Genomic DNA, 72089 nt, shown 5'->3' on the forward strand with positions numbered 1-72089 from the left:
TATACTCACCCCCAGATCTTTTTCCTTGAGTGAGGTTTGCAGTCTTTGGCCATCTAAACTATATTGTGTCTGCGGTCTTCTTTGCCCTTCCCCAATCTTCATGAGTGTCTGTGTGTGTGTGTGTGTGTGTGTACTCACCTATTTGTACTCACCTATTTGTGGTTGCAGGGGTCGAGTCCTAGCTCCTGGCCCCGCCTCTTCACCGGTTGCTACTAGGCCCTCTCTCTCCCCGCTCCATGAGCTTTATCAAACCTCGTCTTAAAACTGTGTATGGTTCCTGCCTCCACTACGTCATTTTCTAGGCTATTCCACTGCCTTACAACTCTATGACTGAAGAAATACTTCCTACTATCTCTCTGACTCATTTGTGTCTTCAACTTCCAATTGTGGCCTCTTGTTTCTGTGTCCCCTCCCTGGAACATCCTGTCTTTGTCCACCTTGTCTATTCCACGCAGTATTTTATATGTCGTTATCATGTCTCCCCTGACCCTCCTGTCCTCCAGTGTGGTCAGGCCGATTTCCCTTAATCTTTCTTCATAGGACATTCCCCTTAGCTCTGGAACTAACCTTGTCGCAAACCTTTGTACTTTTGTGTGTGTGTGTGTGCGTGTGTGTGTGTGTGTGTGTGTGTGTGTGTGTGTGTGTGTGTGTGTGTGTGTGTGTGTGTGTGTGTGTGTGTGTGTGTGTGTGTGTGTGAGTGTGTGTGTGTGTGTGTGTGTGTGTGTGTGTGTACTCACCTAATTGTACTCACCTAATTGTGGTTGCAGGGGTCGAGACTCAGCTCCTGGCCCCGCCTCTTCACTGATCGCTACTGGGTCCTCTCTCTCTCTGCTTCCTGAGCTTTGTCATACCTCTTCTTAAAACTATGTATGGTTCCTGCCTCCACTACTTCACTTGCTAGGCTATTCCACTTGCTGACAACTCTATGACTGAAGAAATACTTCCTAACGTCCCTGTGACTCGTCTGAGTCTTCAGCTTCCAGTTGTGACCCCTTGTCCCTGTGTCCCCTCTCTGGAACATCCTATCTCTGTCCACCTTGTCTAATCCCAGCAGTATCTTGTATGTCGTTATCATGTCTCCCTTGACCCTTCTGTCCTCCAGTGTCGTCAGTCCGATTTCCCTTAACCTTTCCTCGTACGACATTCCCTTGAGCTCTGGGACTAGCCTTGTTGCAAACCTTTGTACTTTCTCTAACTTCTTGACGTGCTTGACCAGGTGTGGGTTCCAGACTGGTGCTGCATACTCCAGTATGGGCCTAACATACACAGTTTACCTGGAGTTTACCTGGAGAGAGTTCCGGGGGTCAACGCCCCCGCGGCCCGGTCTGTGACCAGGCCTCCTGGTGGATCAAAGCCTGATCAACCAGGCTGTTGCTGCTGGCTGCACGCAAACCAACGTACGAGCCACAGCCCGGCTGGTCAGGAACCGACTTTAGGTGCTTGTCCAGTGCCAGCTTGAAGACTGCCAGGGGTCTGTTGGTAATCCCCCTTATGTATGCTGGGAAGCAGTTGAACAGTCTGTGTACAGTGTCTTGAACGATTCCTTATTAAGGTATCGGAACGCTATTCTCAGGTTTGCCAGGCGCCCGTATGCTGCAGCAGTTATTTGGTTGATGTGTGCCTCCGGTGATGTGCTCGGTGTTATGGTCACCCCAAGGTCTTTCTCCCTGAGTGAGGTCTGTAGTTTTTGTCCACCTAGCCTATATTCTGTCTGCGGTCTTCTTTGCCCCTCCCCAATCTTCATGACTTTGCATTTGGCTGGATTGAATTCGAGAAGCCAGTTACTGGACCACATGTCCAGCCTGTCCAGGTCTCTTTGCAGTCCTGCCTCATCCTCGTCCGATTTAATTCTTCTCATCAACTTCACGTCATCTGCGAACAGGGACACTTCAGAGTCTATTCCTTCCATCATGTCGTTCACATATATCAAAAATAGCACTGGTCCTAGAACTGACCCCTGTGGGACCCCGCTCGTAACAGGCGCCCACTGTGATACCTCTTCACGTACCATGACTCGTTGCTGCCTCCCTGTCAGGTATTCCCTTTTCCATTGCAGTGCCCTCCCTTTTACATGCGCCTGATCCTCCAGCTTCTGCACTAATCTCTTGTGGGGAACTGTGTCAAAGGTCTTCCTGCAGTCTAGGAAACGCAATCTACCCACCCCTCTCTCTCGTGTCTTACTTCTGTTACCTTGTCATAAAACTCCAGGAGGTTTGTGATACAAGATTTGCCTTCCATGAACCCATGCTGGTTTTCATTTATAATCTTGTTCCTTTCCAGGTGTTCGACCACTCTCCTCCTGACAATCTTCTCCATGACTTTGCACACAATACATGTCAGAGACACAGGTCTGTAGTTTAGTGCCTCGTTTCTGTTTCCTTTCTTAAATATGGGGACTACATTAGCTGTCTTCCATTTCTCAGGTAGTTGCCCAGTTTCAAGGGATGTGTTGAAGATTGTGGTTAGAGGCACGCACAGCATCTCTGCTCCTTCTCTAAGGACCCATGGGGAGATGTTGTCCGGTCCCATCGCCTTTGAGGTGTCAAGGTCACTTAAGAGCTTCTTCACCTCCTCCTCAGTTGTTCGTATGTCATCCAACACTTGTTGGTATATTCCCTCTTGATGTCCCTTCTGTGCTGTCTTCCCACAGCCCTTCCTGTCTCTACTGTAAAAACTTCCTTAAATCTCCTGTTCAGCTCCTCACATACCTCCTGATCATTTCTTGTGAGTTCTCCACCTTCTGTCCTTAATCTGATCACCTGGTCTTTGACTGTTGTCTTCCTCCTGATGTGGCTATACAACAGTTTCGGGTCAGTCTTGATTCTCGATGCTATGTCATTTTCATACTGTCGCTGGGCCTCCCTCCTTACCTGTGCATACTCATTCCTGGCTCTGCGACTGGTCTCCCTATTTTCGTGTGTTCTCTGCCTTCTGTACTTTTTCCATTCTCTATTGCACTTTGTTTTTGCCTCCTTACACCGTCGGGTAAACCAGGGGCTCGTTCTGGTCTTCCCGTTGTTACTGTTGCCCTTGGGAATAAACCTTTCCACTGCCTCCTTGCATTTTGTTGTTACATATTCCATCATTTCATTTACTGGCTTTCCTGCCAGTTCTCTGTCCCACTGGACCTCCCGCAAGAAGTTCTTCAACCCTATGTAGTCCCCTCTTTTATAGTCGGGCTTTTCCCATTCAAGTCCTGTTATTCTCTCCACTTGCAGCTCTACTATGTATTCAAAGCGCAGAACCACGTGGTCGCTAGCTCCTAGGGGACTCTCATACTTGATGTCCTCAATGTCTGAGCTGCCCAGGGTGAACACAAGGTCCAATCTTGCTGGTTCATCCTCCCCTCTCACTCTGGTAGTGTCCTTAACATGTTGGTGCATGAGGTTTTCCAGCACCACGTCCAACATCCTGGCTCTCCATGTTTCGGGACTCCCATGTGGCTCCAGGTTTTCCCAGTCAATCTCCCTGTGGTTGAAATCCCCCATAACCAGCAACTTTGCTCTGCTGGAATGAGCTCTTCTTGCCACCTCAGCAAGTGTGGCCACCATTGCTCTGTTGCTCTCTTCATATTCCTCTCTTGGCCTCCTGCAGTTCTGTGGTGGATTATACATCACTGCAATGACCACTTTGTGTGTGTGTGTATGTGTGTGTGTGTGTGTGTGTGTGTGTGTGTGTGTGTGTGTGTGTGTGTGTGTGTGTGTGTGTGTGTGTGTGTGAGTGTGTGTGTGTGTGTGTGTGTGTGTGTGTGTGTGTGTGTGTGTATGTGTGTGTGTGTACTCAACTACATGTGGTTGCAGGAGTCGATTCACAACTCTTGGCCCCATATATATATATATATATATATATATATATATATATATATATATATATATATATATATATATATATATATATATATCCATGGTGAAGTGGAACAGAATTCTTCCTCCGTAAGCCATGCGTGTCGTAAGACGCGACTAAAATGCCGGGAGCAAGGGGCTAGTAACCCCTTCTCCTATATATATTACTAAATTTAAAGAGAGAAACTTTCGTTTTTCCTTTTGGGATACAAGACAACCACATTGGGAGTTGAATGATATCTCTAGGCCTTTCGTGTCGCAATCAGAACATCATCAGGAGCCTGCAGTGTTACAGAAATAAGTAGAAAGTCTAAGCAAATTAGTTCAGAGGAATATTCTAGCTAGAATGAGGTAGGAAGCCAGGCAGCCAGACACTTGGCACCGGTGTGTCTGGCTTCAACCTCATTCTAACTAGAACGTTCCCCTCAGCATATCATAAGGAGCTTGCAAGTTGCAACATTGCAAGCTCCTTATGATATGCTGATTACGACAAGAAAGGCCTGGAGCTATGTATTAAGGGTACAAAGATCTTGGAGAATCTAATGTATAAGTTTTGATGTATAGTGTGTATTTTGCGAGACGTATGAACAATCCACCTAGCTAACACCTGCTACCATTGTTAACCAGTAGAATATATATACTGCTAACTTGTATTTGAGTTAGTTAACTGTTGTGGTTGGTATCCTGAGGCAGGACTATGAGTCTTGTTATCCTGGTGGGCTACCATCAGGGCATAACCAAAATACCCTATTCTTCTTGTTTTTCTTTAGCCTGGTGTCTAAAGCTCTCACTTCACACTGCGAGGGTCCAGGTTCGATACCCAGCGAAGATACAAACATTGGGAGTGTTTCTTTACACCGGTTGTCTATGTTCACCCATCAGTAAAATGGGTACCTGGGTGTTAGTGGACTGGTGTGGGTCGCATCCTGGGGCAAAACTGACCTAATTTGCAAGAAATGCTCAGCATAACAAGCGACTTTCTATATAGTAGTATGTCACTGGTGTCAGCTATGGTCTTTATACCTTGTACATGTACTTGTAGAAATTAAAGAAGATATTTAAAATGAGCAACTTGAGGGTGAGCTGCTGTGGGGATGTGTCAGCGTCCTGGTGGACCTTAATTTGATTGCAGATTTTAGGTCCACTGTAGAAGTGAAGTCACAGTAGCTGTCAGCTCTGTCTGCTGGGAGAGGCTGTTGGTTGTTCCCACTTGGAGATCTCTGAGAGTTTAGACATCCATTGTGTGCACTGATGTTGAGATGTGAGGGATTGAGTGCACACTGCCTGTGGCACACCTGACAGTTTCCTAGTTGACGAATTCCACGGTGTTGACTGTCGTGGAAGTTCCTGGAAACCCGGAACATCTTGTGACATTATTACATTGTGATATTAACTAAAAAAAATTTTAGGCACTAGACATAACGCAAAAAAGTCCATAAAATAACACATTAAAATATACTCAATAAATAAAATCCGCGACATTTACGCAAATTTTTCCTTACTGCAGTAAAGACAAACAACAATAATTAAAAGAAATAAATAAGTATACACGTATCCCCCTTGGATGGCCGCCATCTTGAGCAGGTTAGAGTGATGTAAGTAACCTGGAGTTGTGCTCAGTTTTCTTGATCTCAGCGGCTTCCTGCTCCTTAAATGGCCCCCGGGCGCTCAGTTCTGGCCACTCTGAGGAGGTACAAGGTGGTAATATTCTTCCCCCTGGTGACGGTGACCGCCATTGGAGCAGACTTGTGGAGCACCTACAAGTGGAAGAGAGAGGGAGGAGGGACCCGGCCAGCGCCATCATAAACTACCTTATTTTATCCTGTCTTAGGTAAAAAGACACAAGTGCAACTAATGTAACGTTTTATTGTGGCAACGTTTCGCTCACCAAGAGCTTTGTCAGGCTTGACAAAGCTTTTGAAGAGCGAAACGTTGCCACAATAAAATGTCACATTAGTTGCACTTATGTCCTTTTTCCTAATATATTGTTGGTATTTCTACCAATATTATTACCATTTTATTGTAGGTTATTAAGACCCTGGTGGGTTTAGCGCTTAGTTTTTATTATAATTGTAATTAATCTAGGTTGATAAATGACGTGTATGTCTGCAGGTTTATTTTTAAGTGTTCACCTTTAAAAGGGAACTTGTCTTGATGCCTTTGAAGGGCTCTTGATCCAGGTAAATGGTGTACTCCACTTAGCACCTTGATGCCAGTGAAGGGGATTATCTTTTATTCTCAAGGTGATTTATGACCACCTTAAGGGTTTAGTGCTTCCTCGTAACCACGATAATGTTTGTCGAGACGCAAGTTAGTCGAACCATCGATCTTCTTGAAAATACTTTCTTGTTCCTTAGTATATTTTTGTGAATGTAGCTTGGTATACAAATTTTTAATATTGTATCAAAACTAACTATAAAACATTATCTCAATTGAAGGATCTAGGTTCAGTTGCAGTACGAGTATTAACAAGATATTAACGAGAGTTTAGAGTTGTTTTCCAAACATTTCTAAAGGACACCAGTGGAAAGAGGTCACTCTTGACTTTTTTCGGTTAACCTAAGTTCTTTACACATACGCTGTTATGTATGATTATGTAACTGTATTCGTGTATTCCTGAATAAACATACTAACATTGTACCCTTCAAAGGGAAGGACAGTGAGAGGATGGAGAAACCTGTGCCTTGATGCTGGTGAGAGGTCCTTGATAAAAGGAATTGAGCTACATTCCCAGATTTCCTTCCATTTCCAGGGTGTGTATGATCCTCGTAGACCTTGTGCTTCACCATGAATGCACAGGCTCGTATCTTGTTTTTAAATGAATCTATATTAATATTGTTAATTCTTTTTTCAGTACCAGCATGACCTTCTTTGCACATGTGAAGCTCGATCCCCGCTTCTTTTTGAAGCTGTCGGTACCACTTTTAGGTTTCTGCTTTGGAGCCTATCTTGATCGTATTGAGACTGAAAGACTTACCATGTTCAGGTATAATAAGGGTGGTTGTGAAATTTATTTGAGAATGTTGCTTAATGAAATTAAGCTGAATTTTAAAAAAATTTTTTTTTAAAAATTGTCAGACATAACCTAATGTAGAGCTGCTTCTTAAATGTGTTCTCAATTTCTACATGTGGTATATTTATCAGTGCTGTGCATATGTATTTTGGACGGGTGGAAGTGCTGGTTTATAACAATAATTCATACTCTTTTACAGGGACAAATCGGCATTATATGGGCGGGTTCTGGCAGAAGGGGAGAAGCCCTCATGGCCTTAGCAACCTCGCACCATCTCATAAAACTGATTGTAAATTATTCTTCTATGTGGATTAAGATGCATAATTAGCTCCTCAAAATGTACAGTACTGTGTAAGTATTTCTGAATAAATTATGAAATAATATTCTCTTTTTAAAACCTATAATTTTTTGGGTGATGGCTGCTGAATGAAGTACAGTATGTTATACAGGTGTGACCTGCTTATACAACAGGTCAGGTTCCTGGCTACTGCTGTATAGTAAAACATAATTATTTTTCACTTTCAAATGCATGTAAAAGCCTGATAACATGTTTACAGTATCATATATTAAGTGAGGCCTAAAAAAATGAATATACACTACATGCATTACTTACCTTAAAATATTTTTGTCCTTATCTTATAGTGAGTGATGAATATATTTATTGTAGGAAGTCTAAATATATGGAGAATGGGTATACGTAATTGAAAAACTTCTGCATAAGTGAAATGCTGTAAAGCAGGGGGCCCTCCCTTGTAGGGGGATTGCTTTCTTAAAATATATATATAATACATACTTGAAATATTAAAGTGGATACGATTTACTTTCTTAAGGCTTTACCCTACAGATTTACTGCTTCTCAAAAAATATATGCAGAGTCCATTCAAGGAGGGTACCATAAAGTTAAGGGCTGTTGATCCAAGGAATTGAAGCTACCCTCCACTTCCTTGGCTCAAACTTGCCCACCTCCAGTTCCCCGACAACTTTGGAAACTGGCGATTATTTCTCATGAACTATCTTTAAATAAATTATCGGATAAGCCAAGTAATACAGACAACAAGAGATCCAGTTGACACAGCTGGAATGCTCACACTACTGGCTGTCTCCTGCTGTATCTTCTGCTTCTCTCTCCTGCTTGTTATATACACAGGTGTATGTCTGTGTGTATACATTTAGAGTTTACTATAATTCCTATTTTATGGACTAAAGTATTCTTGACTGGTGGTGGATAGATGACTTGTAACCTTAATGACCATTGTGTAGTCAATAGGCTTTCAACATCATTAATGTATTTTCATCTGCTTCTGCATCTTCCAAGTTAAAGCTCTTAATTTAAGGCCCTTCAAGGGAGATTCCGTGATATTGGTGAAGGCTCTTGATCCAAGGAATTGGACTTTGGGTTGTACCTGATTGCCTCCCATGCTGTATACCTCTACAGGTTTACCACTTTCCCTTTAATTATTTTGATCCAAGGAATTAAAGCTGCCCTCCTTTTTCTTAAACCCAATTACCTCAATTCCAAGGCACTATAAGATGCTTATGGGTTAGCAATTCCCTTTGAAAATAAACGTGAACCCTGACAATTCGTGCTTCTCATAGTATTTTTTATCCACATCCTCATAATGTGCATGACCACTGTTCCAGATTTTTGTAGGTTATGTTAGGTAAGGTATGTCAGGAAACAGGACAAGTGTTTCCTGATGCAGGTCTTAGTCATATAATGACCCGTAGCTGGAGCTTTTGGTCATCCAACTGTAGCCTTCTGCTGGCTGACCCCTTCACCCCTTTAAAAATATGGTTATGATTATAGCTATTAAGTAATTTTGAATTCCTGTATTTGCATCATTTACTGAAACTTAACCTCAGCAGACCTGTATGGGATTAGCATTAAAATAATTATTAGTAGTACAGCCTCTCCTCACTTAATGATGGAGTTCAGTTCCTAAGACCATGTCATTAAACGAATTCGTCGCTAAATGAGGAGGATATTATAATGGTAGTGGGTTTGTGTTAACCATCTTTGATATTGTTTTAAAGTCACCTCTGCATCATTTATAACATTTCTGGTATATTTTTAAATGTCTATACAGTAGTATACTTTATATTGAAATAAACAGAATAGAGGAAATCAACTCTAATATATATTATTTAGGTATAAATACTGGTCAGAGAGCCGGTCGTAAGTCCAAGGCGTTGGTAAACGAGTATATCGCTAAGTGAGGAGAGGCTGTAGAGGGTTCAACTGTAATGTTATTTGTGCATCAGTTTACTTCTTTTCTTTCAGTGGCTTCTTCCCATTCTCAAAATTCCCTTTCAAAGGTGACGAAGTGTCTAGATGCCAGTGAAGGGGTCTTGATACGAGAAATTAAAGCTGTCATCTCCTTAGAACAAACTTGATTATCTCCCATTCCCCAGGTGCTGTATGACCCATACAGGTTTAATGCTTCCCTCTGAGTGTAAAAATTGGAAATACACTAAACTGGTAATTGAAGTGAAAGTTCAGCCATGTATCCTCCCATGATGTTACTGTTTTAGCAAAATTGGCTTGTCAGTCATGACTGTTCATGGATAACTGAAGACTCTTTTGGCAGTACTGTACAGAATGCATTTCATGTGATAACTTCTACTATGAAAATGGAATGTCAGGCACCATTCTTTCTACAGGTGGTGCCCTAATGCTGGTAAAGGGCCCCTGATCAAAAGAACCAGACCTACCCTCCCTTTCCTTGGATTGAATTTGATTGTCTCCCATTCCTGCTACTGTGTAACCATTAGGTTTAGTGCTCTCATGAATGTAAATCTGTAGTGGAGGGAAGGTGGGCAGGGGTCATCCTAGGAAAGGTTGGAGGGAGGGGGTACAGGTGGTTTTCTGTGTGAGGGACTCAGACTTCCAGCAAGTGTGCATGAGCATGTTAGATAGGAATGAGTGGAGGCAAATGGATTTTATTATGATGTATTCTTGGAGTCTGAGCAAAGTAACATTTATGAAGGGATTCGGGTAAACCAGTTAGCTGGACTCGAGTCCTGGAGTTGGGAAGTACAGTGCTTGCACTCTGAAGGAGGGTGTGGAGATATCTTGCTGTTGTTAAACTGTTGTGTATATCTGGAGAGGGTTTTGGGGGTTAATGCCCCCACGACCTGGTCAAAGAAGTGGGGGCATCAGTGCACCTCCCTTAAGGGAGGTGCACTGGTGAATTCAAAAATATTTAATAAGTAAACACTTGCCAATACAAATTTTATTTAGGCATACAAGAGGAATTCCGTGTTAGAATGGTGTACACTGGGTTTCCGACGGTGTGAGAGATTATCTATCGCCTTTTTAATTACATCATCGGTTTTTCATTGCTTTTTTCATTTGTAACTCGATGGCTTTTTTCATGCTTGAAGAGTGACTGTTGGCAATTAGCTGGAGGCTTTCATAATCCTGTATATATTGTCCCATCTTCTTGATCACAAATAAAAGGCACTGACCAAATTTGATAAAAGTCTTATATTTGTCTGCAGTTTTGTTCAAAAATGCAAGGACAGCTGTGTGTGCCGTAGAAGCTTGATGATCAGCATTTTCACACAGCAGCTGAAAGATCTGTACGTCAACATCGCTCACTGATTCACGAGAAGACAAAGCACTGCAAACAAAATAACATGAATAATATTAGTGTTGAGCAGGTATAACACGCATTAAATTATGAGACTTAAGTAATTAATTACTCAGAAGAATAATATAAAAATTAGCATTTCCTATGTTGAATATCGAAGGGTAATGGAAATTCCTGGAGGAAAAAATATCGGTGACATGATATAATAATAATAATATCTTTATTTCTACAAGTACATGTACAAGGTATACAGGCCTAGCTGACATGAATGACATGCTACTATATAGAAAGCCGCTTGTTTTGCAGAGCATTTTGGGCAAATTAGGTCAGTTTTATCCCAAGATGTGACCCACACCAGTCGACTAACACCCAGGTACCCATTTTACTGATGGGGAACATACACAATTGGTGTAAGGAAACACGCTCAATGTTTCTACCCTCACCAAGAATCAAACCCAGACCCTCGCCGTGTGAAGCAAGAGCTTTAGCCACCAGGCCACAGGGCTTTATGTAGGAAACTTCCATATTCACTGCCAGTGATACGTGATACAATTAAGACAGGTTCCTCATTACACTTTGACTCCCATGACAGGCACAGTATGCAAAATAAAGTAAGATACCTGTATATACAAGTGGAGGTATATTCAGCTCTAAAATTTTTTACAAACTGACAACTAACAAAATACTGAATGCACAAGATACATACATACTAGGTAACCAAATAGCTGGCATGCTGTATACTACCATGGCTTGGTGGGGAAAACCTTGGCTGCTTCAACATCACCATTTGCAGCCTTGCTAGTCCTTTGAATTTTACATCTAGCAAACCACCCTCAACCAGTTAGAATATTATTATAATCAAAACAAAGCACTAAAACCACAAAACAATTAGAATAGAACTTGCAAACAGGCTGTATGGAACTCCTTAACCTCTCTTGAATTACCAAGTATTCACAGAAGTGTTGCATCATTCTGTAACTCAATCCAAACACTGTTTTTCATATTCTCAATTAAGTTACTATCACTGAATATAATCTAGTGGCAGTTATGTACATTTGTAGCTTAAGCAGTACTGGCCTTAAATTTGGCCTTTTGCCAATGTATACTACGAGTACACACACTAAGAGTGAGACTAAGGGCAATTTGTGATACCATCCATTTTTTGACAAGCTTCAAAATGCTGTACAATAAATTTTGTCTGAAATAATGATATTCCCTTAGTCTTTGTACCACTGTATTTCTTATCACTTGGTAGCATTTTAGTTGAGGTAAAAATGTAAAAAAACATTTTAAGTTGGGCAGAAATTAGCAAGAATGAGCTGTGAGGCCAGTCTACAACTAATAATGCAGCTTTTACAACAAAGAATCATAGGTTCAGTGTATAACATTTTATTCCAAAAGCATGCAAGTGCAGAGAGTTCATCTTTGCCTCTTAGTGAGATGGCAGACATAATTATAAAATATGGTAAAAATAAAAAATGATCCTAGTCTGAACAAACTCTGCCCTAATGTATCACCTATGGTAGGTAGTGCAAATCTACACTAACCAATATTTCAGTGAATGGGAGTTTCCTTTATGTAAACCTAAGCAATATTCCAATGACTTGTTTTAATGTAGTATTGTAATCTATTACTATGAAATCATAAAAACTGTACGAGTTAAGTTATAAATAGGCAACTTAAATTTACAATATATAAGTGATCCGGTACCTTAGCATCTGTGTTATATGTTGAGTTGAAAATGCAGACACGAGGCGTGCCAGGACATCTCGGTGTTGTTCTTCAGTTTTAGGGCAATGCTGCAGAAGAGGCACCAAAATGTGGGTCACACTCACATCAGTGTGCCATTCTAAAAATTCTAACAAGGCATCAACATTTGGTTTGGAGAGCTTGCTAGATAGGTGGTACAGCTGGAAGTAGATAAAAATATTATTTATGGCCAATTCAAATTTTGTTAATCTATACATTTTTTTTAAGACTAAGTAATGTACAGATACTACATACTATGTCTGGGCAAAATTGAGTATAGCCGCTAGGATACTGTTATCTGTGTATGTGATAAGATTAGTTGTCTGTTTCTTAAATCTGAATTATTTGTATTTGTGCATTATAATTTTAATTTTTCATGCTACATTTTTATTCCAGTCACAGTTTGGTGATTTTTTTCTTCAGGGAAAGCAAAAATAATGGTGGAGTTGATGTTTATACAAAATACCTTATTCAAAAATACTGTACAGGTTTCTAATTGCTTTAAGTGGGTTTACTATTTGCAAATTTGCTATTATGCAGTGTTTCATTTGTACTGGTAATGTTGTATGTGCAATACATAACTGTCATAGTGATCAGTGCAGCTTGCAAAACATATGGAATATTCTTATTAGGAGAAATTAAATTAGTGGCCTAACTAAAGAGGGCAGTGTGGGGGTATTTTGGTTTAATGAAGGAAAAGAAGGGAAGTTCCAATTTCTCCAATTAAGAGCCCTTCACCACAGCAAGGAGCACCTTTAAGAGATGTTGAAGTGTCAGCATGTACAGATATTTCTCACAAAATGCCACTATAAGTAGGGAAATTGTGTTATTTAGAAAAAATACTGTATTTAGAATTTTTTTTGACATAAATGATAAAGAGCTACATCAACCATTCAATTTAGTTAAATACAGTACACATCTGGATCTAAATGATGTATATATTGCAAACATTGAAGAAAAGACACATGTAGCAGAACAAGTTGACTTGATAAGTCTCTACATGGAACAAAACTGTCTAAACAACTTGTTCAATCTCTTTTCTTCACAGTACAGTAGCCTGGGTAATCAAAGATGAATAAAAAATTTCTTTGACCTTAATTTTATGGGACTATAATTTTTTCTTTGTAAGAAAAACTGTAGAGTACAGTACAGTATCCAGTTCTTATACTGTTTAATTTATTATATAGTAATCAAGTTTTTTAACAGATAGGGCTAAAATTATAATTCTGTGCATTAACATAAATATTAACATAATATATGGTACCTTTGGTAATATAAAAAGTGTTCCAACAATAGCTGCTACTGCATCATCTGAGTTTTCATTCTTCTTACAAACATTAAACAATACTGCATCACTTATTACTGGAGCACTGCTGTTACACACACTGAGAGGTTCTACCGATTTATAGAGCTCGGTATTAACCTTTTCTGAATTATTCAGAGCATTTAAAATACTATTTTGCATTATCTGAACATCAGGTATCATGGATGACTTGAGCTCTTCCACATGTGAAGTTTTCACAGGCATGGTATGGCTAGTATCTAATTTAATCTTCTTAGGAGTCTGGTTTTCATCTATCTGCGCATCTTGCTCTGTATTCATCTCATGGAGTCTCATTTCCGCATGCTTACACTCAAACACACCAGGACTCTGGCGAAATTTTTTGCACAACTCTTCAAAGGTTTTCTTGTTCTTTTCACTTACATTATAATCCTCCCACATGATTATGTCTCATTCATTCCTTAACAAAAGTTAAGTAGCACTGCATGCCACAGAATTGGCAAATGAAAATTTCTTTTCTTTTCCTGAGTAAACAACAGTAATAATTATTTCATAATTTTATTCATCACAAAATATGTAAGTGTTATTTTGAAATAAAAAAAAAACTTACACCTGGGTCAAATTACATATGGTGAATTTATTATTTATACAAGTACTGTACAGGCATCTTGCTTTATGCAGTGGAAGTGTTTGAGGTCCGTGGCAGCTGTACCATAGGTATGCTCACTCAGGACATTAACCTGTAAATGGTCCAAACGTATATATACGTTTTTTCAACATTTGAAAGTATGTAAAAAAAAAGTAGATCTTCTTTTTGTTTTTTTTACATTTGAAAATGTGTAAAAAAACTTTGATCTACTTTTTTTTGTTATATTTGAAAATATGTCCTGTCTAAGGGCAATGTGTGGTGTAAATATTATGCAGAAAATTCGGAGTGTGGAAATTAGGAGAAGGTGTGGAGTTAATAAAAGCATTAGTCAGAGGGCAGAAGAGGGGTTGTTGAGGTGGTTTGGTCATTTAGAGAGAATGGATCAAAGTAGAATGACATGGAAAGCATATAAATCTATAGGGGAAGGAAAGAGGGGTAGGGGTCGTCCTCGAAAGGGTTGGAAAGAGGGGGTAAAGGAGGTTTTGTGGGTAAGGGGCTTGGACTTCCAGCAAGCGTGCGTGAGCGTGTTAGATAGGAGTGAATGGAGATGAATGATACTTGGGACCTGACGATCTGTTGGAGTGTGAGCAGGGTAATATTTAGTGAAGGGATTCAGGGAAACCGGTTATTTTCATATAGTCGGACTTGAGTCCTGGAAATGGGAAGTACAATGCCTGCACTTTAAAGGAGGGGTTTGGGATATTGGCAGTTTGGAGGGATATGTTGTGTATCTTTATATGTGTATGCTTCTAGACTGCTGTATTCTGAGCACCTCTGCAAAAACAGTGATAATGTGTGAGTGTGGTGAAAGTGTTGAATGATGATGAAAGTATTTTCTTTTTGGGGATTTTCTTTCTTTTTTGGGTCACCCTGCCTCGGTGGGAGACGACCGACTTGTTGAAAAAAAAAAAATGTAGAAAAAACGTAGATCTACTTTTGTAGCACTACACATGTGAATGTAGATCTGCTTGGACCGTTTAAGGGTTAATATTAAATTTTGCATAATAAAAATCTTTAGCATGTATTATTTACTGTGACAAATGCAAACAATGAATGTATATCACACACGTGTTATTACTGATAGAAACAGGACATTGCAGAAGGCAAAATTTACATATAACAAACGTACATGAAGAAAGGCATTCCTGTACATGGATGATGAGGTACAAAAAAAAGCATTTTTATATTAATTAAAGGGAAGTGCTAAACCCACATGGTTCATATTGTGTCTGGGAAACTGGAGGCCTTGAGGTTTGATCTAAGGGGGGGGGGAATCCAGTTCCTTAATCCAGTTCCTTGGATCAAGAGCCCTTCACTGACATCAAGGTGCTTTCCTTGAGTGAAGCACAATTAAAGGTAGTAAGAACTACTAAACAGTTTTATTATTATTATTATTACTGCTATCAAAACTAAGCGCTAAACCCAACGAAATATTCAAGGCTGAAGATAATGCACAGTTGTATTAGCCATGGGAAGTATTAAACCTGTATGGGTCATACACATTCTGGGAAAATGAGGTATAGTCAGGTTTGATCCAAGGAAGGGAAGACAAGCCCAGTTCCTTGGAACAAAAGCCCTTCAATAGCATCGAGAGACCGTCCTGGAGGGTTCATGATCATGCAGCACTTCAGGACTGGGAGGCAGCAATCAGGTTTGATCCGAGGAAGAGGAGAGTGGTTCTAATTCTTTGGATCAAGGGCCCTTCACTAGCATCAAGGTGAAGAGGAGAAAATTCGCTTCAAAAAATTCTGGGGAAATGTCTCACTTATACTGGCTCGTTAAACCTTTAAAAACTGTTTATAATATATATATTAATACGGCTTAATATTCTTAAAATCTAAATAAAAAAAGGATGCCCTTCAATACGTCTTATAAAAGGTATTATTCTTATACTATTATATAATTTATACCTTTGGATTTACTCAATATTTAAATAAATTTTCATCATTATTTGAGTTGGATTTAAGTGAACAAAACAAAAACAAATTAACTATTTACGTTCTTGACTTCTATTCATTCTTTTATATATATAATATTTACATATTCATTAAAATATTATCGTAAATTACTTCACTACTAATACGCACATTTTAAAAATACTCTTTACTTTATATAATTACTTATTTAATGTGGCAATAATAATAATAAAAAATTATTTTTAGAATAATTTTTAAACTAAAAGTCTCAATATTTACACTTGTGCTGTCAGTTTCAGACGTTTTCATATATACTGTAAATTACCTACCAAATTTTTTAAGGTACAGCTACACATAAATACACATGCATGAATTATCATACACAGCAACATGTATGTAGATTACCTGGGATAACCCAATAAAGTCAGGGTGACTTACTTCCATTGGGGTCTTTTTAATACCCTATTATTATACTATAAAGGGGATATATTCTTAAGTTTGCCTGAAATGCTCTGCATATGAAGAGGCTCTTGGTATGTACACCCAGTTGTTATACTCCTTTGTACAAACATGTATTATGCTAAATAAAAATTATTATTATTAATATTATTATTATTGTTATTATTATTAATTAGTTCTCTGAGCGACTGCCCCTCAAGGGAGGTTCCTTGATGCTGGTGAGGGGCTCTTGATCTAGGGAATTGGATCTGTGTTCCAGTTCTCTGAATTGAGCCTGAATGCCTTCCAATCCCCCCACATGCGCTGTATATTCCTACGGGTTTAACGCTCCAGCATGATTATAATCTGAGCAACTGGTCTGGCCGCCATACATCTGCTTTACGTAGGGCTTTAAAGAGCCTGTTGTTGTTGACTTAAATGGAGGCCCATACGGGTGTGTGGCTCTGCTGGTGTTTGGACAAGGAAGTTCACCTCACCTAATTGGATAATTATTATTATTATTGGATAATTATTATTATTTTCTTCATAATTCCTGTTTCACATAAAAGAAGGATATTTTTTTTCTCCTGAGCATTAATGATCCTTAACAACCACAACATCAACTCTGCCTCAGTATATCAAAATTTTGACTTTTTTTTTTATCATATATTACGTTAAGGAAGCTGTAAGTCAGCCACAAGTAACCAGAAGACATGTTTGCTGTCATCTATATCTAAAACTCTTCATCATGGCGCATAAATTTCGGTCATTGATATCAAATAAGGTAAAGAGTTCGCTGCTGAAACTGATTTTTGTCTCTAGAAACTACAGGGCTCTTGTTCCAGGGAACTGGATCTGTGCTCTAGTTCCCTGAATTGAGACTGAATGTCTTCCGTCCCCCCACCACAGGTACTGTGTAACCCCCTACGGGTTTAGCGCTCCCTCATAATCCAGAAAGTACAGTCTTGAGTCTGTCAATATAATAACCTTCAAGGAAGGCTCTCGATCCGGGGAATTGGAGCTACCAGCCACTTTGTCCCCTCGAGGGAGACTTCTTAATGCTGATGAGGGGCTCTTGATCCAAGGAGCAGCGCTGTGTGACCCTTACAGGTTTAATGCCTGGTTATGATAATAATAATAATAATAATAATAGAACCAAGGAACTGGACTCCTATGGGTTTAGTGCTTTCCCCTTGATTAAAATAAATATGCATAAAGAAAGCAAGTTTTTTAATCTGTTCTCCCCTCAAGGAAGGTTCCTTGATGTTGGTGAGGGGCTCTTGATTTAGGGAATTGGATATGTGCTCCAGTTCCCCGAATTAAGCCTGAATGCCTTCCACATCCCCCTCCCAAGGCGCTGTATAATCCTCCGGGTTTAGCGCTTCCCCCTTGATTATAATAATAATAATTTAATCTGTTCTATATAGCTGTAAACCGTGCTGTATGACCTTTATGGGTTTAGCGCATACTTATTTATTATATTGCTGTAACGTATATAAAAAATAAATTGTGGTAGATGGGAGAGACTAAACGATCTTCATTGCATATTTATTGTACAGTAAATCAACATTTTGGTGATAAATCTGTCACCATTATCAGCAAATTGTATTCTGCAATATAATATAATGTAAAGGAAATCAAGGACCCCAATGGAAATACATAAGTCACTTTGTCTGGCTTATTTTTGGTGTTATCCTGGGTAATCTACACATATGTTACTATGTATGATAATATGTAACTGTATTTATGTGTACCTGTACTTAAATAAACGTTCTTAGGATATTTTGGTGTTATCCTGGGTAATCTACACATATGTTACTATGTATGATAATATGTAACTGTATTTATGTGTACCTGTACTTAAATAAACGTACTTAGGATATAGTAGAAAATACAATGATGCATTAGTATAAGAAAAAATAAAGCATAAACAAGCCAGTAATAATGTAGAATTACCGATAAAATGGTAGGGTAAAGTACACAGAGGCAACTAATGTGACATTTTATTGTGGCAATATTTCGCTCTCCTGGAACTTTGACAAAGCTCATAATGTAATGTGATTACAGGTCGAGCATCACTATTCCGGTATCGCTGAGACATCATTTCCTGTACTATTTTCATGGTAAGTCACAGGAAACTGTGCCATACCTTTGAAAGCCCTCGGATGTAAACCTTTACCGATGATGCTAGCCGAAATTAGTGCCGGATTTGTGATTGTCAGCTCAGTGATGGCTGACCTATTTAAAATAAGTGTAGTCAAATTGCTTAAAATTTTGTTAATATGACTGCTTTCTTTAATTAAATTATGAATATAACTTTACTTGACAGATTATACAGGCCTTGAGTGGTTTTCCAATTGGAGGTAGAGGTCTGAAACCAGCGTTGCTTATTCCTTGTGTTCAGGTTTGTCGTTAATGTTCAGTTAAGCATCTTCTCTATAGTCATTCAACATTCGTCCTCATTTCAGTGAATAAATCTATTATCTATTGACTAAAATGTATATAAGTTTTTTACTTGCTAAAATATTTATTTTAGGATTAGATAAATGTATTTTAAATATTTTTACTCTTTCAAGTTGGATCCGAAGACTGGTCCAGAGCCTGAGTTTCAAGTATCCTTAAGGGCTCTTCAGAGACAAGGCCTTATAAGCACAAGTGGTTTAAGTGATCAGTGAGTATTGTAGGTGTTTTCTACATTAAAGGTAATATAAACTAAGGAACACTCAAAATTTTGAAAAATTTGTAGATCATTTAGGGCTTGGATCATATGCTAAGAGTCTTGCATACTTCCACAGAATTTCATTTTTCCACTTATTCTTATTCTATCCAAATGATGGATCCTTAGCAGTTCTGAAAAGTTTTGCCAACCATCTAATTTCTAGAGGATGTTTTGACATTTAATTTCATATGACTGGTGAAGTTTTGTCAACGTATATTATACATACATAGGTTTAAATACTGTGTATAACTCATGGAAGAGATGAGATTTGAACCCACATGGCTTGCAGTTAGCACACTTCTCTGTTAGTTTTATTACTGGGTTGTCATGGGATTGAATCCCACCCATTCTGTTAATTATTTACATGTTATTACAATTTTGTGAGTTATATATTGTACGTGTTCTATATACAGTACTATACACTTCTTATTTTTAGTGATGAAAGTGTTAATTCGTTTTTGGGTCACCCTGCCTCGGTGGGAAACTGTTGATGTGTTAAAAAACATATGTACTACAGTATTTTACCATTTTTTTTTTTTGGCAGGAAGGACTTGATCCGCTATGGGTCAGCATTAGTACAGAAATTTGACACAGATCCCACAATCCCAGGTGTCCACCTTGTTCAAGACAATAAAGATGTGAGATTAAACTTCAAAGGTAAACAGAAGTGTTACTCACTTGTACTTTACAAAGCTTTTGGATTTCACTACAGACTTGACACAGGAAGCAAGTGATTAGCTGCCTTCCTGTTGCTGTGAAGTAATCATTACTGTTGAGGCTATATTTTGAAGCTTTAAAATGTACTCACGAAATCGTGATATCAAACAAACCATACCATGGGCTTATGCGCTGGCCTGGAGTTTAAAGACTCACTCGCCACAAGTTCAGTCTCCTCCCGTGGTATAGTTTCTTGAAAATGTAGTTTTGTTTCCCATTTTATTTTTAACGATATTTTAAGGAACGTCTGATTCATGTCCTCTTTGATTAAGTAAGTTTCTCTTACCCTACTGATGTCCTTCCCTAACCACTGCCCTACCATGTACTACTGAATGCTTCTTATGGGTTTAGTTCTTTTTGTGAACATAATGACAATTTCTCCCTATCTTGCCCTTCAAGGAAGAGAGAGAGAGAGAGGGGGGGGGGAAGTGCCTTGATGGTGAAGGGCTCTTGATTCAAGGAACTGGAGATACTCTTCCCCTCCTTGAATCAAACCTGATTGCTTTTCATCCCCCAGGTGCTGTAATATGACCCCTATAGATTTAGTGCTTTCCCCATGAATATAGTACTGAACCTATAGTAATAATAGTAGTACAGTTCTAGTAGTAAATACTAATAATAATCCTGTCTTGTTGCTATTTTCACTACCAGTTTGTCTAGTTCATGGCCGTCTCCTTAGTCCTCACATCATAGGATGTGAGGACTAAGGAGATGGAAAATACAGTACTGTGCTATAAAACAGAGTAAAATAATTGACTGAGGAAGCATGTAAGGTCAGCTGTTTGCATACACACCGATTATTAATGTTTATAATTTTTTTGTTTGCATCCACTATTAACTTCTTTCATGATGACATGTCTTCATGAGTGAGGAATTAGTGTCTACAGGATCATTATGATGCATGGATGCCACCAAGTTGTCATTATTCATTATTATTGTCAACAGAAAAGGGGGAAACGAGTGAGATATGAGTTATTCTTCTCTCTATAAAAATGCTAAAACCATCTTGTATATACTGTACTCCAAATTACCAGCTGCCACACTATGCTATTCAATCTCTCCTCACTTAATGACAGAGTTCCATTCCTAAGACCACATCATTAAATGAATTCGCCGCTAAGTGAGGAGCATACAGTGGACCCCCGGTTAACGAACTTTTTTCATTCCAGTAGTATGTTCAGGTGCCAGTACTGACCGAATTTTTTCCCATAAGGAATATTGTGAAGTAGATTAGTCCATTTCAGACCCCCAAACATACACGTACAAACGCACTTACATAAATACACTTACATAATTGGTCGCATTTGGAGGTGATCGTTAAGCGGGGGTCCACTGTACTATAATAGTAGTGAGTTTGTGTCAGCCATCTTTGGTATTGTTTTAATGTCACTTTTGCACCATTTATAACATTTCTGGTATATTTTTCAATGTTTCTGCAGTATTGTAATGTATATTAAAATAAACAGAATAGAGGAAATCAGCTCTAATATGCATTATTTAGGTACAAATACTGGTCAGAGAGCCCGTCGTAAGTCCAAGGCATCAGTAAATGAGTATGTTGCTAAATGAGGAGAGGCTGTATTACAAAAAACTCTGTAAAAGAATGGTAGCATTCTCAGTACAGCATTCATGCTGTAGTCTTGAAAAATTCGCAAATATAGTATGTCAGCTTCTTGAGAAAATAGCAAAGACTCCTTGAAAAGATATCAAATAGCGTATGCAGCTTTCTCCATTAGATAATTTACATGGTTTGCAGAAACTTTGAGAATTGGTCAGCTGGTGTGGGTTGTATCCTGGGGGACAGGACTAAAGAAACTCAATGGGAATAAGACAGACAGTAACACTGACTTTCTTGGGTTAGCCTAGGTGACTAACCCTCTTGGTTAAAAGTCCAAACAAATTTTAACCTTAAGGTTAAAATTGGTGTATGTGCTGGATTCTATAAAAATGAACCATTATAGTGATCCTTTAATGTTCAGGTTACTCAGGTCATATTTTTCTACATGTATTAAGTTTTCTATTTCTTATTCTCAGTAAACTACAGCCAGCTAGCATCAGAAGTGGTGAGGATAACCACACACAAACCTGCCTCCTTTTGGCAATGCAGTGCATTAGTGACACTCTTGCCACATCAAAATGTGGTTGTAGAGTACAGGTTAGTTTAGCTTTTTATATAATGACATTGAATAAAAACAACAAAAAGAAAAAAAGATATATTGGGTTACATGGCTGATGAATGTCACAAATAAATTACAGTAGAGACTAACATATAATTTAATTCACATGAATTCTGGAGATTTGTCCTGGTTGAGTTAAAAAGCACAGTTTGTCATGAAAATTATGAAAAAATATCTTTACGACTTTACAACCTTATCATTCTAGTTATATTAGGAGAATATACAATTTGCATCTTGATTATGGCTTATTTTTCCTGTCTTAAAATCTGTTTTATGGCTATAAAGCTGATTTTCTTTGGCTCTCGTGTATAAACTCATTATGACGTAGCATTAATATTTCCTGTAATAAAAGTCCGCTCAGATTCAGATGCATCTTCTTGTTTCAGCTCACCCAATATTGCCAAGCCGTTTCATGTTGGCCACCTTCGATCTACCATTATTGGAAACTTCATTGCTAACCTTCACGTCGCTCTTGGCCACAATGTCACTCGCATCAACTACCTGGGTGACTGGGGTACGCAGTTTGGGATCCTGAAATATGGGTAAGGTTGATGGAATTTTGATTTACAGTACATAGTATTGGCACACCTCTGGCAAGGCAGTGATGGAGCAAGTAATTATGAAAGTGTTTCTTCTTTTTCAGGTCATCCTGCCTTGGAGGGAAATGGCTGATATGTTAAAAGCATATAACATACATAATGTTATTTCTTCCTTTGTTTTAGTGTACTGTAATATATAAGAATGCTTTACCAAAGGAATCCATGTTTCATTCACAATTATTATTATAATCATAACTAAATGGCTGTTTGGAGTGACATCTAAACTATCATATCTGGGTGCCTCTGCAAAGAAAGTGTGAATGATGGTGAAAGTGTTGAATAATGGTGAAAGTGTTTATTTCTCTTTTGGGTCACCCTGCCTTGGTGGGAGATGGCCTAAGTGCTAAACCCATAATGGTCAAACAGTGCTGCACCATTCACAGTTAACCCACAATTTGGAAAAAGAACCTTAGATACAAATACAAATAATTTATTTCTTTTCTACAGTATACAGGTAATGTAGTTTACCTGTAATACAGTATTGTTAGGCACTAAAAAAAGCCACTAACATGTGGAAACTTTTCAATTTGTCCTGAGTTATTATAAAGTCAAAAGTTGATAATGGTTTAGGCTGGACTGAAATGTCATCTAAAGTAAGATATTTGTGAATTATTCCATACCATTTATTTGAGAATGGAGTAATGCTGGTGGAGAGGTAGAGAGATGATCATTTTCTATGTGCAGTTGTGTTTTCAGTACTCATAAACTGATTTGTACAGTATATCACTTTTTTTTTTTGTTCCCTAATTTAAATTTTGTTAATTTATTGTACGATAAGCATACTGTTATTAGGAGGGGAGGGTTGCTATTTATCTTATTTAACTGTCTTAACTAGTGAATTAAGCGCTGGACAGTTATTCTTTGCTTTACATGAATACATTTTATGTGATGCTCTATGTTTACCTGGAGTTTACCTGGAGAGAGTTCCGGGGGTCAACGCCCCTGCGGCCCGATCTGTGCAGTTTACAAAGTACAGTGGACCCCCGCTTAACGATCACCTCCCAATGCGACCAATTATGTAAGTGTATTTATGTAAGTGCGTTTGTACGTGTATGTTTGGGGGTCTGAAATGGACTAATCTACTTCGCAATTTTTCTTATGGGAACAAATTCGGTCAGTACTGGCACCTGAACATACTTCTAGAATGAAAAAATATTGTTAACCAGGGGTCCACTGTAGTATAATGAAAATTAATTTTTAACATTTCAGTCATCTCCCACCCAGGGAGAGTGACCCAAAAAATGAAACACATTCCCCTCTCATTAGTCAGTAGCAGTTGTGCCAGAAGTGTGGGGATATCACAGATTAAATGACTCCAAACTGCAACTTTCATACCCCTCCTTTAGGGACTGTATTGACCACCTCCAGGACTCAAGTCCTACTAACCAGTTTTCTTGAATCCCTTGCTTACTTTTTCCCATAACCTTGGGAACCTAACACTCAAAACCTCCTTTGTTTGATAGGTATGATGCAAGGAACATGACTGAGAAGGATTTAGAAGATGATGCTATCAAAAAACTCTATGAAGTGTACGTCTGGGCAAACCAGAAAGCAGAATTGGATCCCAGTGTAAGCAGTAAAGCTCGGGAAATATTTAACGAGATGGAACAGGGAAACATCAGTGAACTAAAAGCTTGGGAGGTATTTAGAAATGTGTCCATTAAGGATCTGAAAAGAATGTATGCTCGTCTGAATGTAAACTTTGATGAATTTCATGGAGAAAGTATGTATAATGCTCAGAAATGTCAAGAGGTGTTAAATTTAATGGAAGAGAAAGGTCTGTTAGAAGCATTAGATGATGGAAGGAAAGTGTATGAAGTAAATCCAAAACGAAGAGTGACTGTAGTTAAAAGTGATGGATCAAGTATATACCTCTCCAGAGACATTGCTGGTGCCATAGACAGGCAAGAAAAATATAAGTTTACAAAAATGTATTATGTAGTTGATAATTCACAAACAGATCATTTTGTTGCCTTATTCAGTATTTTGAGAAAGTTAGGCTTTGAATGGGCTGACAGCATGATGCATGTCAAATTTGGACGGATTCAAGGAATGAGTACACGCAAAGGCACGGCTATCTTCCTGCAGGACATCCTTGATGAAGCACAAGAAATCATGCTGCAGAAGCAACAGGAGACACATAGTAAGTAGTGTTGACACAAATAAGTATTTAATTATTGATCAGACAAGATTAATTTGAGATCACTTGATGTAAGCACAAGTATGGTTCAGGTTATGTAAGGTGAGACATTTGATATATTTTAATTTTAACTGATATCGTTGAGCCTTTAGAAAGATAGCTAGCAAATGATTTATGCTGTATGTGTTAACATGTTATCTTATTTAGGTCACCCTGCCTTGGTGGAGTATAATTTTAAAGTTCTAATCTTTACACGTTGTTTATGTGAATTCTTTTTAAGACCTTTGTAGAGTGACTCAAACAAGAACTCACAGGTACAGGTTTCTTAGCTGTCTCTTAAATAAATAAATTTCTTTTTCAAGACAAATGTATGTATCTATCTTTAAGAAGGTTCTTAATGAATATGAATTTACACAAATATTATTTAAGGTTAGGCTCAACTCTGCATATTTTGCTATCAGTAATTAAAATTGCACTTTAAATATTGTTTATAAGGTCTACATCCCATGTATTGTACTTTATAAATTAAATAATATACTTACAGTATAATGGTTATATAGGATGAAAGATGCACATAACATCATAAACATTTATTATGATAAATTAGACACATGTGCAACTCTTGGGTATCTTTATTGAGGAAACGTTTTGCCACACAGTGGCTTCATCAGTCCATACAAAGGAGAATCTTGAAGAATGGGAGGAGAATGAGGTAATCAGTCCCTCAACCTTGAGTCGATGTGGTCAGTCCATCAATCTTGAATAGAATATGGCATACGTGCAGAGAAGGAGCTTATAAACCGTTTGTAGGAGAGGTGCAGCAGTCATAGGTGGTGTCACATTTGTTCAATGCGGAAGTAGGTCGTGCCCAAGAATTAGGCAAGCGAAGAATTCTCCTCCTGTTCTTCAAGATTCTCCTTTGTATGGACTGATGAAGCCACTGTGTGGCGAAACGTTTCCTCAATAAAGATACCCAAGAGTTGCACATGTGTCTAATTTATCAACATGCCGGTTCTCTGAACCATTCATCTACAAACATTTATTATAACAATGTTTTGCTTGATAAAGTTCCCTTCAAGTGAAACTTTATTAAAATAAAGGCTTATGCTGTTGTGTATATCTTTTTCATTTATTGTCTGCTAACATCCTCTTCTATCTACCAGTGGTTAAGTAAGTTTATTTAGGCACAGGTACACATGAGTACAGTTATCATATAGTGTAAATTACCTTAGAGAGCCCCAAAAATGTCAGAGTGACTTATTTCCATTAGAAGTCCTTGGTTATAAACAGTACTTCAATTTTTAGCTACGAGAGATGATGTGAGACTCAGTGGAGCAGAAACAGCAGACAGAGTAGCAACATCGTGTATATTAATTGCGGATTTGAAGCAGCGGCGCCAGAGAGATTATGTGTTCTCTTGGGACAAAGCACTGCAGGTAAGATTGGCCTTTTTTGTTATTAACAAACCTGAAGATGGTAGCTCCTGTCTAAGTCCTGATAGAGAGTCTATTCTAGTTTACCCTGTCTAGTATTTGAAATGTCTTGATCATATTCCTTCTTCTTTCCTTCCTCCTGTGACAGTGTCTTGCTCTCTTTGTCTTCATAGGTTATTTCTTTAACTCTGGGATCAGTACCTATGTACTCCTTTGTGCTTTTGCAAGTACACAGGGCTCAGTATTAGTGCTGTGTAGTAGAATGTTTTGAACATGTGTCTATAATTCTCAATGCCACTCAAATGCTTGCCAGTATAGCCTGTGTCGCTTAAGTTATGCTGCTTATTGTTTTATGCACTCTAGGAAACAGTTATGAAGTACAGTAATGAATATACTGACCCTTTTTTTGGACTGTTTCTGAGAGTTCTTTCATTCCCAGATAGTACTCTGTTGATCCTTTCTTGAATGAATTTTTTCTGACTTGTTTCCTGGTGACAGCAGTGTATTTTGCCCTTTCATTATCTTTGTATTATTTATTTACATTTCCTTAAATTTAGGTGTCTGGTTTCTTTTTATTATTTGTGTCAATATGGACTGTGTTTTTGTATTCTACATAGAAACAGTTAATTTACTACCATGGAATATTTTCAGTAAACTTGTATCCCATCTGTACTGTTTTATTTTTTGTGAAAAATCATGTGTTGATTGCCTTTCCTAAATTTTTATTTATTATCACACTGGCCGATTCCCACCAAGGCAGGGTGGCCCGAAAAAGAAAAACTTTCACCATCATTCACTCCATCACTGTCTTGCCAGAAGGGTGCTTTACACTACAGTTTTTAAACTGCAACATTAACACCCCTCCTTCAGAGTGCAGGCACTGTACTTCCCATCTCCAGGACTCAAGTCCGGCCTGCCGGTTTCCCTGAACCCCTTCATAAATGTTACTTTGCTCACACTCCAACAGCACGTCAAGTATTAAAAACCATTTGTCTCCATTCACTCCTATCAAACACGCTCACGCATGCCTGCTGGAAGTCCAAGCCCCTCGCACACAAAACCTCCTTTACCCCCTCCCTCCAACCTTTCCTAGGCCGACCCCTACCCCGCCTTCCTTCCACTACAGACTGATACACTCTTGAAGTTATTCTGTTTCGCTCCATTCTCTCCACATGTCCGAACCACCTCAACAACCCTTCCTCAGCCCTCTGGACAACAGTTTTGGTAATCTCGCACCTCCTCCTAACTTCCAAACTACGAATTCTCTGCATTATATTCACACCACACATTGCTCTCAGACATGACATCTCCACTGCCTCCAGCCTTCTCGCTGCAACATTCATCACCCATGCTTCACACCCATATAAGAGCATTGGTAAAACTATACTCTCATACATTCCCCTCTTTGCCTCCAAGGACAAAGTTCTTTGTCTCCACAGACTCCTAAGTGCACCACTCACCCTTTTCCCCTCATCAATTCTATGATTCACCTCATCTTTCATAGACCCATCCGCTGACACGTCCACTCCCAAATATCTGAATACATTCACCTCCTCCATACTCTCTCCCTCCAATCTGATATCCAATCTTTCATCACCTAATCTTTTTGTTATTCTCATAACCTTACTCTTTCCTGTATTCACTTTCAATTTTCTTCTTTTGCACACCCTACCAAATTCATCCACCAATCTCTGCAACTTCTCTTCAGAATCTCCCAAGAGCACAGTGTCATCAGCAAAGAGCAACTGTGACAACTCCCACTTTATGTGTGATTCTTTATCTTTTAACTCCATGCCTCTTGCCAAGACCCTCGCATTTACTTCTCTTACAACCCCATCTATAAATATATTAAACAACCACGGTGACATCACACATCCTTGTCTAAGGCCTACTTTTACTGGGAAATAATTTCCCTCTAAATAATTTCCACTCTAACTTGAGCCTCACTATCCTCGTAAAAACTCTTCACTGCTTTCAGTAACCTACCTCCTACACCATACACCTACAACATCTGCCACATTGCCCCCCTATCCACCCTGTCATATGCCTTTTCCAAATCCATAAATGCCACAAAGACCTCTTTAGCCTTATCTAAATACTGTTCACTTATATGTTTCACTGTAAACACCTGGTCCACACACCCCCTACCTTTCCTAAAGCCTCCTTGTTCATCTGCTATCCTATTCTCCATCTTACTCTTAATTCTTTCAATAATAACTCTACCATACACTTTGCCAGGTATACTCAACAGACTTATCCCCCTATAATTTTTGCACTCTCTTTTATCCCCTTTGCCTTTATACAAAGGAACTATGCATGCTCTCTGCCAATCCCTAGGTACCTTACCCTCTTCCATACATTTATTAAATAATTGCACCAACCACTCCAAAACTATATCCCCACCTGCTTTTAACATTTCTATCTTTATCCCATCAATCCCGGCTGCCTTACCCCCTTTCATTTTACCTACTGCCTCACGAACTTCCCCCACACTCACAACTGGCTCTTCCTCACTCCTACAAGATGTTGTTCCTCCTTGCCCTATACACGAAATCACAGCTTCCCTATCTTCATCAACATTTAACAATTCCTCAAAATATTCCCTCCATCTTTCCAATACCTCTAACTCTCCATTTAATAACTCTCCTCTCCTATTTTTAACTGACAAATCCATTTGTTCTCTAGGCTTTCTTAACTTGTTAATCTCACTCCAAAACTTTTTCTTATTTTCAACAAAATTTGTTGATAACATCTCACCCACTCTCTCATTTGCTCTCTTTTTACATTGCTTCACCACTCTCTTAACCTCTCTCTTTTTCTCCATATACTCTTCCCTCCTTGCATCACTTCTACTTTGTAAAAACTTCTCATATGCTAACTTTTTCTCCCTTACTACTCTCTTCACATCATCATTCCACCAATCGCTCCTCTTCCCTCCTGCACCCACTTTCCTGTAACCACAAACTTCTGCTGAACACTCTAACACTACATTTTTAAACCTACCCCATACCTCTTCGACCCCATTGCATATGCTCTCATTAGCCCATCTATCCTCCAATAGCTGTTTATATCTTACCCTAACTGCCTCCTCTTTTAGTTTATAAACCTTCACCTCTCTCTTCCCTGATGCTTCTATTCTCCTTGTATCCCATCTACCTTTTACTCTCAGTGTAGCTACAACTAGAAAGTGATCTGATATATCTGTGGCCCCTCTATAAACATGTACATCCTGAAGTCTACTCAACAGTCTTTTATCTACCAATACATAATCCAACAAACTACTGTCATTTTGCCCTACATCATATCTTGTATACATTTATCTTCTTTTTCTTAAAATATGTATTACCTATAACTAAACCCCTTTCTATACAAAGTTCAATCAAAGGGCTCCCATTATCATTTACACCTGGCACCCCAAACTTACCTATCACACCCTCTCTAAAAGTTTCTCCTACTTTAGCATTCAGGTCCCCTACCACAATTACTCTCTCACTTGGTTCAAAGGCTCCTATACATTCACTTAACATCTCCCAAAATCTCTCTCTCTCCTCTACATTCCTCTCTTCTCCAGGTGCATACACGCTTATTATGACCCACTTCTCGCATCCAACCTTTACTTTAATCCACATAATTCTTGAATTTACACATTCATATTCTCTTTTCTCCTTCCATAACTGATCATTCAACATTACTGCTACCCCTTCCTTTGCTCTAACTCTCTCAGATACTCCAGATTTAATCCCATTTATTTCCCCCCACCGAAACTCCCCTACCCCCTTCAGCTTTGTTTCGCTTAGGGCCAGGACATCCAACTTCTTTTCATTCATAACATCAGCAATCATCTGTTTCTTGTCATCCGCACTACATCCACGCACATTTAAGCATCCCAGTTTTATAAAGTTTTTTTTCTTCTCTTTTTTAGTAAATGTCTACAGGAGAAGGGGTTACTAGCCCATTGCTCCCGGCATTTTAGTCGCCTCATACGACACACATGGCTTACGGAGGAAAGATTCTTTTCCACTTCCCCATGGACAATAGAAGAAATAAAGAGGAACAAGAGCTATTTAGAAAAAGGAGAAAAACCTAGATGTATGTATATACAGTGGACCCCTGCATAACGATCACCTCCAAATGCGACCAATTATGTAAGTGTATTTATGTAAGTGCATTTGTACGTGTATGTTTGGGGGTCTGAAATTGACTAATCTACTTCACAATATTCCTTATGGAAAAAAATTCGGTCAGTACTGGCACCTGAACATACTACTGGAATGAAAAAAGTTCGTTAACCGGGGGTCCACTGTATATATATATGCATGTGCGTGTCTGTGAAGTGTGACCAAAGTGTAAGTAGAAGTAGCAAGATATCCCTGTTATCTAGCGTGTTTATGAGACAGAAAAAGAAACCAGCAATCCTACCATCATGCAAAACAGTTACAGGTTTCTGTTTCACAGTCATCTGGCAGGACGGTAGTACTTCCCTGGGTGGTTGCTGTCTACCAACCTACTACCTAAATCTGTTGTTCAAAATAACTACAGCATGTGCCACTTACCTCATTCTTCATACTTTGAATGTTATATCTTCTCAGTTTGAATTGCTAGTTCACTATTTGTCCAATTAGAGATAATTTATGATAATATTTTAAATAATTAACAAGGTCTCAGTGGAACACAGTTGTTATCCCTTCTTAATTCATGAAGGATACTTTTGAATACATGTTGTGTAAGAAATTGTAGACAATTATATGTGAAATGTTTGTACCTCAGTTGCTAGCTTTCTGATTATGTCTTCCTTTTAATTCCACAATCTTGTTTCAGCAAGTATGTCTTGATTGCAGAGCCGAGGGGATACAGGGGTTAAACTGCAGTATGTTCACTGTCGTCTTGCAAGTCTGGAAAAAAACTGTGGCATAGAGTTCAACTCTCAGGCAAACACTAGTTTTCTTCGAGAAGAATCTGCACTTTCTCTCATACAGGATATTGCAAGGTCAGTGCAACATGCAGTCTTTTTTTATAGGATATTGCAAGGTTTTTACAGCTGCCATCTCACTCTTATACACAACATTGCAAGGTCAGTACAACCTGTAATCTAACTCATATAGCTACAGAAAGTAGTGAATAATAGTTGTTAGAGAAATTAAGAGTAAATACTGTCTTGTGAGGTTCAAGAGTAGAGTGCTGGAGTGATGTTAAGGAAATTTCAATACAGGTTAACTGCAAGGTTTAGTCCCCATTACTCTTTACATAATTTGATCATCACTTTGCAAACATGGAATGATGATGGGAGAAATAAGGTATAGTAGCAGAGGGAAGAAAGGGCAAGGAATTGGTACTCTCATAAGACTTATAAAAGGTAGAGATGTAACCAGTGAAGAATAACTTAAAATAATATGGCTGAAACACTTCACAATCCACAATGATAGTTCACTATGTACTGAGAGACTGTAGTTTCCTCTCTAAATTATGGACTAAATGGGACATGCATTTTTTTTGACATGTTGGCATCTCTCACCGAGGCAGGGTGACCTCCACCAAAAAAGAAGCACTTTATAAATAATAGACTGCTTGAAAATGCATCTCTCTTTTAGTCTTGATGCATTTGTCAATTGTCAACATGGAATGATAGAATTCATCAGTGTATGTTGTTGAAATGATTTAAGATGTATGGGTAAATTGGTAATGATGTAATGCTTTGTAAATTCATTGTATGTTGCCTTCCTGTATTTATAATCAAAATTGTCTCAGATTTTTTCTTTTACTTCAGGTTCGATGAAATTTTGGTTAACAGCTACCAGGAACTGGAGCCATGCATACTTGTCAACTATTTGTTTAAGCTTTGGTAAGATGATAGTTACTCAGACATTAGATGTAGTATTGATACATATGACATTTTTGTCATATCTACTAACACATCTCTGAACTTCTCAAGCTTTCTTATATAGTGTGTGTATTCCATACTCATACTTTATTTTTTTTAACATGCTGGCCATCTCCCATTGAGGCAGGGTGACCCATAAAAGAAAGAAACACTTTCACCATCATTCACATATAATCACCGTCTTTGCCAAGGCATGCATATACGACAGTTCAAGTGTCACTCCAAACAGCAAATATCCAAATTCCCCTTTAAAGTGCAGCCTTTATATGGTACTCTGATACTGGTCTTGCACATATGGTTTATATTAATCTACAACACTTCTGAATTACTAAATTTAAAAAGAAAAACTTTCCTTTTTTTCTTTATAAATCGCCCTGCCTCGGTGGGATATGGCCTGTTTGTTGGGAAAAAAAATTGCAACACTGAGCAAATCAAAGGAAGGAGTTCACATAAATCAGATAGGGGGACATCGAGATTACTACTGCCTTTTTGTTCCCATCAGGGAATGTTGAAACAATCCATACAGACTTAGCACTTTTTTTTTTTTTTTTGTGAATACAACAATAATAATAATATTACTATTTTACAAGAAGATATACGTGGAAGTGGAGCAGAATTTTTCCTCTGTGAGCCTATGCATGTCATAAGAGGCTACTAAAATGCCGGGAGCAAGGGGCTAGTAACCCCTTCTCCTGTATACATTACTAAATTTAAAAAATGAAATTTTCATTTTTCTTTTTGGGCCACCCTTCTTCGGTGGGATATGGCCGGTTTGTTGAAGGAAGATATGTATTAATGTTATAAAGTTATCTTTTTTTTTCACATGAAAAATCCTATGATCATTTCCAGCATTTCATGCAGTACCATTTGAGGAAGGTGCCTTGATGACAGTGAGAGGCCTCTTGATCCAAGGAATTGGACTTGTACTCCCCTTCCTGGATTGAAACTGAATGCATCCCACTCCCCAGGCAGTATATGACCCCTTCAGAATTAGAGCTCCCACCCCCAATTAAGATCAAATTAAAATTTGGCTCAGTATGACACCAATAAACTGCCAGTTGACTAATTTAACATACTAGTGGTGAATAAAATAGTGAGCACACAGTTTCTGCTCACAAATAACTCTTAAACTGGGAATTAATAGTATTGTTAAATTAAGCTTTTCAGTGCAGGGTAACTAGACATTTGGGATCTGTATTATTATTATCATTACCATCAAATCTAAGTCTTAAACCACAAGGATCATACAGAGCTGTTTGGGATCTGTATTTCTTATGACTATTAACTATACGTAATGACTGACCTTATTTAAACATATCATGAATTCTTAATTCTTTTTTTACAGTGGGAACATCAACATGTCCTTGAAACACATGCAAGTTAAAGGAGCTCCACTTGAAGTTGCTGAAGCCAGACTCTCACTGTTCATGGCAGCACGATATACACTCGCTGCTGGTATGAATATTCTGGGTGTCAAACCTCTTGACCAGATGTGAAGTTATTTCCTCATAATTAATATTTCCATTATATTTTACAGCTTTAATGATTGTACGATCTCCTACCTAAGTGTTTTCACGCTTCATATGGGTTAGAGGTAGGAGACCCAATACATGAAGTCTCACATTTGCAAACCCTTCCAGTTGACAAATCTGTGCTTACACTTGAGGCAATTTACTGCCAAGTCGCAGTATGAACATATGCAACCTAACCATCCTTTTTACTATACAGGTGCTTCTCAACTTATGATAGTTCGACTTGCGATATTTCAACTGTATGATGGTGCAAAAGCAATTACTAAGGAGATGAAACTTAAGATAATCATCCCGCATGAAGGCGGCAAGTCCGTAACTTGTTTACTTATTCAGTGACAGTTCATCAGAACAAAACCCCATCGTAAGTTAAGGAGCACCTGTAATTTTCTATGCGAATAGCTCGTCTGTAAATCAAAAAGCAATAAATGAAAAATTGTTTGCAAGTTTGAGCCACTAAACATGCCAGTACCGTCCTCTTAGTGATGTGTTGGTAGGAGAATTTAGTGTCTTAATACTGAGATAATTCACACAAGAAATAATACCCTCTTCATGATGAAAGGTATTAAGACTCTTCAATAACTGTTATATAATAGAAAAAATATGCGTAATAGTTTGAGGTTTAGAGGGAAGGTCTGAATGTTTTCATTAGTAGGAGCCTGAGCATCCAGCAAGCATGGGTGAGTGAGAGATAGTGGTTTTAGGGACATGACATGTTGTTGGAGTGTAAGTTAACAATTATGAAGGTGGGAAGTACAGTGCCTGTACTCTAAAGGAGGGGGTGGAGATATTACAGTTCTAAGGGTCATTTGAACTGTGATGTCTGTGCATGTCTGGCAAGATAGTTATTGAATGAATGATGGTGATTGTTATCCCTTGTAGGCCACCCCTACTTTGGTGGCAAACAGCCATGTAGTAAAAGCTAAATATAGTTTTAGGCTCTGAAAAGTATATCATTCATTAATTTAAACTATTTTAAAGCAAATTCTGAATTATCATTTGTCATGTTCCTTCAAGGAAAGAGGGTGTACCTTGATGCCCATGAAGGGCCCTTGATCCAAGGAAGTTGAGTTTATCCTCACTGTCCTCTGCTCAGACTTGATGTCCACACATTTCCTTGGTGCTGTATAAGCTATAGGTTCAGTCTTTTCCCATGAATATAATAATAATGTGCCATTATGTTTGACCTGGTTGGTTTTAACAGTACTTATAAAGAGGTCGAAGTTCTTTAAGCAATAAAACGAAACCTGTTAATACGAGTTTGTATTGTATCATGAGTGGGAGCAGTAAGATGTTAACAAAGAGAAAATGTCATTGCACATTCTTGAACTTTTCCAAGCATTTCAGGTCTTCAGTTTGGCATGTTAGTAGCATTAGCTTGGTGTAAGTTGTCATTCTTCCCAGTTATATTTGTCATTCTCTAATGAAGGTTGCTGCAGGGAAGGTTAGGGAGAGAGGAAGGGAAGGAGAAAGGAACAGGGATGCAGAGTAATGGATCAAAAATGTTCTTTAGTGTTGTACTTAAATTTTGTTTTTTTGTTTTTTTGTTTTTTTAACAAGTCGGCCGTCTACCACTGAGTCAGGATGACTCAAAAAGAAAGAAAATCCCCAAAAAGAAAATACTTTCATCATCATTCAACACTTTCACCTCAATCACACAATCGCTGTTTTTGCAGAGGTGCTCAGAACACAACAGTTTAGAAGTATATATGTATAAAAATACACAATATTTCCTTCCAAACTTCCAAAAAAACAAGAAACACCTTGCATATACAGTTTAAAAATACAGTACAGCAAAAGCTATAATCACCAAGTCATTAAATTGTTTTATTTATGGGGAAGTTTTAACCCTATAGGAGTCATACAATACCTGAGGAATGGGAGGTAACTAGGTTTGATTCAAGGGAAGGGTATCTCCAGTTCCTTGCATCAGGAGCCCTTCAGCATAAAGGCACAACGTAGACAACTACTATACCTTCATGGAGGGCGCCTTCATGCTGAAAGGCTCTTGATTGAAGAAACTGGAGCTACCCTTCCCTTGGATCAAACCTGATTGCCTCCCATTCCTCAGGTGCCATACAACCCCTATAGGTTCAGAACTTCTCTATAATAATTTCATGATCTGGTGATTATATCCTCTATTGTATTTTTAAAATATATGCAAGGTGTGTAGTCTACAGTTTTATGTACAACACTAAATAACACTTTTGTACCACTACTCTGCAACCCTGTTCTTTTCTCCTCCTTGCACCCCCCTCCCCACCTTCCTCAAGAAGCACATCCAGTGAACTGGAGTAACCTCACACTAGAGAATGACTAATGTAACCATAAAAAATGACAACTTACTCAAAGTTGATGCTACTATGTGTTCAGCTCAGGATAAGATATGCTGCGAGGACGTAAGAAGATCATTTTGGTGTTATTATTGCATTTTATGCTTTCGTGCGAATATAACATTTGTGTGCAGTGTTATTCTCAACATTACCACACAGCACATACCTAGTGAACTTGTTTCCTGACAGTCAACAAGCACTACACTTCTTGCCATGCCAGCAAAGGCAATGTACCTGGTCACTCTAGCTCTGGAGGTCATGTAACCTGCCATAATATACTAGGTCTTTTATTAATTTTGAAATGCAGATGTTATGGGTTTTATCACCATATGGTCCAAATATTTTCTATTTTTATTTAATTTTAAGCACTAAACCCATGTGAGTCATTTAGTGCACGATGTGGTGAAGGCTTGATCCTCTGTCTCCTGAGTGTGAGACAGATGCACTTCCTATTTATCCTCGTCTAGTTGTGGTAGTTTTACAAACTATATTTTTGCTCAATCATTGACTCTTCAAGGGGATCCCCTGAAGGGAAAATAATAGCTCTTGATCCAAGGAACTTGAGCTGCTTTTGATTTCTTTGGATCAAACCTGATTAATGCACTTCCTATTAACTAGGCACTGTATGGTAAAATAATTTTTTTTTTTTTTAATTTTAATTTTAACTTGCAGCTCTTAATTATCTTCACCATTCTAATTCATTCTACTTTATTTAACATGACTTTATCACTTGCATTAAATGTCATTAATTAAAGTTCCCATGCAGTCTTCATGCTTGCAGAGGTAAGAATGACCTGTAATCACTGTTTTGTTCTACCGCTCACATTATAATCGTAACTAAGCACTAAACCCACGAGGGTCATACAGCTCTGCTCTGCTGCTCGCAGGATGAGTCCTGAAGTGCACAATAAACTAGTTGCTCAGGCAACACACCTAATAAACTACAGCCCTTTTCAAGGCAGGTGAAATTGCAGACCTGGAGAATATACTGAGAACTTTTATGGCACGTACAAGCACAATAAAGCACCTAAATTACTGGGAACAGTTGAAGTCCCTTGGTTTGTACTCCCTAGAATGCAGGTGAGAAAAATACATGATAATATACATTTGGAAAATCCTAGAGGGGCTAGTTCCAAATTTGCACACAAAAGCAAAAAACTTGGCAGGAGATGCAACATCCCCCCAGTTAAAAGCAAGGGCACCATGAGTATTCCAAGAGACAACATAATAAGTGTCTGGGGCCCAAGCCTGTTCAACTGCTTCCCAGCATACATAAGGGGGATTACCAATAGACCCCTGGCTGTCTTCAAGAAGGCACTGGACAAGCACCTAAAGTCAGTACCTGACCAGCCAGGTTGTGGTTCGTACGTCAGTTTACGTGTGGCCAGCAATAACAGCCTGGTTGATCAGGCCCTGATCCACCACAAGGCCTGGTCATGGACTGGGGTCATGGGGGCATTGACCCCTGAGACACCCTCCAGATAAGTCCCTTGACCTGTACTCTGGGAAAGCAGGCAAGATAGATACATCATAAGTTACACCTGGAAAATCCTAGAGGGACTAGTCCCAAATCTGCACAAACAAATCACTCCATTTGAAAGTAAAAGACTCGGTAGATGGTACAACATACTCCCAATGAAAAACAGGGGTGCCATGAGTACACTAAGAGAAAACACTAAGTGTAAGGAGCTTAAGACTGTTCAACAGCCTCTCATAATACATAAAGGTTACTATTAGACCCCTGGCTGTCTCAAGAGGGAACTGAATAAGTTCCTAAAGTCAGTACCTGATCAGCCAGGCTGTGGTTCATACCTGGATTATACCTGGAGAGGATTTTGGGGGTCAGTGCCCCTATGGCCCAGTCTGTGACTAGGCCTTGTGGTGAATCAGGGCCTGATCAACCAGGCTGTTACTGTTGGCCGTACACAAACTGACTTATGATCCACAGCCTGGCTTGTCAGGTACTGACTTTAGGTGCCTGTCCAAAGCCTTCTTGAAGACAGCCAGGGGTCTATTGGTAATCCCCCTTATGTATGCTGGGAGGCAGTTGAACAGACTTGGGCCCCTGACACCTACTGTGTTGTTTTTTATTGTGCTAGTGGTGCCTCTGCTTTTCATTGGGGGGATGTTGCATTGTCTGCTGAGACTTTTGCTTTCAGAGGGAGTGATTTTCATATGCAAATTTGGTACTAATCCCTCTAGAATTTTCCAAGTGTATATGATCATGTATCTCTCCCTCCTGCATTCCAGGGAGTACAGGTCGAGGAACTTCAAATGTTACCAGTAATTTAGGTGTTTTATCGCACTTATGCGCACCGTGAAGGTTCTCTGTGCATTTTTTAGGTCAGCAATTTCACCTGCCTTGAAAGGTGCTGTTAGTGTGCAGCAATATTCCAGCCTAGATAGAGCAAGCGACCTGAAGAGTGTCATCATAGGCTTGACGTCCCTAGTTTTGAAGGTTCTCATTATCCATCCTGTCATTTTTCTAGCAGATGCAATAGATGCAGTGTTGTGGTCTTTGAAAGTGAGATCCTCTGACATTATCACTCCCAGGTCTTTTACATTAGTTTTTCGCTCTATTGTGTAGTTGGAATTTGTTTTATATTCCGATGTAGTTTTAATTTCCTCACGTTTTCCATATCGGAGTAATTGAAATTTCTCATCATTGAATTTCATATATTGGTCTATGTGCGGCCAGCAGTAACAGCCTGGTTGATTGAGGTCCTGATCCATTGCGAGGCCTAGTCATGGACCGGGCTGCTGGAGCATTGACCCCCGGAACACCCTCCAGGTATATTCTAGGTAACCTTGCTTTTGTCAGAGTGAATGAATGAGCGAGTGAGAGTAATATAAAGCCTCCCACCCCCACATTATCCCAGCACCTCCTCCCACCCCCACATTATCCCAGCACCTCCTCCCACCCCCACATTATCCCAGCACCTCCTCCCACCCCCACATTATCCCAGCACCTCCTCCCACCCCCACATTATCCCAGCACCTCCTCCCACCCCCACATTATCCCAGCACCTCCTCCCACCCCCACATTATCCCAGCACCTCCTCCCACCCCCACATTATCCCAGCACCTCCTCCCACCCCCACATTATCCCAGCACCTCCTCCCACCCCCACATTATCCCAGCACCTCCTCCCACCCCCCCATTATCCCAGCACCTCCTCCCACCCCCACATTATCCCAGCACCTCCTCCCACCCCCACATTATCCCAGCACCTCCTCCCACCCCCACATTATCCCAGCACCTCCTCCCACCCCCACATTATCCCAGCACCTCCTCCCACCCCCACATTATCCCAGCACCTCCTCCCCCCCCCACATTAACCCAGCACCTCCTCCCACCCCCACATTAACCCAGCACCTCCTCCCACCCCCACATTACCCCAGCACCTCCTCCCACCCCCACATTAACCCAGTACCTCCTCCCACCCCCACATTACCCCAGCACCTCCCACCCCCACATTAACCCAGCACCTCCTCCCACCCCCACATTAACCCAGCACCTCCTCCCACCCCCACATTAACCAAGCACCTCCTCCCAACCCCACATTAACCCAGCACCTCCTCCCACCCCCACATTAACCCAGCACCTCCTCCCACCCCCACATTAACCCAGCACCTCCTCCCACCCTCACATTAACCCAGCACCTCCTCCCACCCCCACATTAACCCAGCACCTCCTCCCACCTCTACATTAACCCAGCACCTCCTCCCACCCCCACATTAACCCAGCACCTCCTCCCACCCCCACATTAACCCAGCACCTCCTCCCACCCCCACATTAACCCAGCACCTCCTCCCACCCCCACATTAACCCAGCACCTCCTCCCACCCCCACATTAACCCAGCACCTCCTCCCACCCCCACATTAACCCAGCACCTCCCCCACATTAACCCAGCACCTCCTCCCACCCCCACATTAACCCAGCATCTCCTCCCACCCCACATTAACCCAGCAACTCCCCCCACCCCCACATTAACCCAGCACCTCCTCCCACCCCCACATTAACCCAGCACCTCCTCCCACCCCCACATTAACCCAGCACCTCTTCCCCCCCACATTAATCCAGCACCTCCTCCCACCCCCACATTAACCCAGCACCTCCTCCCACCCCCACATTAACCCAGCACCTCCTCCCACCACTACATTAACCCAGCACCTCCTCCCACCCCCACATTAACCAAGCACCTCCTCCCACCCCCACATTAACCCAGCATCTCCTCCCACCCCCACATTAACCCAGCACCTCCTCCCACCCCCACATTAACCCAGCATCTCCTCCCACCCCCACATTAACCCAGCACCTCCTCCCACCACTACATTAACCCAACACATCCTCCCACCCCCACATTAACCCAGCACCTCCTCCCACCCCCACATTAACCCAGCACCTCCTCCCACCCCCACATTAACCCAGCACCTCCTCCCACCTCCACATTAACCCAGCACCTCCTCCCACCCCCACATTAACCCAGCACCTCCTCCCACCCCCACATAAACCCAACACCTCCTCCCACCCCCACATAAACCCAACACCTCCTCCCACCCCCACATTAACCCAGCACCTCCTCCCACCCCACATTAACCCAGCACCTCCTCCCACCACTACATTAACCCAACACATCCTCCCACCCCCACATTAACCCAGCACCTCCTCCCACCCCTACTTTAACCAAGCACTTCCTCCCACCCCCCACATTAACCCAGCACCTCCTCCCACCCCCACATTAAACCAGCACCTCCTCCCACCCCCACATTAAACCAGCACCTCCTCCCACCTCCACATTAACCCAGCACCTCCTCCCACCCCCACATTAACCCAGCACCTCCTCCCACCCCCACATTAACCCACCACCTCCTCCCACCCCCACATAAACCCAACACCTCCTCCCACCCCCACATAAACCCAACACCTCCTCCCACCCCCACATTAACCCAGCACCTCCTCCCACCCCACATTAACCCAGCACCTCCTCCCACCCCCACATTAACCCAGCACCTCCTCCCACCCCTACTTTAACCAAGCACATCCTCCAACCCCCACATTAACCCAGCACCTCCTCCCACCCCCACATTAACCCAGCACCTCCTCCAACCTTTACATTAACCCAGCACCTCCTCCCACTCCCACATTAACCCAGCACCTCCTCCCACACCCACATTAACCCAGAACCTCCTACCAACCCCACATTAACCCAGCACCTCCTCCCACCCACACATTAACCCAGTACCTCCTCCCATCCCCACATTAACCCAGCACCTCCTCCCACCCCCACATTAACCCAGCACCTCCCACCCCTACATTAACCCAGCACCTCCTCCCACCCCCACATTAACCCAGCACCTCCTACCACCCCCACATTAACCCAGCACATCCTCCCACCCCCACATTAACCCAGCACCTCCTCCCACCCCCACATTAACCCAGCACCTCCTCCCACCCCACATTAACCCAACATTTCCTCCCACCCCCCACATTAACCCAGCACCTCCTCCCACCCCCACATTAACCCAGCACCTCCCACCCCCACATTAACCCAGCACCTCCTCCCACCTCCACATTAACCCAGCACCTCCTCCCACCCCTACATTAACCCAGCACCTCCTCCCACCCCACATTAACCCAGCACCTCCTCCCACCCCCACATTAACCCAGCATCTCCTCCCACCCCCACATTAACCCAGCACCTCCTCCCACCCCCACACTAACCCAGCACCTCCTCCCACCCCCACATTAACCCAGCACCTCCTCCCACTCCCACATTAACCCAGCACCTCCTCCCACCCCACATTAACCCAGCACCTCCTCCCACCCCCACATTAACCCAGCACCTCCTCCCACCCCCACAGTAACCCAGCACCTCCACCCACCCCCACATTAACCCAGCACCTCCTCCCACCCCCCACATTAACCCAGCACCTCCTCCCACCCCCACATTAACCCAGCACATCCTCCCACCCCCACATTAACCCAGCACCTCCTCCCACCCCCCACATTAACCCAGCACCTCCTCCCACCCCCACATTAACCCAGCACCTCCTCCCACCCCCACATTAACCCTGCACCTCCTCCCACCCCCACATTAACCCAGCATCTCCTTCCACCACCACATTAACCCAGCACCTCCTCCCACCCCCACATTAACCCAGCACCTCCTCCCCCCCCCCCACATTAACCCAGCACCTCCTCCAACCCCCACATTAACCCAGCACCTCCTCCCACCCCCACATTAACCCAGCACCTCCTCCCACCCCCACATTAACCCAGCATCTCCTCCCACCCCCACATTAACCCAGCACATCCTCCCACCCGACACATTAACCCAGCACCTCCTCCCAACCTCACATTAACCCAGCACCTCCTCTCACCCCCACATAAACCCAGCACCTCCTCCAACCCCCACATTAACCCAGCACCTCCTCACACCCCCACATTAACCCAGCACCTCCTCCCACCCCCACCATAACCCAGCACCTCCTCCCACCTCCACATTAACCCAGCACCTCCTCCCACCCCCACATTAACCCAGCACCTCCTCCCACCCCCACATTAACCCAACACCTCCTCCCACCCCCACATAAACCCAACACCTCCTCCCACCTCCACATTAACCCAGCACCTCCTCCCACCTCCACATTAACCCAGCACCTCCTCCCACCCCCACATTAACCCAGCACCACCTCCCACCCCAACATTAACCAAGCACATCCTCCAACCCCCACATTAACCCAGCACCTCCTCCCACCCCCACATTAACCCAGCACCTCCTCCAACCTTTACATTAACCCAGCACCACCTCCCACTCCCACATTAACCCAGCACCTCCTCCTACCCCCACATTAACCCAGCACCTCCTCCCACCCCCACATTAACCCAGCACCTCCTCCCACCCACACATTAACCCAGTACCTCCTCCCATCCCCACATTAACCCAGCACCTCCTCCCACCCCCACATTAACCCAGCACCTCCCACCCCCACATTAACCCAGCACCTCCTCCCACCCCCAACTTAACCCAGCACCTCCTCCCACCCCCACATTAACCAAGCACCTCCTCCCACCCCCACATTAACCCAGCACCTCCTCCCACCCCCACATTAACCCAGCACCTCCTCCCACCACTACATTAACCCAACACGTCCTCCCATCCCCACATTAACCCAGCACCTCCTCCCACCCCCACATTAACCCAGCACCTCCTCCCACCCCCACATTAACCCAGCACCTCCTTCCACCCCCACATTAACCCAGCACCTCCTCCCACCCCCACATTAACCCAGCACCTCCTCCCACCTCCACATTAACCCAGCACCTCCTCCCACCCCCACATTAACCCAGCACCTCCTCCCATCCCCACATAAACCCAACACCTCCTCCCAGCCCCACATAAACCCAACACCTCCTCCCACCCCCACATTAACCCAGCACCTCCTCCCACCCCACATTAACCCAGCACCTCCTCCCACCACCACATTAACCCAACACATCCTCCCACCCCCACATTAACCCAGCACCTCCTCCCACCCCCACATTAACCCAACACCTCCTCCCACCCCCCACATTAACCCAGCACCTCCTCCCACATCCACATTAACCCAGCACCTCCTCCCACCCCCACATTAACCCAGCACCTCCTCCCACCTCCACATTAACCCAGCACCTCCTCCCACCCCCACATTAACCCAGCACCTCCTCCCACCCCCACATTAACCCAGCACCTCCTCCCACCGCCACATAAACCCAACACCTCCTCCCACCCCCACATAAACCCTACACCTCCTCCCACCCCCACATTAACCCAGCACCTCCTCCCACCCCACATTAACCCAGCACCTCCTCCCACCCCCACATTAACCCAGCACCTCCTCTCACCCCTACATTAACCAAGCACATCCTCCAACCCCCACATTAACCCAGCACCTCATCCCACCCCACATTAACCCAGCACCTCCTCCAACCTTAACATTAACCCAGCACCTCCTCCCACTCCCACATTAACCCAGCACCTCCTCCCACCCCCACATTAACCCAGCACCTCCTCCTACCCCCACATTAACCCAGCACCTCCTCCCACCCACACATTAACCCAGTACCTCCTCCCATCCCCACATTAACCCAGCACCTCCTCCCACCCCCACATTAACCCAGCACCTCCCACCCCCACATTAACCCAGCACCTCCTCCCACCCCCACATTAACCCAGCACCTCCTCCCACCCCCCCATTAACCCAGCACATCATCCCACCCCCACATTAACCCAGCACCTCCTCCCACCCCCACATTAACCCAGCACCTCCTCCCACCCCCACATTAACTCAGCGCCTCCTCCCACCCATACATTAACCCAACACATCCTCCCACCCCCACATTAACCCAGCACCTCCTCGCACCCCCACCTTAACCCCGCACCTCCTCTCACCCCCACATTAACCCAGCACCTCCCACCCCCACATTAACCCAGCACCTCCTCCCACCCCCACATTAACCCAGCACCTCCTCCCACCCCCACATTAACCCAGCACATCCTCCCACCCCCACATTAACCCAGCACATCCTCCCACCCCCACCTTAAACCAGCACTTCCTCCCACCCCTACATTAACCCAACACATCCTCACACCCCCACATTAACCCAGCACCTCCTCCCACCCCCACATTAACCCAGCATCTCCTTCCACCCCCACATTAACCCAGCACCTCCTCCCACCCCCACATTAACCCAGCACCTCCCACCCCCACATTAACCTAGCACCTCCTCCCACCCCCACATTAACCCAGCACCTCCTCCCCCCCCCACATTAATCCAGCACCTCCTCCCACCCCCACATTAACCCAGCACCTCCTCCCACCCCCACATTAACCCAGCACCTCCCACCCCCACATTAACCCAGCACCTCCTCCCACCCCTACATTAACCCAGCACACCCTCCCACTCCCACATTAACTCAGCATCTCCTCCCACACCCACATTAACTCAGCACCTCCTCCCACTCCCACATTAACCCAGCACCTCCTCCCACCCCCACATTAACCCAGCACCTCCTCCCACCCCCACATAAACCCAACACCTCCTCCCACCCCCACATAAACCCAACACCTCCTCCCACACCCACATTAACTCAGCACCTCCTCCCACACCCACATTAACCCAGCACCTCCTCCCACCCCCACATTAACCCAGCACCTCCTCCCACCCCTACTTTAACCAAGCACATCCTCCAACCCCCACATTAACCCAGCACCTCCTCCCACCCCCACATTAACCCAGCACCTCCTCCAACCTTTACATTAACCCAGCACCTCCTCCCACTCCCACATTAACCCAGCACCTCCTCCCACCCCCACATTAACCCAGCACCTCCTCCCACCCCCACATTAACCCAGCACCTCCTCCCACCCACACATTAACCCAGTACCTCCTCCCATCCCCACATTAACCCAGCACCTCCTCCCACCCCCACATTAACCCAGCACCTCCCACCCCCACATTAACCCAGCACCTCCTCCCACCCCCACATTAACCCAGCACCTCCTCCCACCCCCACATTAACCCAGCACATCCTCCCACCCCCACATTAACCCAGCACCTCCTCCCACCCCCACATTAACCCAGCACCTCCTCCCACCCCACATTAACCCCACACCTCCTCCCACCCCCCACATTAACCCAGCACCTCCTCCCACCCCCACATTAACCCAGCACCTCCCACCCCCACATTAACCCAGCACCTCCTCCCACCTCCACATTAACCCAGCACCTCCTCCCACCCCAACATTAACCCAGCACCTCCTCCCCCCCCACATTAACCCAGCACCTCCTCCCACCCCCACATTAACCCAGCATCTCCTCCCACCCCCACATTAACCCAGCACCTCCTCCCACCCCCACACTAACCCAGCACCTCCTCCCACACCCCACATTAACCCAGCACCTCCTCCCACTCCCACATTAACCCAGCACCTCCTCCCACCCCCACATTAACCCAGCACCTCCTCCCACCCCCACATTAACCCAGCACCTCCTCCCACCCCCACATTAACCCAGCACCTCCTCCCACCCCCACATTAACCCAGCACCTCCTCCCACCCCCCACATTAACCCAGCACCTCCTCCCACCCCCACATTAACCCAGCACATCCTCCCACCCCCACATTAACCCAGCACCTCCTCCCACCCTCCACATTAACCCAGCACCTCCTCCCACCCCCACATTAACCCAGCACCTCCTCCCACCCCCACATTAACCCTGCACCTCCTCCCACCCCCACATTAACCCAGCATCTCCTTCCACCCCCACATTAACCCAGCACCTCCTCCCACCCCCACATTAACCCAGCACCTCCTCCCCCAACCCCACATTAACCCAGCACCTCCTCCAACCCCCACATTAACCCAGCACCTCCTCCCACCCCCACATTAACCCAGCACCTCCTCCCACCCCCACATTAACCCAGCATCTCCTCCCACCCCCACATTAACCCAGCACATCCTCCCACCCGACACATTAACCCAGCACCTCCTCCCAACCTCACATTAACCCAGCACCTCCTCTCACCCCCACATAAACCCAGCACCTCCTCCCACCCCCACATTAACCCAGCACCTCCTCACACCCCCACATTAACCCAGCACCTCCTCCCACCCCCACATTAACCCAGCACCTCCTCCCACCCCCACATTAACCCAGCACCTCCTCCCACCCCCACATTAACCCAGCACCTCCTCCCACCCCCACATAAACCCAACACCTCCTCCCACCCCCACATAAGCCCAACACCTCCTCCCACCCCCACATTAACCCAGCACCTCCTCCCACCTCCACATTAACCCAGCACCTCCTCCCACCCCCACATTAACCCAGCACCTCCTCCCACCCCTACATTAACCAAGCACATCCTCCAACCCCCACATTAACCCAGCACCTCCTCCCACCCCCACATTAACCCAGCACCTCCTCCAACCTTTACATTAACCCAGCACCACCTCCCACTCCCACATTAACCCAGCACCTCCTCCCACCCCCACATTAACCCAGCACCTCCTCCCACCCCCACATTAACCCAGCACCTCCTCCCACCCACACATTAACCCAGTACCTCCTCCCGTCCCCACATTAACCCAGCACCTCCTCCCCCCCCCACATTAACCCAGCACCTCCCACCCCCACATTAACCCAGCACCTCCTCCCACCCCCACATTAACCCAGCACCTCCTCTCACCCCCACATTAACCAAGCACCTCCTCCCACCCCCACATTAACCCAGCACCTCCTCCCACCCCCACATTAAACCAGCACCTCCTCCCACCACTACATTAACCCAACACGTCCTCCCATCCCCACATTAACCCAGCACCTGCTCCCCCCCCCCCATTAACCCAGCACCTCCTCCCACCCCCACATTAACCCAGCACCTCCTCCCACCCCCACATTAACCCAGCACCTCCTCCCACCCCCACATTAACCCAGCACCTCCTCCCACCTCCACATTAACCCAGCACCTCCACCCACCCCACATTAACCCAGCACCTCCTCCCACCCCCACATAAACCCAACACCTCCTCCCACCCATACATAAACCCAACACCTCCTCCCACCCCCACATAAACCCAACACCTCCTCCCACCCCCACATTAACCCAGCACCTCCTCCCACCCCACATTAACCCAGCACCTCCTCCCAGCACTACATTAACCCAACACATCCTCCCACCCCCACATTAACCCAGCACCTCCTCCCACCCCCACATTAACCCAGCACCGCCACCCACCCCCCACATTAACCCAGCACCTCCTCCCACCTCCCCATTAACCCAGCACCTCCTCCCACCCCCACATTAACCCAGCACCTCCTCCCACCTCCACATTAACCCAGCACCTCCTCCCACCCCCACATTAACCCAGCACCTCCTCCCACCCCCACATTAACCCAGCACCTCCTCCCACCCCCACATAAATCCAACACCTCCTCCCACCCCCACATAAACCCAACACCTCCTCCCACCCCCACATTAACCCAACACCTCCTCCCACCCCACATTAACCCAGCACCTCCTCCCACCCCCACATTAACCCAGCACCTCCTCTCACCCCTACTTTAACCAAGCACATCCTCCAACCCCCACATTAACCCAGCACCTCCTCCCACCCCCACATTAACCCAGCACCTCCTCCCAGCCACACATTAACCCAGCACCTCCTCCCACTCCCACATTAACCCAGCACCTCCTCCCACCCCCACATTAACCAAGCACCTCCTCCCACCCCCACATTAACCCAGCACCTCCTCCCACCCACACATTAACCCAGTACCTCCTCCCATCCCCACATTAACCCAGCACCTCCTCCCACCCCCACATTAACCCAGCACCTCCCACCCCCACATTAACCCAGCACCTCCTCCCACCCCCACATTAACCCAGCACCTCCTCCCACCCCCACATTAACCCAGCACATCCTCCCACCCCCACAGTAACCCAGCACCTCCTCCCACCCCCACATTAACCCAGCACCTCCTCCCACCCTCACATTAACCCAGCACCTCCTCCCACCCATACATTAACCCAACACATCCTCCCACCCCCACATTAACCCAGCACCACCTCTCACCCCCACATTAACCTAGCACCTCCTCCCACCCCCACATTAACCCAGCACCTCCTCCCACTCCCACATTAACCCAGCACCTCCTCCCACCCCCAGATTAACCCAGCACCTCATCCCACCCCCACATTAACCCAGCACCTCCTCCCACCCCCACATTAACCCAGCACCTCCTCCCACCCCCACATTAACCCAGCACCCCCTCCCACTCCCCACATTAACCCAGCACCTCCCACCCCCACATTAACCCAGCACCTCCTCCCACCCCTACATTAACCCAGCACCTCCTCCCACCCCCACATTAACCCAGCACATCCTCCCACCCCCACATTAACCCAGCCCATCCTCCCCCCCCCCCATTAACCCAGCACTTCCTCCCACCCCTACATTAACCCAACACATCCTCACACCCCCACATTAACCCAGCACCTCCTCCCACCCCCACATTAACCCAGCACTTCCTCCCGCCCCCACATTAACCCAGCACCTCCTCCCACCCCCACATTAACCCAGCACCTTCTCCCACTCCCCACATTAACCCAGCACCTCCTCCCACCCCCACATTAACCCAGCACATCCACACACCCCCACATTAATCCAGCACTTCCTCCCACCCCCACATTAACCCAGCACCTCCTCCCACCCCCACAATAACCCAGCACCTCCCACCCCCACATTAACCCAGCACCTCCTCCCACCCCCACATTAACCCAGCACCTCCCACCCCCACATTAACCCAGCACCTCCTCCCACCCCCACATTAACCCAGCACCTCCTCCCACCCCCACATTAACCCAGCACATCCTCCCACCCCCACATTAACCCAGCACCTCCTCCCACCCCCACATTAACCCAGCACCTCCTCCCACCCCCACATTAACCCAGCGCCTCCTCCCACCCCTACATTAACCCAACACATCCTCCCACCCCCACATTAACCCAGCACCTCCTCTCACCCCCACATTAACCCAGCACCTCCTCTCACCCCCACATTAACCCAGCACCTCCCACCCCCACATTAACCCAGCACCACCTCCCACCCCCACATTAACCCAGCACCTCCTCCCACCCCCACATTAACCCAGCACATCCTCCCATCCCCACATTAACCCAGCACCTCCTCTCACCCCCACATTAACCCAGCACCTCCCACCCCTACATTAACCCAACACATCCTCACACCCCCACATTAACCCAGCACCTCCTCCCACCCCCACATTAACCCAGCATCTCCTTCCACCCCCACATTAACCCAGCACCTCCTCCCACCCCCACATTAACCCAGCACCTCCCACCCCCACATTAACCTAGCACCTCCTCCCACCCCCACATTAACCCAGCACCTCCTCCCACCCCCACATTAATCCAGCACCTCCTCCCACCCCCACATTAACCCAGCACCTCCTTCCACCCCTACATTAACCCAGCACACCCTCCCACCCCCACATTAACCCAGCACCTCCTTCCACCCCTACATTAACCCAGCACCCCCTCCCACTCCCACATTAACTCAGCATCTCCTCCCACACCCACATTAACTCAGCACCTCCTCCCACTCCCACATTAACCCAGCACCTCCTCCCACCCCCAGATTAACCCAGCACCTCATTCCACCCCCACATTAACCCAGCACCTCCTCCCACCCCCTCATTAACCCAGCACCTCCTCATACCCCCACATTAACCCAGCACATCCTCCCACCCCCATATTAACCCAGCACCCCCTCCCACTCCCACATTAACCCAGCACATCCTCCCACCCCCACATTAACCCAGCACCTCCTCCCACCCCTACATTAACCCAGCACATCCTCCCACCCCCCACATTAACCCAGCACCTCCTCCCACCCCCACATTAACCCAGCACCTCGTCCCACCCCCACATTAACCCAGCACATCCTCCCACCCCCACATTAACCCAGCACCTCCTCCCACCCCCACATTAACCCAGCACCTCCTCCCACCCCTGCATTAACCCAACACCTCCTCCCACCCCCACATTAACCCAGCACCTCCTCCCACCCCCACATTAACCCAGCACCTCCCACCCCCACATTAACCCAGCAACTCCTCCCACCCCCACATTAACCCAGCACATCCTCCCACCCCCACATTAATCCAGCACTTCCTCCCACCCCCACATTAACCCAGCACCTCCTCCCACCCCCACATTAAACCAGCACCTCCCACCCCCACATTAACCCAGCACATCCTCCCACCCCTACATTAACCCAGCACCTCCTCCCACTCCCACATTAACCCAGCACCTCCTCGTACCCCCAGATTAACCCAGCACCTCATCCCACCCCCACATTAACCCAGCACCTCCTCCCACCCCCACATTAACCCAGCACCTCTTCCCACTCCCCACATTAACCCAGCACCTCCTCCCACTCCCCACATTAACTCAGCACCTCCTCCCACCCCCACATTAAACCAGCACCGCCTCCCACCCCCACATTAACCCAGCACTTCCTCCCGCCCCCACATTAACCCAGCACCTCCTCCCACCCCCACATTAACCCAGCACCTTCTCCCACTCCCCACATTAACCCAGCACCTCCTCCCACCCCCACATTAACCCAGCACATCCTCCCACCCCCACATTAATCCAGCACTTCCTCCCACCCCCACATTAACCCAGCACCTCCTCCCACCCCCACATTAACCCAGCACCTCCCACCCCCACATTAACCCAGCACATCCTCCCACCCCTACATTAACCCAGCACCACCTCCCACTCCCACATTAACCCAGCACCTCCTCCCACCCCCAGATTAACCCAGCACCTCATCCCCCCCCCACATTAACCCAGCACATCCTCCCACCCCCACATTAACCCAGCACCTCCTCCCACCCCCACATTAACCCAGCACCTCCTCCCACTCCCCACATTAACCCAGCACCTCCCACCCCCACATTAACCCAGCACCTCCTCCCACCCCCACATTAACCCAGCACCTCCTCCTACCCCCACATTAACCCAGCACATCCTCCCACCCCCACATTAACCCAGCACATCCTCCCACCCCCACATTAACCCAGCACTTCCTCCCACCCCTACATTAACCCAACACATCCTCACACCCCCACATTAACCCAGCACCTCCTCCCACCCCCACATTCCCCCAGCATCTCCTTCCACCCCCACATTAACCCAGCACCTCCTCCCACCCCCACATTAACCCAGCACCTCCCACCCCCACATTAACCTAGCACCTCCTCCCACCCCCACATTAACCCAGCACCTCCTCCCACCCCCACATTAATCCAGCATTTCCTCCCACCCCCACATTAACCCAGCACCTCCTCCCACCCCAAAATTAACCCAGCTCCTCCCACCCCCACATTAACCCAGCACATCCTCCCACCCCTACATTAACCCAGCACCTACTCCCACTCCCACATTAACCCAGCACCTCCTCCCACCCCCAGATTAACCCAGCACCTCATCCCACCCCCACATTAACCCAGCACCTCCTCCCACCCCCACATTAACCCAGCACCTCCTCCCACCCCCACATTAACCCAGCACCTCCTCCCACTCCCCACATTAACCCAGCACCTCCTCCCACTCCCCACATTAACCCAGCACCTCCTCCCACCCCCACATTAACCCAGCACCTCCTCCCACCCCCACATTAACCCAGCACCTTCTCCCACTCCCCACATTAACCCAGCACCTCCTCCCACCCCCAGATTAACCCAGTATCCCCTCCTACTTAATAACCCCAACAAAATCCACCTCCCTACCCACTCCCAGCAGTATGTATAGATACCACAATGCCAAAATATTGTTACTATCCCATGACTGATGCTGTCCGCCTCACCCGCCATAAAATGTCCCCACGGGGAGGAAAATGGGGAAAGATCCCCACCCAAAATTTCCCCGCCCTTGTATGTCTACTAAGCCCGGGAGAAAATTCCCCACCTTATGCTTCGACCAATCACACGAGAGGAAAAAAATCTCTTCCTTATTACTCGACCAATCACCGGCCGACCTGGAAACTCACTTTACGTTGCCATGTAAATATGCACTTTTAAGTTAATTTTTAAGGCGCCGAGCCATAGATGGGAATAAATGATGTTTATAACATAATTCTTATGTTATATTACACAAAACTGGATTCATTAGAATAATTAATGGCAGGTTCTTAGTTTTTTTTTGAGGGGGAGAGAAAGTGTATAATGGACAGATTTCAAAGAATTACTTTACTAGACGTCAAGGTAAAGTTTACTCTATTGCAACAGTCAAAGTAAAGTTTATCACAGGACTCAGTGACGTTACTTTGATGCAAGATTTGCAGTGTTACTCTCAAGTTCCTCGACCCTCAAGGAAGGTTCCTTGATGCTAGGCCTCTCAAGGAAGGTTCCTTGATGCTAGGCCTCTCAAGAAAGGTTCCTTGATGCTGGTGAGGGGCTCTTGGTCTAGGAAATTGGACCTGTGCTCCAGTTCCCTACATTAAACCTGAATACCTTCCACATCCCCCCCTCAGGCGCTGTATAATCCAACGGGTTTAGCGCTTCCCCCGTGATTATAATAAGTTACTCGCATCAAACATGATGGTTTCCCATTCCTTAGTGGCTGTGTGACCCTCATGGGTTTAGTGCTCCCCCATGAACGTCTTAACAACAACAACAACAACAACAATAACGGTTGAGTGTCATGTATACCAGTATTTTTAAAAGAACTTTAGCTTCCAGTATTATGTTCGATGGTGTCGGTGACGGTAATTAGCGACGCCTCCAGACATTACTCACAGGATAATTCAGCCATATTGAACATGTCAGTCAGCATCAACAAACACAATGTTCACTGGGAAGCTGCCACCATCAAACCCGAATCACACTGCAGCTACAAGATCATAGAATCTGCCCTCATAGCTGCCACTCCCAGTTTATTATTATCAAAAAAGAAGCGCTAAGCCACAAGGGCTATACAGCACTCCCAGTTTAAACATCTCGAAGATTATGAAAACCAGACGTGTTTCCAGCGGCCAACCTGACACAACGCCGACACAAGAACACGAATTACATAGCACAAAGGGACTTCGTACCCAAATTTTTAGCTTCTATACAGGTCCTGTTCCCCCCCTTCCTGCACGGTGAGAGGTGCATCCTTACCTATATATTCATGTTCTCTCACTTGTGTATCTGCTGAAGAGGACCCCAGAAGGAGGTCGAAATATACAGATCAATCAATTTTTCTGATATTCTGTCTCCATGTGAGTTATTATTTAGCATTGACAAGTGTTTATTACACTTATTCATAATATTAATAATAATAATAATAAAATGTTAAACATGATAATAATAATTATAATAGTGACAAAAGGTGATAATAACTATAATAATAATAATAATAATAATAATAATAATAATAATAATAATAATAATAATAATAATAATAATAACCTTGCATGTCACTCAACAAGACTGTTGGTAAGTAAGACACATAGGCAACAGTTAGGCATCTTTAATCCGAAACGTTTCGCCTATACAGCTGTATAGCCCTTGTGGCTTAGCGCTTCTTTTTGATTATAATAATTCGCCTACACAGCAGGCTTTTTCAGTTGAGCACAGAAAGTAGGCAGGAGCAGTAGAGATGCGATGGCGATGTAATCAGTCCATCACCCTTGTAGTCGTAGAATTTGAGGTTGTCAGTCCCTCGGCCTGGAGAAGTTCAGTTCCATAGTCAGGAACTATCTGAAGATCAAGTGACAGTGTGGAGACTTAAATACTGTCGGAAGGAGAGGTGCAGAGTAGTAGTAGTAGTAGTAGTAGTAGTAGTAGTAGTAGTAGTAGTAGTAGTAGTTGATCTTCAGATAGTTCCTGACTATGGAACTGAACTTCTCCAGGCCGAGGGACTGACAACCTCAAATTCTACGACTACAAGGGTGATGGACTGATTACATCGTCTTCACATCTCTACTGTTCCTGCCTATTTTCTGTATTCGACTGAAGAAGCCTACTGTGTAGGCGAAACATTTCGGATTAAAGTTGCCTAACTGTTGCCCACGTGTCTTACCAACCTGTCGGTAGTGTATACCATTTTGATATTCAAGACTTTTGGTGCTCCACAAACAGCTAGTGTAAGTTTCCGTTAATTCTCCGAGAAAAGAAGGATGTGAAACGTGATGTTAATGGCGAGGGAGCATAACTTCAAACGTTTAATCTCCGGCCAGAAAAAAATAACTTTAATCATGTATACGCTGAGTTACTGAGTTAATTTTACTTACAAACTCTGTATGATCTCGTGGCTCAGTGGTTCACAACCTGGAGGACCTGTGTTGGATACCCGGGCGAGCGGAGACGTGTGGGCACTGGGCAAGACTGCGTTTCCTTACATACATCTGTTGTCCTGTTCACCTAGCAGCAAATAGGTACCTGGGTGTTAGTCGTCTGGTGTGGGTGGCATCCTGGGGGACAAGACTGAGGACCACAATGGAAATAAGACAGTCAGTCCTTAATGACGCACTGACTTTCTTGGGTTACCCTGGGTGGCTAACCCTCCAGGGTTAAAAATCCGAACAAAATCTTAAGTCTGTTTACATCTGCCCCTTGTTTACCTAGTGGTAGATAGGTACCTGGGTGTTAGTTGAGTGTTGTCAGTAGGATACCTAGCAGGGAGAGATGTGAAGATCACTCTACATATACCTGATACCCCTGCTTACATATCCCGCTATTACACTATGAGGTGAATGCGCTACCAACCGAGCAACACCTCACCATGGAGAGACCTGCTATTAAATAACAACATTAAGACAAAATACGTACATATACAGCATAATGGTTAAACATTAAACAAATTCTTAAGCCAGTATGATGAGTTAATTATCTGGTGAGCATAAATTCCAGCATTTGACTGCCTGTACCGGGAGAGCTGTATAGTCCTTGTGGCTTAGCGCTTCTTTTTGATTATAATAATAATAATGTACCGGGAGATATGACAAGGGATGATTAATGCTGCTAAATTTTTATCAAGTTGGGAGTGTTGCCAGATGTATAGACTATATATTAAAATATTAATTGTGATTGCTCATCTTCCTGAGCTCATCTTTCTCATTCATTCTGTATTAAATTTATTCTCCACGCTTTCCTTTGTATCATTAGATAACACCCTGCTACCTGTCTTCTGTTGGGTGAACACACTGAGTGCCCGTGGATCGATCCCCAGTACTGGGCATGTTTTCTTACACTTGCTGCCCATGTTCATCTAGCAGTGGGCAGGTACTTGGGTGTTAGTCGACTGGTGTGGGTCGCATCCTGGGGACAAAATTAACGTAAGTATTCAGAAATGCTCTTCATAACCAGGGACTTTCTGTACAGCATGTCACTGATGTGAGCTTTGGTATGTACAAGTTGTATTATGTACTTGTAGAAATAAACATTATTATTATTATTATTGTTGTTGTTGTTGTTGTTGTTGTTGTTTTCGTATACACTGCACATTATGAAGAAAAAACTGGTAAATAATCTAATAAACAATATGGATTATATTGTATTACCCAGGTGAAGCCTACTGTATTACCCAGGGGGGAGGAAGAGAAGAAGAAGAAGAAGAAGACCCTAACCCCCCAGGTCCCCCAGCGCCCACCTGGGGGTTAAACTTCTTAAAACCACAGGCCCAGACACGACATTCTAAGTTAGACAACTTTGGCGTACCTTTCTGGCAGAATTTGGCGAAACTCTGCCACGCCAACTCTGGGTTTCGCGCATGAAGGAACGAGTCAAGTTGGCCAGACAGATTTGTTGGCAGCCTTCACTTGCTGAGAGAATTGTATTGGTCTTGTGTACGGCCCCTTTACCGCCCCTCCGGGTTTATAAACCAATTATATTAAAACACTCTCTTGCTAAGAAATAATAATAATAATAATAATAATAATAATAATAATAATAATAATAATAATAATAATAATAATAATTATTATTATTATTATTATTATTATTATTATTATTCATTTACAACAGTAGTAATAATAAAAATAAATGAATAAATTCGGGAATAAATAATTTAAAAGTCTTTGTTGAGTAACACTTGTCAGTGACACCTGTCAGTGACACCTGTCAGTGACACCTGTCAGTGAAACTTGTCAGTGACACCTGTCAGTGACACCTGTCAGTGGCACTTGTCAGTGACACCTGTCAGTGACACTTGTCAGTCACACCTGTCAGTCACACCTGTCAGTGGCACTTGTCAGTGACACCTGTCAGTCACACCTGTCAGTCATACCGCTCAGAGTCACACCTACACATGTTACTCTCCAGACTATTATTTAATGCTCCCCCCAGAACTCATGTCAGAGTTTGTACCATCATAAATAAGCTACAGCTTTTAAATTTCTTGCATGAAGATGGTCTCTAGCAAGACCGAACATATCTACATCACCTTTGTTTACCTGACATCTGCTGCTAGGTGAGCAGTAAATATATCCCGGACCATACATCACCTTTGTTTACCTGACATCTGCTGCTAGGTGAGCAGTAAATATATCCCGGACCATACATCACCTTTGTTTACCTGACATCTGCTGTTAGGTGAGCAGTAAATATATCCCGGACCATACATCACCTTTGTTTACCTGACATCTGCTGCTAGGTGAGCAGTAAATATATCCCGGACCATACATCACCTTTGTTTATCTGACATCTGCTGTTAGGTGAGCAGTTCAAAGTTTATTCTCTATAAGGATTACAATGCTGAGTTTACAGAAATTTGGTTATTGTTTGGTTTACATGTAGTAAAATTGTGATTACAGAGTGTACCACTAGAACGCTTAGCATGGCTAGGCATTTCGGGCATACTTAGTTTTATTCTTAATTGTAAAATATTACAAATTATGAGGTAAGTTGGTATTATGGCTAAGTGACTAAATACTAGTTTGTGAGTTTAGCAATGTGAATGCTTTTGTTTTGGCACAGTACATAGTTTCAGTATTGGAGTATCACAGGATTCATTATTTTAAGACTGAGATTAATATTTCTGTTTATGGTCAAATGAGTGAGTGAGTGTAAGTGTGAACCACCAGGTGGTATTCGTGTAGTTAGTTGACGGGGTGTATCAGGGAGATAAGATGTTTTCTAATGGTAGTTTTGAAGGTGATGAATGTGTCTGCAGTTCTAGAGTTCTCAGGTAGGGTATTCCAGATTTTAGGGCCTTTGACATACATTGAATTTTTGTAAAGGTTTAGTCGGACACGGGGAATGTCGTAGAGATGTTTGTCTGGTGTTATGCCTGTGGGTTCTGTCACAACTATCAAGAAAGCGTTTTAGGTCAAGGTTGATATTAAAGTTTAAGGCCCTGTAGATGTAGATTGCACAGTAGTAAGTGTGGATGTACTGAACTGGGAGTAAGTTTAGATCTATGAAGAGTGGGGGGGTGTGTTGCCAGGGATGGGATTTAGTGATTATTCTTACTGCAGCTTTTTGTTGGGTTATTATTGGCTTTAGGTGTGTTGCTGCAGTTGATCCCCAAGCACAAATAGCATAGGTGAGGTATGGATAAATAAGTGAGTGGTATAGTGTGAGAAGGGCATTTTGCGGCACGTAGTATCGTATCTTGGAGAGGATCCCAACCGTTTTGGATACTTTTTTGGCTATATGCTGGATATGGGTGCTGAAATTCAGGTTGTTGTCAAGGTATAAGCCTAGGAATTTTCCCCCATTATTTCTGGTAATTAGAGTGTTGTCAATCTTAATGTTAATTTGTGCATCTCCTGCTCTGCTACCAAACATAATATAGTAGGTTTTGTCAGTGTTAAGCGTAAGTTTATTGGTTGTCATCCAAGTCGATATTTTAATCAGCTCCTCATTCACAATGGTGTTGAGGGTGGCAAGATTAGGGTGAGAGATGACATAAGTCGTGTCATCAGCAAAGAGAATGGGTTTCAGGTGTTGGGATACGTTTGGAAGGTCATTGATGTATATGAGGAAGAGCAGGGGACCAAGGACACTTCCCTGCGGAACTCCAGTATCAAGTGGCCGTGTTGCTGATCCCGGACCCTACATCACCTTTGTTTACCTGACATCTGCTGCTAGGTGAGCAGTAAATATATCCCGGACCCTAATAGAAATAAGTCACTTTTTCTGACCTTTTTTTTGGGTTATCTTGGGGTCTCTAGACATATGCTGTTATGTATGATAATCTATTTAACTGTATTTGTGTATACCTGAATAAACTATCTGGATAAGTTTAAGTTTTGTTGAGATTTTTAACCTTGGAGGGTTAGTCACTCAGGGTAACCCAAGAAAGTCAGTGCGTCATCGAGGACTGTCTAACTTATTTCCATTGTGGTGTTCAATCTTGTCCCCCAGGATGCCACCCACACCAGTCGACTAACACCCTAGCTGAGTGAATCTATCAGAACCAGCTGGCCGAGTTGTTAACGCACTGGCCTGTAAATTTTAGAACTTGGCTTCAAATCCTCACCCGTTCCCTGATTTATTTCCCCATCAATGTAGACAACCACCACTAACACCACACATAACTTCCCTCAACCTTATAAGAGCATCGTCTGACCCGCCAACACAAGCAACACAACACTAACACACTCACTATTATAAAGACAAGAGCGCCATAAATGTCTCTAGATAACAGCAAGCAAAAAATAAAATTGGAAAATTGTAAGTTCTAGACGACAGCTATAATCAAGCTATGCTCAGTGGCAAGTGCTTTCAAATGAATAACAACAATAACAATAACAGCAATAACCTTCACACAGGGTATTACAATAATAGCAAAAACAGTCTGTCAGCACACACACACAATGATAATAACACGTGCAGAGGAGAGGAAAGGAAGGAGAATAAGGAGGAGGAGAAGAAGTGGTTCACGAAGAAGAGAGAAGAAAAAGAGCTTGAGAGGAAAGGTGTCAGAGCTCACAGGTGTGTGTGTACCTGCAGGTGTTGGGTGACGCTGACAATATTCTGACTAGTGGTGGAGGGAGGAAGGTATTGACGGAGGTAGTGATGGAGGAGGTGGTATTGGAGGTGGTGGTAGTTGTAATGGAGGCAGTGTTGTGAGAGGCAGTGATGGAAGCTACAAAGCCTCCCTCTCTCTCTCTCTCTTTCCCTCCTTCTATCTCCCTGCAGGATGCACCATCTCCCGTGAACTGGCTGGAGGTATCTCACTGTCAAGGGCTGCAGCCTCCTCTCCCATCTGGGGATGCCAGAGAGAGAGAGAGATGCTGCCGTCTCTGTGTTACCTGAGATGATGATGCTGGCTTGCCAGGCAGCTAAGGTAAGAAGAGGATGAACGAAGGAAGAAGCAGAAAGAAAAGAAAAAAAATGAGAGAGAGAGAGAGAGAGAGAGAGAGAGAGAGAGAGAGAGAGAGAGAGAGAGAGAGAGAGAGAGAGAGAGAGAGAGAGAGAGAGAGCGGGAAAGTAGAAGACAGAACCGTGACATAGGAAATAAATAAATTAAAAATGAGAAATATGTAAAAGAGGGAAAAAGAGAAGAGATAAACGGAGATAATATTAGATAAAGAATGAGGGGTTGGAAGATAAATCACTGAGGGAGACACTACTACCTTGTCATACCACTATAAAACAGAATCTTGTCAAACGTTATGCACTCTGGCAGGATGGTCAGTTTTTTTAACTGTCTCCTGATATACATTGTATCTCTGAGTGTGTGTACTTACCGTACTTACCTATACATAGATGTAGGGGTTGATTGACAGTTCTTGGACCCGCCTCTTCGTTGGTCGTTACTAGGTCTACTCTGCTCCATGAGCATGAGCGGTGTGTGTGTGTGTGTGTGTGTGTGTGTGTGTGTGTGTGTGTGTGTGTGTGTGTGTGTATGTACTCACCTAATTGTAGTTGCAGGGGTCGAGACTCAGCTCCTGGCCCTGCTCCATGATCTTTATCATACCTCTTCTTAAAGCTATGTATGGTTCCTGTGTGTGTGTGTGTGTGTGTGTGTGTGTGTGCACTCGCCTATACTTACCTATTTTTGGTTGCTGCGGTCGAGTCATAGCTCCTGGCCTCGTGTGTGTGTGTGTGTGTGTGTGTGTGTGTGTGTGTGTGTGTGTGTGTGTGTGTGTGTGTGTGTGTGTATTACCACAACTACAATATTCTCACAACTACAGTAGTCTCATAACTACAATATTCCCACAACTCCAGCATCTCCCCCTCACCTCCAAGATGCTGACCACAGCTTCCCTCTCAGCTTCTGAATACAAATCTGTACACAGTTTCGCCACTCCTTTCTAACTCTTCTTTTTCCTTCCCGTCTATCTCCTCTCCCGTCATTTCTATCTCAATGAAAATGGTTATGCAAATATTTTCGTTAGTGGGTTTTGGTCTGAGAAGAACCTGTCTAGTTTGGGCCAGTAGGCCTCTTGCAGTGCTCCTCATTTTTTATGTTTTGTTATCACCATACCATTTCTCACTTGTTATATTCTCATGTTCTTCATTTCCTCCCTCTTCTTATCCCTCTTTTACTCCTTCCATCCCTTCTTCACCAGCATTATCTTGCCTCCTCCATCTGACCAACAGAAGTGGAGGTGAGGTATAGGGAGGAGGGGATGGGAGAGGGAGAGAATGGAGAGGGAGAGAGAGGAGGGGGAGAGTAGGAAGGAGGGGGTGTGATGGCAGCCTGAGATGCTAAACAGTGACATCAAAGAGAACAAAACTCAAATCAAACTTGTCGTTGTGAAGACGGTGCCAACACCCTGTGACCTGGGACAGCCAGGGAGAGGGTGTGACTGGGAGGGTTGGAGAGAGGGTGGGAGAGAGGGAGGGAGAGACAGGTATCAGTGGGAGGGAGTATCAACACTACATCCTGTGACAACAAATAGAGCAAGGCCAGAAGGATGACAATAACAACGATCACTATATGCAGATTAGCTCAACTAAAGACAGACAGAAATCTTCCTCCAGACACACTTTTGTGGAGTGCACCTGGCATACTATTTATCTTGGGACAAGGAAGTGGATGAGAGGAGACACTAGCAGGAGAGTGAGGGGAGGGAATGGGAGGGGAGAGGATGAGGGTGAGGGGAGAAGAAGGGAGGAAGGAGGGTGAAGAGATGCACTAAAGGAAGATGGTAGAAGAAAGGTAGGTATAATGTTTTTCAGGAAACAGGGCAAATGTCTCCTGACGCGAGTTTTAGTCATGTGATGACCCGCAGCTAGAGCTTTTGGTTATCTGACCGAGGCCTTCCACTGGCTTACCACTCCACCCCTTTAAAAATAATTATAACCATTTTCCTAACCTGCTAGAAGAGAAAAAGTATCGAGACAATTACTACTACTACTAATAACAATAATCTTCACCCTCGTCTTACATGTACTGTAATTTACAGAGGTACAACGTACATTGTAGTGAAGGGAAGGTGTGGCCAGCTCAGTAGTGTCAATAATATTCATGGGGGTACTAATCTAAATTTCTAGGTGTGCAACTCAGCCTTCAGTATAAATTACCAAGGTCTATAATCATAAGAATGGAAGAACACTTCAGCAGGCCTACTGACCTAGGTAACATTGAAAATGGGTTGGGCAAATGTTTTTTGCTAGTGGATTTGGATTTCAGAAGAACCTGCCTAGCATGGGCCAGTAGGCCTTCTGCAGTGTTCCTCCTAACTTATGTCTTACTCAAAAGCAACCTTTTCCACCCACCTATGTGTCAAATGTTTTTCCACAGCTACAGAAGAATTTGCTTCAGTACCTCAGGTACTAATCAGTCCCAACCCTTCTCACTCATATATTTCTCTTAATCCTTTTCTGGAGGAACCCAAGGTTTTAGCTTCTATCACCCTACTTGGTAGATTATTCCACGCATCTACAACAACTCTGAAAACCAGTACTTACCTCAGTTCTGCTGATCACTCCAAGGTCTTCCTCTTCCCGGATCCCCGCTAGCGAGGTTCAATACCTAATATATTGGTGTTTAATATTGCTGTATCCAAAATACATTACTTTGATCACTGTTAAATTTAGTTGTTAGCGTCTCCGAGCACTGGGCTAACTTATCGGGTGTTTCTAAAGCTTCTGAGAGAGTGTAAACACAGAGCCGATGACCTGATAAATGGTCTGATTAATGACCTGATTAATGGTGTGATTAATTGGAGTAATATGCTTGTGATGGATGGCTTCGTCCCTCGCTTCCTGTAGTTACTGCCGCTTTCTTAACTCTCTCTCTCACTCTCTTATTTCTTCCCTCACTTCTTCTCCCTCAATGCAAGCTATTCTTCTTTTCCTTCTGTCTTATTCTTTACTGACATTCGCCCTCCTTCCCAGCTCTGTCTCTCTTCCCACTTGCCTCTCCCTCTGCTACTCTCATTTCTGCATTCTTCTCTTTCCTTTCGTCCTTTTATTGTTTCTCCTCTCATTTTCATTACACTTCTCGTTATGCTCTCTTCCTTTCCCTTCTCTCTTCCCCCACTTCCTATCCTTTCCCTTATTATATAAACCTGTTCATCCTGCAGTTGCGGAAACCTATCATCCTTCCTGTTCTACCATCCTTCCCTTCAAACTCTCTTTATTTGATCTGCTTATCCATCTGTTATTGATTCTCTGGATCGACGTCTCTCCATTGTACCTCACCCACCTTTTTTCCTCTCTTCCTCAGTCCTCAACTTTAGTCCCTCACTTAATCTTTCTCTCACTCTTGAAGTAATTCCTCATTCCTTTTCAAATCTCGCTCTTTCGAAATGGACTTCTCCCTGGCTCTCAACTTGTTCCTCGACGCCAGCTGATCCTTTCACCTCTGACCTTTCCTTCCTGTGATGCTGCTCCACGCACCATCTTCTTAATTTTTTTTGTCTGTTTTCTCTCGATTTCTCTTTCCCTTCTCTCCATTACCAGTTTTTTCTTCTCTGTCTCTGTCTAATCATCTCTCTATTTCTCTCACACTGTCTCACCTGTATTTGTGTATACCTGAATAAACTTACACCCTCTCTTTCTCTGTCAATCTGTCTCACCCTTTGTCTCACCCTTTCTGTCTCACCCTTTCTGTCTCACCCTCTCTCTCTCTGTTCTCTTTGTCTGTCTGTCCGTTTCTCTATCTCTCTCTTTCTTTGGTCTTCTTCCTCTCGTCTCCAACCTCGCTATTTTTCCTCCAAGGCTGCGACACCCTCTCATCTGCAGTCATTCTCTTGAAGTCTCCCCTCCTCTTGTTCCACGTTTTCTTTATTTATATTTATTTTCAGGGCAACAGATGCGAGTCCCGTTTTCTCTCATAAAAGATCACATTTTCTTCTGAATGAACCATTTGAAATTAATAATAGATTATCAGTTCATCTTCCTCTCTTTTATTCAAATCTTCTGTATCACATTTTTATTGTCTATTTTTGATTGACATTTTTCTATATATTTTTTTTTCTTATCCGCCGGTATTCTCCCGGCCCGGGTCTTTTTCTGTCAGTTATTCTTCTCCGTTTTCTCTAATTAGTTCCCATTTTCTCTCATTAACTTCCATATTTGTTCCCTGATGTGACTCACTATTTTTGTTTGTTTATACTTTGTATCTGACCTGTCTCAGGGAGAGGGACGTCCGGGAATCGAACCCGGAATCTTTTGGTTGTGATTGAGAGAGTCACGTAAATTCATTTTAAGATTTCATTCACCTTACATCTATTTACACCTTTCACCTCTCTTTATCTCCTCTTCTCATCTCTCCCTCCCTTTTCTTCTCTTTTCTCATCCTACCCTACCCCATTCTCTCTCTTCCTCCCCCTCTCTTCTTTCCACTCTTTTACCTCATTCTCTCTTTCCCTTTCCTTCCTTCTCCCCAACCCTCCCCTTCCACTCTCTCCTCTAATCTCTTCCACCCAACCCTCTCTCTCTCTCTCTCTTCCACTTTCTCCCTTCCATCGCCCATCAACTCTAAGACAGACGATGATAGATTTGCAAACGTACATTTTCTGAAGAGAATTTCCACGCATAGAAAACGGATATTGGTAGAGTGTCAAAGTATAGATTTATTGAACATATTTACTTGTTATGTTTAGTTCCGAAATACTTTGTAACATTTGAACTTTGGCCAGAGTGACAGCTACGGCAGACGTACCTATTTACTGCTAGGTGAGCAGCAGCAGTAGGTGTTAATTAAACTGACACCCAGGTACCTATTTACTGCTAAGTGAGCAGGAGCAGCAGCAGCAGTAGATGTTAGACTGATACCCAGGTACCTATTTACTGCTAGGTGAGCAGGAACAGAGCAGCAGTAAGTCAGACTATCACCCAGGTACCTATTTTTTTCTGCTAGGTGAACAGAAGCAGCAGGTGTAAGCAGACTTATCAGCACCTTTCGCCCTCCCTGGGTTTTGAACCCAGGACCACTGGGTTGTGAGCCCAGTACACTGACCATATGCAATATGCTTTTGAAGAATGCAACTCGTGCAACGTTTTGGAATCTTTATTGTGGAAACGTTTCGCCAGCCAGTGATTTCATCAATCCAATACAGAGAAGTACGGTGGAAGACGAGGAAAAGTTTGAGGTAATCCGTCCCCTCCGTTCTTCTCTGTATTGGACTGAAGAAGCTAAAATGTTGCGTAACTTGCCAGTTTTCTAAACACTTTACAATAATACCTTACTGGCTGACAACACATGTAGTGAATGCAAATTTTAGATATTTAAATAAATCAAAACTGAAATTGAGTGTTTCTTGACGCTTTTGGTCATGTGACTGAGGCCTTCCACTGGCTTACCACCCCATAAAAAATATAGTTGTGATTATAACCATTGCTTCTGAAAATAACCCGATGAACAAAATTAAATCACAATATGATAAATACTTAGTATATAGTCTAATAAATTTACGTAGGTGTTGTAATAGAATTATTTATTATATATATTTTTATGACATAAAAATACGTTCTTGAGAAATCGACGCGACAGACTTTTGAAAAGAAGAAAATATCGTTCGTTCTTTTCGTGTTTGGCGCTCAATGTAGAGGAAAAGTTTGATGGATTTTAAGGAGGAAACAAAGTTATCCATGTTCCTCGCTCTGCACGCTGGAGGGGCCGGCCAGCAAGTGGACGTTTGGTCTTTACAAGTTTGATTGTTAACTCAGTCACTTGCCCGGGCATCAGTTCCAATATGGCGCAGCCAGGTGTGCCAACGTTTTTCCAAATCCACATCTCACAATCTTACTATTTTTATTCCTTACTTATGCATATTTTAACACCATAGTGACAGTAATATATATTTTCTCCACCTTAATAAAACTTTTCGGGTAAATTGTAAGGGTTACTGATTCAACAGAAAGCGAGATGGAAGGTATGGTTGGCAGACATGATCAATGGCAGCCATGTTTGTTGTGGTTGAGGAAAGAGGCCGGTGCGTCCAACACTGACCACTGATTACGTTAATACTAACTTTTGTACGTTAAAGTGGCTATTGGTTGCAGGTGCATGACCCAAACTTGTAGCTCACCGCTAAATATGTATCTAATGGAGGCACCTGAGAGGAAATACAGGAAGAAGAGCCCTTTGTGATAGACTATTGGAGGGAGTGTATTAAATTTCCATTAACAATAATATTAATTATAATTATTATTTAATTACCATTATTATTATTACTGTTATTACTAATTATGTTGTTAGTTTTTATGCTTTATTATATAAATATTTCATCAAATTTTGGAGCTATTGATAACTTCCATAGTCTGGAACATTGTTCCAGACTGTGGAACAAAACTCTTCTCCAGGCAGAGGGACTGATCACCTCAAAACTACGTCTTCAAGAGTGATGGACTGTACATCGTCTTTACATCTCCACTGCTTCTGCTGCCTCCTCTGTACTCGACTGAAGAAGCCTACTGTGTAGGCGATACATTTCGGGATAAAGATACCTAACTCTTACACATGTGTCTTTTCAACTTGTCCGTATTATACACCATTATCATACACAGATAACCCGCACATAGAAGAGAGGAGCTTACGACGACGTTTCGGTCCGACTTGGACCATTTACAAAGTCACACTAATGAAAAGGAGAGTAGGATGGGTATATGGGTAGTTCAGAAATGCTCAGTTCTGCTTTAATCAGCTTTGTAAAGCCCCTCAAGGAAGGTTCCTTGATGTTGGTGAGGGGCTCTTGATTTAGGGAATTGGATCTGTGCTCCAGTTCCCCGAATTAAGCCTGAATGCCTTCCACATCCCCCCCTAGGCGCTGTATAATCCTCCGGGTTTAGCGCTTCCCCCTTGATTATAATAATAATAATAATCAGCTTTGTAAAGCTATGCTCAGTATCTCATAACTGTGTGTACGTACACATTTACCGAGGGTTGTGGTGAGTTATGTGATGCGTTGAGAGAGTGAATGGAGGGACTACAGCAAGTGTGTGGGACGAGGAATTAAAATTGTCAGCTGAAGATGTGGTGAGATGGTTATTTCTGGTGCTGACCAAGGCTTGTGTTCAACCTGGTTTATTGCTATCTCCTGCCGTGTTCAGCCTGGTTTATTGCTATCTCCTGCCGTGTTCAGCCTGGTTTATTGCTACCTCCTGCCGTGTTCAGCCTGGTTTATTGCTATCTCCTGCCGTGTTCAGCCTGGTTTATTGCTACCTCCTGCCGTGTTCAGCCTGGTTTATTGCTACCTCCTGCCGTGTTCAAGCTGGTTTACTCCTACGTCCTGCCGTGTTCACCCTGGTTTATTGCTACCTCCTGCCGTGTTCAGCCTGGTTTATTGCTATCTCCTGCCGTGTTAAACCTGGTTTACTCCTACGTCCTGCCGTGTTCACCCTGGTTTATTGCTATCTCCTGCCGTGTTAAACCTGGTTTACTCCTACTTCCTGCCGTGTTCACCCTGGTTTACTGCTACTTTCTGCTAGCTGCTCCTCTACTGTCCTCCCTGTTACTTGTCTGTAAGTACCACAAAAGCTGTAACCCGACTCTGCACTTTCTTCCTGTCCTGACCCACACAAGGAGGTTGCAGGTCACGGAGGAAAACCTTCCCCAAACTCTATTTCTCTCCGACACATTAATTGACGGAGATGCCGCAGAAGTCGACATGCCATCATTTACTCAAGTTAGACTCGAGGATGAGAAATTGTCGTGCCTGTCTATGGTGAATTTTTTTTTTTTATATTTTATATCGTGAAATTGTTGGGTCATCTGCGGTACCTCAGGGTTCACTATGTCTGGGTCATGGTGACTGATGACACCTGCGGTACCTCAGGGCTCACTACGTTTGGGTCATGGTGACTGATGACACCTGCGGGATCTCAGGGCTCTCAACGTCTGGGTCATGGTGACTGATGACACCTGTGGGATCTCAGGGCTCACAACGTCTGGGTCATGGTGACTGATGACACCTGCGGTACCTTAGGGCTCACTACGTCTGGGTCATGGTGACTGATGACACCTGTGGGATCTCAGGGCTCACTACGTCTGGGTCATGGTGACTGATGACCTTGTGGCTGTGGTCGGGTTCACGTCTTACGAAGAGCAAGTTGTCAGAGGCCGAGGTTCAATTTGTGATCTTTGTACATGGATGTTCCTCATGGGAAAAACCCGTGTTGATGCAGCCTACCGTGTGCCTCTACTTGGAGATGCTGTGCATCTCCACCTGTATTGCAAACAACAACAACAACGGGAAAACTGATGATACCTTAGATAATACCCCGGCACCTGCTGTCCATGTTCACCTAGCAGTAAGTAGGTACCTGGGTGTTAGTCGACTGGTGTGGGTCGCATCCTGGGAACAAAATTAACCTAATTTGCGCGAAATGCTCTGCATAACGAAGAGCATCTATATAGTAATATGTCATTGATGTCAGCTACGGTCTGTATATGTTGTGTCACGTACTTGTAGAAATACAGATTATTATCAAGATACTGATTATTATAGACTACTTTGGACTGTCAAAATTGTATTTCAGGGACTATAACCAAAATCTAACTTATCTCTACCTGATAACCGACTCTCCCTAGGTTAGGTTAGGTTCGTCAGGAAACAGGACAAGTGTTTCCTGACGTGGGTCTTAGCCATATGATGACCCACAGCTGGAACTTTTGGTCATCTGACCGAGGTCTTCCATTGGCTTACCCATCCATCCCTTTAAACATTATGCTTATGATCATAACCATTGAGTTCCTCAATTCTCTGCCTAGACAAACTGGTGTTGATCATCAATACTTGCTCTAACCTGAAGGTGTTAGTTACAGAGAACTGGTATACTAAACTAGCTAACGGTAAAGCAGTATTAACATCTCAGAGCAATGGAATAATAATAAGACCAAATGTAAAGTATTTGGCCATTCCTGTGGTCACAATCTTGAACACCATGTTCTTAATTGTCCACTTATTGAGGAATATAGTGACAGTATGTGACACGTCAAGACATCTTACTAATGAAAATAATGTGCAAAATATATTAAGCAAATTTCTTAAATTTGCTTGTAGATGTAAAACCAGACGTACTCCTGTTAACCCTCTTGGGGCCTAGTTCCTAGGCCTATTGTGTATCCATATGCTCTTATGTTTCCCTCCATAGGATGGATATAAGGTACAGAATAAACTAGCCACTACCCTTCACAGGATGGATATAAGGTAGGTGAAACATGGTAGGTGAAACAAGGCTGTATGTATGCTGACAGCAGCATACATATAGCCGGGCTGACAGCAGCGACGTCCGTCAGCACCCAAAGGGCGACAAATTCCTCCTCTCTACGCTGAAAACCTCTCCTCTCCCGTCCCAGCATCCTATCCCAGCATCCCGTTCCAGCATCAAATCCCATCATCTCGTCCCAGCATCCCATCCCAGCATCCCGTCCCAGCATTCCATCCCAGCATCCCGTCCCAGCATCCCGTCCCAGCATCCCATCCCAGCATCCCGTCCCACAATAACCCATAACTGTCCATTCGCAAATTAATTCCTCGGGCGTGGAGGTGGTGACGAGCAGTGGACATCAGCGGGACAGCTCCTCTGGGGTAGAGGAGCGCAGCCTCTGCGCCAGACAGAGCCTTTCAAGAAATTGAACTGTGAGAATTCAGCTGTAAATTTCACGCGACGCGATGTTTACGGTGGAGGCCGCCATTGCGTTTACCGCGGGATTTAAGTGTGAAATTCGCCGATATTTCAGCGCTTATACGAGTGTTGTGGGATCTGAGAACGACCGAACGAAGGGAAATATAGAGAAGAATGTGATGAGGGCGAGAATTGAAGACGAGACGGGTTAAAAAGGGAGATGTCGATAACAAGTGTACTGACGTGAAGGAAGAGTGCCAGGTCTTGTGCCAGGTCTCGTGCCAGGTCTTTACTACACTACAGAACGAGATGGTGACGAGTTGAGTGAAATAGTAGTCTTAGTACAGAGAGCAAGCGCTTCTGGTGACTTCATTTCTGTGGCCCCGGTACCGAGTGTACAGCGCAAGTGTGGTTCCTTTGTCATGGTTTGAGATCTCGGGTGAAGTTATGAACTCGTGCCATGGGGTCAAACCCTATCCGTTCCGTGGTTTATGAGAATGAATAATAATAATAATAATAATAATAATAATAATAATAATAATAATAATAATAATAATCATAATACAAATAATAATAAAAATAATAATAATAATAATAATAATAATAATAATAATAATAATAATAATAATAATAATAATAATAATTATTATTATTATTATTATTATTATTATTATTATTATTATTATTATTATTATTATTATTATTATTATTATTATTATTAGTGTTAATATTATTATTATTTTTATTATTATCACGGTAAATCAGTAAGGGCTCATACTGAGGCTAGAGAACGAGAGCCAATCATGTTTGATACCATGGAACTGAAATTCTTGCCCCTGTTCCCAGTCCCAAGCCCTCTTTAGCAGTACCCAGACCACTCCTCCTGGAGTACCCAGACCACTCCTCCTGCAGTACCCAGACCACTCCTCCTGCAGTACCCAGACCACTCCTTCTGGAATACCCAGACCACTCCTCCTGCAGTACCCAGACCACTCCTCCTGCAGTACCCAGACCACTCCTTCTGGAATACCCAGACCACTCCTCCTGCAGTACCCAGACCACTCCTATTACAGTACCCAGACCACTCCTCCTGCAGTACCCAGACCACTCCTCCTGCAGTACCCAGACCACTCCTTCTGGAATACCCAGACCACTCCTCCTGCAGTACCCAAACCACTCCTCCTGCAGTACCCAGACCACTCCTTCTGGAGTGCCCAGACCACTCCTCCTGCAGTACCCAGACCACTCCTATTACAGTACCCAGACCACTCCTCCTGCAGTACCCAGACCACTCCTCCTGCAGTACCCAGACCACTCCTCCTGGAGTACCCAGACCACTCCTCCTGCAGTACCCAGACCACTCCTCCTGGAGCACCTAGATTCCTCGTGGAGCACCCAGACTACTCCTGATCATCCAGACTACTCCTGGATCACCCAGACTACTCCTGGATCACCCAAACTACTCCAGGAGCACCCAAACCCCTCCTGGAGCACCCAGACTTCTCTTGGATCACCCAGACTACTCCTGGATCACCCAGACTACTCCTGGATCTCCCAGACTACTCGTGGATCATCCAGAATACTCCTGGAGCACCCATACTACTCCTGGACCACCCATACTACTTCTGGAGCACCCAGACTTCTCCTGGATCATCCAGAAAATTCCTGGAGCACCCATACTACTCTTGGAGCACTCAGACTCTTCCTGGAGCACTTAGACTCCTCCTGGAGCACTCAGACTCCTGGAGCACCCAGACTACTCCTGGATTACCCAGACTTCTCTTGGAGCACCCAGACTACTCTCCTGGAACACCCAGACTACTCCTTGAGCACCCAGACTACTCCTGGAGCATCCAGACCCCTCCTGAAGCACACATACTACTCCTGGAGCACCCAGACTACTCCTGGATCACCCAGACTTGTCTTGGAGCACCCAGACTTCTCCTGGAACATCCAGACCCCTCCTGGAGCACCTATACTACTCCTGAAGCATCCATACTACTCATGGAGCAGCCAGACTACTCCTAGATCCCCCAGACTTCTCCTGGAACATCCAGATCTCTCATGGAGCATCCAGACCCCTCCTGGTGCACCCAGACTACTCCTGGAGCACCCAGACTACTCCTGGATCACCCAGACTACTCTTGGAGCACCCGCACTCCTCCTAAAACACCCAGACTACTACTCCTGGAGCACCCAGATTCCTCTTGGATCACCCACACCATCTTGGAGCACCCAGACTCCTCCTGGAGCACCCACACCATCCTGGAGCTCCCAGATTCCTCTTAGATCACCCAGACCCCTCCTGGATCACCTACACCATCTTGAAGCACGCGGACTCCTCCTGGAGCACCCAGACTCCTCCTTGAGCGCCCAGACTCCTCCTGGATCACCCGCACCAGCCTGGAGCGCCCAGACTCCTCCAGGATCACCCACACCAGCCTGGAGCGCCCAGACTCCTCCTGGATCACCCACACCAGCCTGGAGCACCCAGATTCCTCTTAGATCACCCAGACTCCTCCTGGAGCACCCACACCATCCTGGAGCA

General features: G+C 43.9%; 3 protein-coding genes across 8 annotated transcripts; 2 read left to right on the forward strand and 1 right to left on the reverse strand.

Annotated features, from left to right (window-relative positions):
• The first annotated feature begins 4905 nt into the window (after positions 1-4905).
• On the forward strand, positions 4906-7238 carry ND-MNLL (NADH dehydrogenase (ubiquinone) MNLL subunit). Its single transcript, XM_053793025.2, has 4 exons — positions 4906-4920; positions 5432-5673; positions 6697-6828; positions 7055-7238. The coding sequence occupies exons 1-4, from the start codon at positions 4906-4908 to the stop codon at positions 7113-7115; spliced, it is 450 nt and encodes a 149-aa protein (XP_053649000.1). The 3' UTR covers positions 7116-7238.
• Positions 7239-10073: 2835 nt separating this feature from the next.
• On the reverse strand, positions 10074-15925 carry LOC128699958 (uncharacterized). 3 transcript variants are annotated; one of them, XM_053792797.2, is made up of 4 exons: positions 15894-15925; positions 13462-14003; positions 12159-12358; positions 10074-10478 (listed from the first exon to the last, which is right to left on the reverse strand). In XM_053792797.2, exons 2-4 carry the CDS (start codon positions 13918-13920, stop codon positions 10181-10183), a joined length of 957 nt encoding a protein of 318 aa, XP_053648772.1. In that variant the 5' UTR covers positions 13921-14003; positions 15894-15925; the 3' UTR covers positions 10074-10180. The 3 variants fall into 3 exon arrangements, with proteins under 3 accessions (XP_053648772.1, XP_069954835.1, XP_053648771.1); XM_070098734.1 differs by lacking the exon at positions 15894-15925 and adding an exon at positions 15342-15702; XM_053792796.2 differs by lacking the exon at positions 15894-15925 and adding an exon at positions 15258-15702.
• Positions 15926-17089: 1164 nt separating this feature from the next.
• ArgRS-m (arginyl-tRNA synthetase, mitochondrial) lies at positions 17090-34928 on the forward strand. 4 transcript variants are annotated; one of them, XM_070098735.1, is made up of 12 exons: positions 17093-17266; positions 18550-18605; positions 18812-18886; positions 19059-19153; positions 19746-19858; positions 21953-22073; positions 22482-22637; positions 24158-24837; positions 26140-26270; positions 31106-31254; positions 32032-32106; positions 33491-34928. In XM_070098735.1, exons 2-12 carry the CDS (start codon positions 18603-18605, stop codon positions 33639-33641), a joined length of 1749 nt encoding a protein of 582 aa, XP_069954836.1. In that variant the 5' UTR covers positions 17093-17266; positions 18550-18602; the 3' UTR covers positions 33642-34928. The 4 variants fall into 4 exon arrangements, 3 of the variants coding, with proteins under 3 accessions (XP_053648769.2, XP_053648770.2, XP_069954836.1); XM_053792794.2 differs by lacking the exon at positions 18550-18605 and having other exon boundaries at positions 17090-17266; XR_008408685.2 differs by lacking the exons at positions 18550-18605; positions 33491-34928 and having other exon boundaries at positions 17090-17266; positions 31086-31254.
• Positions 34929-72089: the final 37161 nt, after the last annotated feature.

This window comes from Cherax quadricarinatus, chromosome 64 (genome assembly GCF_038502225.1).
Source record: "Cherax quadricarinatus isolate ZL_2023a chromosome 64, ASM3850222v1, whole genome shotgun sequence".
NCBI lineage: Eukaryota > Metazoa > Arthropoda > Malacostraca > Decapoda > Parastacidae > Cherax > Cherax quadricarinatus.

Coding starts and splice junctions, on each gene's coding strand:
- ND-MNLL (XM_053793025.2), top strand. Junction 5,674..6,696: donor CTTATTTTATCCTGTCTTAG/GTAAAAAGACAC, acceptor TTCTTTTTTCAG/TACCAGCATGACCTTCTTTG. Junction 6,829..7,054: donor GAAAGACTTACCATGTTCAG/GTATAATAAGGG, acceptor ACTCTTTTACAG/GGACAAATCGGCATTATATG.
- LOC128699958 (XM_053792797.2), bottom strand. CDS start 13,920: ATGTGGGAGGATTATAATGTAAGTGAAAAGAACAAGAAAACCTTTGAA. Junction 12,359..13,461: donor CACTTTTTATATTACCAAAG/GTACCATATATT, acceptor ATCTACTTCCAG/CTGTACCACCTATCTAGCAA. Junction 10,479..12,158: donor CATATAACACAGATGCTAAG/GTACCGGATCAC, acceptor TTTTGTTTGCAG/TGCTTTGTCTTCTCGTGAAT.
- ArgRS-m (XM_053792794.2), top strand. CDS start 17,231: ATGGCGCATAAATTTCGGTCATTGATATCAAATAAG. Junction 22,638..24,157: donor TTTGGGATCCTGAAATATGG/GTAAGGTTGATG, acceptor TTTGTTTGATAG/GTATGATGCAAGGAACATGA. Junction 32,107..33,490: donor AACTATTTGTTTAAGCTTTG/GTAAGATGATAG, acceptor CTTTTTTTACAG/TGGGAACATCAACATGTCCT.